The 72,089-nt window shown below is 36.4% G+C and overlaps 1 protein-coding gene and 1 long non-coding RNA gene across 4 annotated transcripts; both read right to left on the reverse strand.

Annotated features, from left to right (window-relative positions):
- Positions 1-1,061: 1,061 nt before the first annotated feature.
- On the reverse strand, positions 1,062-2,261 carry LOC147492628 (ribonucleases P/MRP protein subunit POP1-like). Its single transcript, XM_086567564.1, has 4 exons — positions 2,023-2,261; positions 1,738-1,846; positions 1,464-1,650; positions 1,062-1,393 (listed from the first exon to the last, which is right to left on the reverse strand). Exons 1-4 carry the CDS (start codon positions 2,259-2,261, stop codon positions 1,062-1,064), a joined length of 867 nt encoding a protein of 288 aa, XP_086423690.1.
- Positions 2,262-7,998: 5,737 nt separating this feature from the next.
- LOC147492629 (uncharacterized) lies at positions 7,999-22,874 on the reverse strand. Of its 3 annotated transcripts, XR_015199133.1 has the most exons (4): positions 22,711-22,851; positions 21,843-21,945; positions 9,774-10,128; positions 7,999-8,238 (listed from the first exon to the last, which is right to left on the reverse strand). It is a non-coding gene; the product is annotated as an uncharacterized LOC147492629 (long non-coding RNA). The 3 variants fall into 3 exon arrangements; XR_015199135.1 differs by lacking the exons at positions 7,999-8,238; positions 9,774-10,128 and adding an exon at positions 21,323-21,616 and having other exon boundaries at positions 22,711-22,874; XR_015199134.1 differs by lacking the exons at positions 7,999-8,238; positions 9,774-10,128 and adding an exon at positions 21,323-21,664.
- Positions 22,875-72,089: the final 49,215 nt, after the last annotated feature.

Here is a 72,089-nt window from a genome sequence, read left to right on the forward strand (position 1 = left end):
CTCTATTAGAAAAGGGACTAGATAGCTAAGTAAAATGATTACTTGTATGATTATTATATTGTTGAAACATCAATCTTAGAGGTGGATTACATATTCTGGGGCTATGTTCGTTGGTGTCCTGTTTCAGAATTTCATTTCACCTAAATAATTAACATTAGCTTGAGATAGCAGCAGGAGTGTACTTGGGGCTGTATCGTTCTATAGCGTGGATATCATTCTTTTTCTACTGATGAAGATTTAACAAAGTTATGTTTGCTCAGTCGAGGTCTAATAACTTCGAAACCTTGATATAGTTACTTTTATGAGAGGGCCTTCTTCATCCCTTAACCAGGCACTACCAAGATAATTGATTACAAGTTTGATGATTTTCTTACAATAAATTGCACTCCTAGCTGAAAACGGATACTAAGCAAAGTAACCGACAAACACAAATCACTCTTTCTACTAGTGTTCCCATTATCATAGTGTTCCTCGTTCCTAAATTACATAATCAATAGTAATGACAATCCACGGACTTACGTACATCTGATCTGCATATTTTACATAGATCTGTGGAATTTGAAGCTGCTCTTCATGTACATCTGATCTGCATATTTTACATAGAGTATTCATTAATCAAACACAGAAGGCACATTCTTAGATTAACAATGCCACACCATAAAACACTAAGGAATTCATCTACCCACCAAAGTCCATCTTCCTAGAAAAAAATAAATAAACAAGACTATGGCACCCATTGGATGCTAGTAGTACCATTCTATTATCTTACTTTAAGAGAATCAGAAATTTTCTTCAAGGAAATAGAGGAAAAAAAAACATATATAACTAATTCTATCTTTCTTTATTATTTACAACAATTCAGAGCAACAAGTGAAAAGATACCCAAAAGTATATGCAAGTCCATGGTTACATCCAAAAATCTCACATAAATGAGCTAATGAAAAATATCATCTTCCCGGTAGATGAAAGAATAATTAGGTTTTAGTGTTTATACTTAACATATGCTTCCTTACAACAGATTGAACTAAGATGAAGCCAAATACAACAACCAACCTTGACGTCTAGAGTAAAATATCGGTAAGATGAGGTGCACAAATAACAACTCCTTCCTCAAAAGCACCTTCCTTGTAGGCACAAAGTAGAACTCTAAGGAAACATAGTTTTCGGTCAAGAGGTATCTGGTCGGCCCTTTCAGGGTCAAGCTCAAGCTCAAGCTTGTCTCTGCTCTCTAACAGCTTGGTCTTTTTCCCCAGTTTCTTATTAGGGAATACAAGTAAATGGTTTCCACAAATGTTATTCAAGTGAGTACTTAAAATATCAGATGTCCTTGCAACAAATCCTTTAAATGGATAAGCATCCTGCTCTAGTGCTTCAGAGTCACAATTTTTTATGCCTGCATCACCCAATGAATTACAACCATTCCTTTCTCCTATAGAATTCTCTTCGTAGATGTCTTGAGTAACTTTCCCAAGAGGCTGTCTCAAAAGCAAGCTTGATGTTGTCCCAAAGAGGTGGGCTAGGAACTTTTGAAGGCCTCATAGCGATAGGATAGAGATCCATTTTTTCATCATTGGCAATAGCCTCAACAGCCATGAAGCATGAGTGTGCGTTGCAATCAGGGAAATTGAAAGGGAAAGAATGCAATCCAACCTACAGTGCAAAAGTTTCATTAACATTGGCAATATTAACAAAAATTAAATATACAAGTCGGAAGAAGGTTGAGTTGCATAAACGTACATCACATGCAATCCAGTGATTCTCTCTCAAGCCAACTGGATGAGCTCCATGGTTAACAAGAGGAACCCAGAAAGCCTTGACCCAAGTTAACGGGAGAATGAGAGACCACCTGAAAGAGGATTGAAACTTACACATTAATTTTTTTTTGTGAGGATCCATTGTCTTCAATTCAGATTTCATACACATAAAGTATTGAATACAGAAACAAGTTACAGTTATTTTTGACACATATTGTACTTTTTATCATGAAACATTGAGGAAGAAAGAAGGAAAATCGAAGCATACCCAACACATGATCCTTGTATGTTCCTATTCTTTAAGAGCAATATGGGGCTTGAGCTTGAAGACTGTCCTTTCATTTCAGTCGTCGACACACCAGAGTTCATATCAAGGATATCAATGTTAAAAAAATCCATGCGCTTTTGATGCTTTTCCATGCAAAGACAATTCTCCTCTACTGGAGGATTCACCGCATTACGAGTTTGCCACAAGTCCTTGCTGTCAGAGACTAAAACACTATTCATTTTAAAGTTTGACCATAAATAATTCCCTTTCTTATTTGAACATTTTGAGTATGAATCAAAATATTTTACACGCGAATATGCAACTTTTTTTTAATAAGAATTTTAGGATTAGAAATAGAGAGAAGAGGAACCCCATGAGAGAGAGAAAGAGAGTCAGGAGGGAGGGAAATAGTCACGGTAAGTTTGGACTTCGGAGAGAGAAGGAGCGAGTCATGAGAAAACCCTTCGTGAGAGTATATTTTGTATTTCAAAATTTCGGTTTTTAAGTAAAGTTCGTAAACGGACGTCCGTCTAAGAGCGGGGTTGTATATATATATATACAAGAAATAAGGCTCAACCCCTTGGTTATAACTCGGTTAAGTATAAACTCCATCCCATCGACCCATATCACATAACCTCCCTATTATTTAGGTCTTGTTAAAATTCCCTGTTTTCCAAAAAATAGATAAAATCTGGTCTATTTTTATTTCTCATTTTATCTTATTTCCTTTTTTACCCTTTTGGGATTGACAATTTCCCGACTATATGTAAATGTATTTTTACATAGTCATATATATATGTAAAACTATATTTGCATAGTCATTGGAGCTATAAAAACTTAAATTTACACAGTAACTTTTGGGATTGAAAATTTCCCGACACCTGAAAAAATATATGTAAATGTATTTTTACATAGTCATATATATGTAAAACTATATTTATATAGTCATTGGAGCTATGAAAACTTAAATTTAGATAGTAACTTTTGGGATTGAAAATTTTCCGACGACACCATACAGAATATAAATTTAAATTTTCCTATGAAAAAAAATTTTATATGAAAATTTAAATTTAAATAGGTTAAGAAAACTGTGTAATTTTATATTGTCATATGTAAATACAAATTTATATAGGATGACGTCAGCCCGGTTTGTCCTTAAGCCGAAATTATAAGTAAAGATTGATGACGTCAGCCTGGTTTTCACAGGGGTATTTTGGTCTGTTTTGGTTTTGATGTTATGTTTTAAATAATAGGGAGGTTTTATTCATTGTTCGCTTACAGGGGGTTTTTGTGCAACCATTTAAGTACCAGAGAGATTAAACCCATTGTCTATATATGTATATATATATATGGATCTTATTTGGATAAAAGAGATGGGTGCATATATGGGCTTAGTGCTGCTAATGGGCCAAAAGCAAATTTATTACGCATTTCTAGTTCCATTTACCCCACTTTTTATACCATACTTTATATTAAGCCCCACAACTCTATATACAATATGAATTATAACTTAATTTTTTGTGGATGTGTTCAACTAACTATTAAGATTACCTCTACAAAATTTCAACTCATTTGATAATGTTAAACTATGTCAAAAGATGATTGCAAAATCGAAAAATCTTAGCCGTTTGAAAAAAATAAAAATTGAAAACGATTTTTAACTAGGTAGGTTAAAGATTTCTAAATGAGACAAATTTTTGTAGAGATATCAATGGTTAGTATATCATATCCACAAATTATTAGGACTTAACTCATCTTGTAGGGAGGTATGGTATAAACTATGGTATAAAGAATATGATAAACGAACTTGCATCCTACGTATCTTATTTGTTTACCCTCGAAAGTACTTTTGAAAATATATATGCACAGCTCAGCGACTATAGTAGAAATAGAGAAAATAACCATTTAGTACCACGAACTTTCGTTTTTTTTACTAAATGGTACCCGAACTTTATTTCTCGCCTATTCGTACCACGAAGTTTCAATTTAGTACATCAATTAATTTTTCATCTAATTCTGTCCAATTTCACTAACGACGTTAGCACTATTCACACAACACAATTCACGTGAATAGTGCTTTTTTCAAAAATTCACATTTTGAAAAAACAAAATAACACTATTCATGTGAACAGTATTTTCACTATTCACGTGTCTTTTTTTAAAATAATTTTTAATCAATCTTAAAAATTAATTCTTTAATGAAAAATAATAATAAAAAATACTATTCATGTGAAAAGTATGTGTGTGTGTATTTTTTTTTTAAGAATAAGTTGTGTATATATATATATATATATATGCTATGTAAGTTTTTATGATAATCTTTTTTTTTTGTAATAATCTAATTTTTAAGATTGATTAAAGATTATTACACACAAAAAAAAAAAGAAAAGAAAAGAAAAAGACACTGTTCATGTGAATAGTAAAAACACCGTTCACATGAATAGTGTTTATTATTAGTATTTTTCATTAAAGAATTTATTTTTAAGATTGATTAAAAATTCTAAAAAAAAAAATCACGTGAATAGTGTTGTGTGAATAGTACTAACGTGAATAGTGCTAACGCCGTTAGTGAAATTGGACGGAATTAGATGGAAAATTAACTGATGTACTAAATTGAAATAAATTAAAACTTCGTAGTACGAATATGAGAGAAACAAAGTTCGGGTACCATTTAGTAAAAAAAACGAAAGTTCGTGGTACTAAATGGTTATAAACTCGTAGAAATACGATAATATGGGCCTATAATGGCTGGACCACTAAAAAGTATGAAAATATCAATTTGCCTGTCGCTGCCAAACTTAACACGGCTGGTGAGGAGGAAAAGTTTGAGGTCGTAGAATTTGTTAGGAATATTCAACTTAAATGCACTTACTCTTTACCAATCACCAAACAGTACAAACCTTTTGTCTCGTAAGTGTCTTGTACTTCTTTGTTAAATCCGAGCCTAGTGTAGAACCACTATGTCCTTAAGACAGATTTTCCCCCTTACGGTGCTTGAAGGTTGATGGGAAACTATCTCCCAAGATAGAACGGATTTCCTTCTATAGAAAGCTAGCACTTCAATTCTATAAAATCACCGAACATAATATAGTATTTGACTAAGAACAGAGAAAGAAGAGAAAGATCAGAAATGTGTGATCTGGTGTGCCTTTCTCTCCAAATTCATCCACTATTTATAAGTGAGAAGTGCCTTTTCGAAACAGAACAGTGACTCTTTGAAAAAGTTAGGCACCTCTTTGAAAGGTCACATTTTTCGAAAGGACGCACCATTTAAGCATAAAGCACTGTTTCAAACTAGTGCCTATTTCGAAAGGTCGCACCTTTTCGACATAAAACACTGTTTCGAACCAGTGCCTATTTCGAAAGGTCGCACCTTTTTGGAATAATGCACTGTTTCGAACTAGTACACCCTTTCGAAAAGGTTTTTCTCTCTTTACGTAATGTTTCAAGTGAAACCCATTTCATCTCAAGTGGGGTAACTTGAGAGACAAATTACTCATTCATATCTCAATGGATTTGTGCAAATCAAATTTTCTAACAATCCCCCACATGAATGAAGATTTGGCTTCTTCTATCATAAACATCGGATTTCTGTTCTTTTACAAATGAAAAAATACCGCATTAGGTCAAGTAGCATGGGAGGCCTTGAACTTGCCTTAGTGAAAGACGATAATATTTAATTGGACGATCACTATACTTCAATTAATGTCCTTGAACTGTCAGCCATTTGTATAAACCTAGACAATCATCTTCACGTAGTACCTTCTTGAATACTGTTGGTTCTCACGTTTGTATTCATTTTGGCCTTGAACACTTCTTGGTTTCAGATAGTGCTTCTGAGGCATTTGTCTTTAAAATTCTCATAGAAGCGGCCCCACTTCACACTAACATAGGTGATTTCTATAAATAGTATCCTGCAATACTCCACTTAGATAACATAACTTTCCAAGATATAGCATATCATTAAAAGCTTGACTTATCCTGGGTCTCGCAGTAGCTATGCACTGTCTTATATAAGAATGGGTTAGAGTATAGTAGTATTACTCTCTAGTGCTTACTGAGTCACAGACATAATTTAGTTGGCCCTTTGAACCTAGATTTTGGGATCTCCAGTCAACTAGGTTGGTTTTTCCATTATGAGGACTCTTGGTTGATTATCTCAAAGGCTTTAAGCCCATTCCCCTTGATAATCTTTCCACTTGCTCTCTTGTTAAACCTTTTGTAAACGGATCCATAATGTTATCTTTTGACCTTACATAGTCGATTGAGATAACTCCATTTGAGAGGAATTGTCTAACCGTGTTATGTCTACGACGGATGCGTTGAGACTTTCCGTTATACATGCTACTCTGTGCTCTACCAATAGCAAATTGCCTGTCACAGTGTATACACACTGCTGGCACAAGTTTAGCCCAGTTTGGAATATCCTCTAAGAAATTTTGAAATCACTCTGCTTCTTCTCCAGCCTTGTCCAATGCTATGAATTTTGATTCCATAGTGGACCTCGCTAGGTACGTTTGTTTTGAGGATTTCCAAGAAGCAGCTGCACCTCCCAGTGTAAAGACATATCCATTTGTGGACTTTGAGTTTTTAGTTTCAAATATCTAATTAGCATTGCAGTACTCTTCTGGAACGGCTGGATATCTTGTATAGTGCAGACCAAAATTCTGAGTATACTTTAAGTATCCCAAAACTCTCAGTATGGCAGTCCAATGATCTTTACCAGGATTACTCATATATCGACTTAGCTTGCTCACATAATATGCTATGTCAGGCCTTGTACACTTCATGACATATATTAAACTGCTAAATATACGAGAGTACTCTAGTTGAGATATGCTATCTCCAGTATTTTTGGCTAAATGAAGATTTATGTCAACTGGTGACCTTTTTGGTGTGATATTCTATTTTTGAACTTTTCAAGAATCATCTCAATGTAATAAGATTATGATAGAACAAGTGCATCCTTTGTCCTAGAGATCTTAATTCCTAGGATAACATCAGCGACACCTAAATTTTTCATGTCAAACTTACTAGACAACATTTGTTTGGTAGATTTTATGACATCCATATTACTACCCAAAATTAGCATATCGTCTACATAGAGACAAACAATGACATAGACACACTTGTCACACTCGTTTATTTTGAAACTGTTTGACAACATTGCATTGTCAAATTTATCATGCCATTGCTCATGTGCTTGCTTTAATCTATATAAGGATTTAACAAGCTTGCAAACTTTCTTTTCTTGTCTAGGAGCAATAAACCTTTCGGGTTGTTCCATATATATTTCTTCATCTAACTCACCATTCAAAAATGCTGTCTTTACATCCATTTGATGTATCTCAGCTCAAATCCATGTATTGATGTTATTGCTATTAACATCTTTATGAAAGTTATTCTTGTAACTTGAGAGTAACACTAAACCATAACAGTTTATTTGTAACGGATATACATCCGTTACAAAAAATATTAGTAACGGTTATCTTGCGTTGACACAAATGCGTGACAAATATTAGTAACGGATATTAGTAATGCTTGGTATCCGTTAGAAAATTTACTAATGATTAAAAAGTGTTACTTAAATTAATTTTAGCAACGCATAAAAACCATTACAATTTATTAGTAACGGTTATTAATTTTGTGCATAATTTGTTTGCAACTGATAAAGTGTTGGTAATATTCCCTTTCTAACATTTGAAAACCGTTACTAATTTTCAATTGCATACGGTTTTGTATCCGTTACTAATGAATTTTCATTGTATAAAAAAATTGGTTTTTCTAGCCCTTTTATGTGGGGCCACCTATACTGTTGTATGTACTTGCACTTGCACTTTTTTTACTCCACAATATATCAACTGAATTCTTCAATTCATTTATAACTCTAGCAATTAAATTATTCCATTCATCCACACAACGAAACAAAATGGAAAATAACAAAAATGTTCTAAACGCGCACCCGCGCCAACCAAATAAAATAGTGAACTTTAATAATCAAATCAATCCATTCATCAATAGTAAAACGTAATAAAAAATCACAACAAAATGCTCTAGACTCGTGCGAATCAAGTACAACTTGTATTTTCACAAAATCTTGACACCCATACACTTGGGTTCCAAAAATTATAGTCATTAAAGAAAACATTGTATATATATTCATATCGTACAGGGTGGTAACTAGTGAAGAAAAACAACTTCTAACATAGCTCATGCCTGCGAACAAAGTCACACAAATATGTATTAGCTCATTATTTATAAATCACTCATCCAACGAGGTTTACAAAAAATCAAATAAAGTAGCCAATCATCTCTCGTTGGAAAGATAGCAAAGTACAATGAAAAAAAATAAACGGTAGGTAAAAAGAATAAGACTTATCACAAAGAATAGCTAACTTGAAGATGCTAACCAAGCCAAAGATCAAAACTCATATTGTTAACACAAAATACACAGTTATTCACATTCAAGAAACAAACATTTATTCCTGTACTATCTAATTCTTACAAAGTAACTCCAAACTTCTAAGTAGCTATGCCTAGGACTGATAATGTTTTACTAGTACCAATGACAAAGCTATTGAATTCCTAATTACCTAAGTAGGGGGTATGCATACTTTTTGACAAACCAACTAAACTATAAGTTAAGAAAATTGATAGCACAAACCAACTGCAAGTACAATGATTCAAAATATTACTTACCACTCTAGTAAAGAGGGTAGGTAAAGCCCTTAGCGTGCAAGGGGATAAGCTAGTTACAAGGACTAACCCAAAAAGTCGCTGACACGGTACAAATAAAGATGTAAGAAATATCAGTAAACAAACAAACACAGCGTAGTCTTAAGGATGAGATATGAAAACATATTTTAAGCGAAGAATTGGACCTAGTATAGATGAGAGAACTACTGCGCTTGAACCATTTCAACTAATTGGCATGTTGCCTTAAAGAATAGAAGAACCCTCCAAACCAATCCCAAAGATTTATATCCACTAACATAGCAAGAGATGCTTCTCCTTCTTGAATAGAAAGATTATAACCTAATTTAAAATTTTGAGGTTATGCATCCATATTCCATAGTAAAATAAGTCTAAGCACAACCACATTACCAAGTCAATGATTTTTGAGTGCATAAATTAAAAGGTAAGATAGCTGCCAAAATACTTTGGCCAACATATTATATGGCCATATGACTAACGTTTAGTATCCTAAATTTAGGTTGAAGTTAAACAATACTTAGCCAATACAAGGGGCATGCAGAGAAAACACACAAAAATATATACAAGGGGCATCACCAATCACAAGCACATAAGCACTTATAAACATATATGTGACCTTCAATTCAACAAGAAAAATCTCTTAAAAGAGAACCAACAATGAAGCTCACAAAGTAATTACTAAAGTCCACCATTTTCGAACCACCGAGAGATCAAAACAAGATCCGCAAGGGTGAAAATTAGAAAAATTTAAAAAATTTTAGCGAGATTGTAATTTAGATAAAACTATTTATATTATTAGAATATATCAAGAGCTCCCAAAGTATGTACTATAATTTAATTCATTCTATCACCAACGGATAACTAAAGTTCTATATTTCTCCATAGAGCCAAAAGCTGTATTTGTTTTCAAAAAGTATAGCAAATTTTGTTGTATATATGTAAAAAGCATGTCAAGTGCCTAGCACAAACATATGAAAGATTACTTGGAATAAAAGCACCACAATTCATATTAGGATATCAAGCAGAATATATCTTACCATGGTGCAAAGTCATCATAGTTCATATAACTCTCAATACTCTTAATTCTCACACCAACAGCAGCAGCAACACCCAGCAGCAGCAAGAAGTAGGTAGGCACACAGCAACAGCGGCAGGCAACAACACCCAACAACACTATCAACACCTAGCAGCAGCAACAACAAGCAGTAGGCAGGCACCCAGCAGCAGTGGCACTAGCAACACCCAGCAGCTGCAACAAGCAGTATGTAGGCAAGCAGCAGCAGCGGCAGGCATATAGAGCAGCAGCGGTAGGCAACAACACCCAGCACCAACAAGTAGTAGGCGGGCACACAGCAGCAACATCACCACAGTCACACTCACACTAGCATCGGCCTGCACACACACTCACCACACTAGCACCTGCACACACTCACACACTACCACCTACGTACACACACTCACATGCTACCACCTACACACATTCACATACACCACACTACTCCCACCAGCTAGCACACAGTCACACAACATGCCAACACCACCACCACACTATGAATGGTATCAGCAACACACTGACCATAAGTAGTTGAGCACCAAGACTGGTGTAGGGGATTTTTAGAGTATCCCCTGATCTTCCTCTGTGCCTTGTGATTCGGAACCTTTTTCTTGACAGAGAAGGGATGAGATGATTTAGAGTTTAGGGTTGAACCGTATAGCGGCTGCCTACGTATCTCCTTGTTTATTTAGAAGAATCAAACCCAATTTTGCATAGTTCATAAGAGTGAATTCCTATGGTTTATATAAGAAGAGCTTTGAGAGTCCTAGGGTTAGGGTTAACCTCACCGCTTGTGAGTTCCCTTCCATCTTTGGACTCTGCTTTCTTATTAGAAATCATTTACTTATGGAAGCCTGAATCTAGACCATATCTTATTAGAGGAAGGTTTCCTTGTTGATTATAATATCCCATCATATATGGGAAGATTATATCTAAGAGGTGACTCTTAAAGATATGTCTCTACGATTCCTTCCTTATCATCAAAGATCGCCCTATTCAATTTCCTTCTATTAAGGAACTGTCCATATCAGTTCCTAATGACTTGGAGAACTGTTATGCTTAGAGGTTGTTAGTCACGTGTTTGACACATGCTTACTAAACACTCATGATAAACACGAGATTACTTATTCATAGAACTGATCTGATGGGTCTCGTCTCATTCTAGTTATCTATAGTCCTGGGTCATTTCCCTCCCACATGTCATTTAGTTAGTGACGGGAAATCCCCCTTACAGATGCCCCCTCTAGTGCCATCTAGCACAAGGGCACCTGTAGCGACACTGCTTTTGGCACGAGAATTTTTTTCTTAAACAGTTGTCGGAAATACTTATGGGCTCAACAAATTAAGGCTTTTGAAAAGACGATTCGAACAGACACGCCGTTTCCCAAAAAAGGTAATGATGACAGTTCTATCCCGGAAAGACACAATGCTTAGGCTAATCATAACCGTCCATCTTCTGTATATAAAGGATCTGGTGAGAGAGCCCTCATTATCTCTTCCGCTATCTTTTCCCTGTATATTGAACCCCTTGATCTCCTATTAGGGTTTAACCAAAACTCCAAACTTTCTCTCTTTTCTGATCATGAATCCTAACTAGTCACTTATAAACTTTGGGGATCTTTCTTCCCTGAAACTGATCAGAGAGAAATTTCATATCCCTACTGATATTAGTCTTGAGTAGGGGAAATTGTCTGATGAGTTGGCCTACAAGGAAGTAGCGCTCATAACAATTGGTCAACTTAGGGCCAGACTCACCTTTCCCCTCTACCCACTATTGAGAGAATGTCTGATCCACTTCAATCTTGCTCTTGGTCAAGCAACACCCCTATTCTGCAGAATTGTCATGTACTCTGCCATACTGGCAAAGAAACATGGATTCGTTCTGAATCGTTAGGTGTTTGGGTATTTTTATGAGGTTCGCCATATTCGGGACCAAACTTACTACTACCTCATGACCAGAGACAAGAATTCTCTGATCATCTTTTTCGAAGGGAAGCAGAGTGACGAGGGTTGGGCTGATTACCACCTTCGAGTGTTGAGTGATACGTGTGACGTTCGTCCTCCAGATGCTGATGGTGAGCTAGTGGGGATTTCTGTTCCTAAAAAACACACTCATGCTCCGACCAGTAAGTCTATTTTCTCATGAATTTTACAATCATCATAAGAGTCTTTCGATTAAGTTTTTTTCTATTATTCCTTAGATGACTTTTCCCCTTGAAACCAATTAACTGCAACTGATGCTGCTACGGTGGACTTCATCAAGAGGATCCCCGAGGATCAAATGATGCCCTGGGTGATAGTTCCTGATACCACCCGTCTCTTTGAATATTTCAATATGTCTGCTGAAGAATTGCTGGCATTTTCCCCCGACTTTTCCCCTTTTCGGATAAATATTGTGAATTCTAGGCACACAGTACTTCCTCCTCCTGTAGATCAAGATGCTGGTCTTCTTCCTCCTCCAATTCAGGATGAATCCAATTTGATTACTAGAAGAAGAGGAAGCCGCAAAAAGAAGAGTTCTGTGACAACTTCTAATGATGCTGCAACATCAGATTCAGTTAAGGAGCCTGATGTTAATGATGATTGTATAATCACTAGTGGGAGCAGCCCTAAACTGCCGCATGAACTTCTGGTAGCTAGCAATTTTAAGAGGGAAGTATGCGCGTCCAACCGCTCGAAGTTAAAGAGAACTGATTTTGCTCTTGCTCCTGGTGTTACACCCTCAAGTAAGAGAACCAAATTTCGACTTCTATATGTGGATGAAGAGATATCTTTTAAGGCTCCTGTGAATGTTCCAAGTAAGTTTTCTAAAAATGTTACTACACTACTACCAGTTCCAGACCCTCTCCTAGGTTCTGAATAGGCTGGTGACCATGTACCATTAACTGTTAATCCTTCCCTCCCCGATGACCGAAAAGGGAAATGCGTAATTAAGATAGCCGCTGCAACTGTTGCTCTATTTCCTCCTCGAGTCGATCGGAGGAGGAGGGCAGATGATATGCCCTTCTCGCCAAAATCCCCAGACTCTCCTGAAAGGGAGATGATCATGGAGATGAGGCTTTGGGGCCGACCTGATGAGCTTCATGTTACCAATAAGCACTCTGTTAATGATTTTGACATCGCGCTTGGAGTTCTGAAAGCTGTGTGACTTCCTGTTGATAGAGCTGAGGCTGCTTCTTGGAACAAAATTCTCTAGACAAGGCCCAAAAGGGAGCTACCGAGGCTGTTTCTTGAAAAGTGAAATTCTTGGAATTGCACTCCCAATTCACCACCCTGCAACCAAAGCATGACCAGGTCCAGGGGGGGCTTCACCGTAGGAATACCGAGATGAGAACCCTTGGCCAAGCCATTACTCATGCAAATAAAGTCATGACAGGCTATGAAAGGGCTCTCAAAGAGAAGCATCTATGTTCTGAAAAGAAGGTTGGTGATCTATTGGCAGAGACCTCTGAGTTTTATTCTGAGGTGGTGCAGGAGGTAAAGAAGAGGTCAGCTGAGAATGCTACTTGTTTTGCTCTGAGAGTACTTGATGTTTCTGAAGACTCCTACAATGCAGCCAGACAAGTTAAGTTTAAAGAGGCAATTGAGGATACTGGGTATGTTTCTCCGGTGGATGATCAGGGTGGGTGACCAACCCTTTCCTCTTATCTCCTGACCTGAATACTAGTATCTCAGCGATTCAAAATGAACTTATGCCCGATGCCTCCCCATCTTTTGAAGAAGACACTGATGATGACATGCTTCCTATTTAACTTCCTTTTTTACTTGTGTCCATTTCAGGTGAATGTTATGTTCAGCCTTCAACCATCCCAGCCAATCCAACCACACAGTCAGTTCCTGTGAGTGGTCCAGGAGTTCTTGATCTTGGTGCAGCAGCAAGTACTGATGCTGAACCGAAGTTCGATTCTACCCTTGCTCAACAGGCTAAGTAAATACTTAGCTATTCAGTTCATGATTTAGAAAACATTTATTTTGAAACAATTTTTCTATGGGTCTTTAATATGGAGCTATGTTGCTCATATACTATTTACTTACTGAGCTCTGTAGCTCTTCTAGTTTATGGATGCATTTAAAACATTCTATGTTATATAACATATAATGACATGAACTACTATGCATATTCTACCCCTGATGCCCCCAAAGTTCATTTGGAACAACAATAGGTGACCCTAATAGGCTAAACAGGTTAAAATGAGGCATAACCAGAATCTAATCAGGATATCATGGGAGCCGTCTAAGTTTAACCGTAACTGAAAGTTTGATCGTAATAGAGAAACAACGTCACAGAGGAGCCATGTGTATATGCAAAAGTAACTGGGTGCCTTGAGCACAACATTGTGTTTAATAACGATAGGTCCTGTCTATTTAAAAAATAAATAGGTTATCTCCAGAAAAACAGTGGGGGAGTCTTCCTCAGCGCAATCATACCGATATAATTCCAGGCCAATGATTATGTGCTTGGATCTAGATCCAACCCAGATCTTCCCAGCAACCCTCATTAGTGATGTTATGAGAGTGCAAGGAATTGGCATACAGTTCGGGCTCCCAAGAACACTATCTCTGGTTCCAAGTCAAGCTAGCATACAGTTTACTGAACAATTAGTGTGGTTAGATTCCCTAAAGGCTTAACCCATCGAGAATAATCTCAGTCATAAAGAACTAGCGTACAGTTCAAGCTGCATGAGGATGAGAAAGGAACTAGCGTACAATTCGGCTTCCCCAAACTCAGTATCTCTGTATCTAAAGCAAATTGACATACAATATTTTTGAACATATAGTGATAAGATAATTCTCTAAAGGCTTAGTCCATTGTGGATAATAAATAAAGAGTTGATGCAAAGAATAAATTTGATTACAACGTGAGGAACTTTATTGATAACTGGAGAGAATAAACAATGCATAAAGAAGCATGAAATAACAATTTACTGATAGTACTTGCGAAGGTGCTTTGTGTTCCATGGTTTGACAAAACATCCTCTTTAACAGTATGTTAGTAAAAACCAGTTTGGCCAACCTTGTCGATGATGTATTATCCTTCCCAGTTGGGCCCAAGCTTGCCATTATGCTCTGGGATCGCACGCGGAACTTGATCGCCAGATTTGAAAGCTCAAATTTAGACTCTCTTGTCGTATGATATTTTCAGAATCTACTGGTTGGTAGCCAAGTGCAATGCGCCACCTTCCTGCTTTTCACCCAGGAGATCCATTTCTCTGCATAACAATTCCTCATTGTCCAGGGTGTGCACAACGTCCGACTTTTGAGTGGGAGCTATCAGTTTGGGAGGTATGACAACTTCAGTTCTGTAGGTCAATGAAAATGGGGACTCACCAGTCGATCGTCTGGGTGTAGTTCGGTATGCCCATAGGACTTTAGGTAGTTCCTCAATCCATAAACCCTTTCCATCTTCTAGTTTGCGCTTCATGTTATCTAAAATAACCCTATTGGAGGCCTCAGCCTGGCCATTGCCTTGTTGATACCTTAGAGTTGAGAAAAGATGAGTGATGTGTAACTCTTCACAGAGTTCAGCAACCAACCCGTCAGTGAACTGTTGCCCATTATCTGAGATGATGACTTTGGGTATGCCAAACGTATAGAGAATGTTGTTCCAAATGAACTTTTTGATGTCCTGTTCTCGAATGAAGACAAGGGGAACTGCTTCTATCCACTTGGTGAAGTAATCCGTCATGACTAGTAAGAATCTGACATTACTGGCAGCGGGTGGCAAGGGTCCCACAATGTTAGTTCCCCACTATGCAAATGACCATGGGCTAGCCAATGGGTTCAGCTCTGTCGCTGCAGCATGGCTTAACGGAACATGTCGCTAACACTTTTCACATTTACTGGCAAAAACTTATGCATCTTTTTGCACGTAAGGCCAAAAATACCCTTGCCTTAGGATCTTGAGAGCGAGTGTTCTGCCCCCAGCGTGGTTGCCACAAATTCCTTTGCGAATCTCTAGCATGACCTGTTCAGCGAGATCTGGGGAGAGACATCGGAGATGAGGTCCCAAGAAGAACTTCTTGTAAAGATCATCTCCAATGAGGGTGAATCTTGGTACCTTTGCAAGCCGACACCTTACTGTGTTCTTATCCTCTGGGAGTGTCTCGTCCTTGAGGTAAAACTTGTATGTATCAATCCAATTTGGTGTGATGGATGGAATAACACAAACTATTGTAACAGTGGGTGCTTGGATGCTAGGTTTGTCTTGGAGCTCTATAGGGATGGAGAGAGACTCACTGTTGCCCAATATTGAGGCAACATATGCCAAAGCATCTGTGTGTCGATTTTCTGATCGAGGCAGGTGATAAAACTGAATATTCTTAAACTTGCTATGTACACCCCTTACCAGTTCCAGGTATTTATCCATTCGTTCATCCCTGGCCTCGTAACCTCCATCAACTTGAAACACAACCAGCTGTAAGTCACTAAAAACTGTGAGGTATGTTAAACCCATGTCGAGAGCCATTGTGAGGCCAACAAGTGTTGCCTTATACTCTGCTTCATTGTTAGAGGCATTCCAACTTAACCATATAGATTTCTCCAGTCGCATGTTGTCGGGAGTAACTAACACAGCTCCAACTCCTGTGCCTCTATTATTTGAAGATCCATCCACAAACATTCGCAATCTGGAGCGCGGCTCCCAATGATCTAGATGGGTATTTGGGGATTTAGGTAGGATGCTATCATTTGAACTGGGGATTGTTAAGTCATACCCAGTGTAGGTCATTGGGAAATCTCCCAAGAATTCTGCTAGTGCCTGACCTTTCTCTGAGATTCATGGGACGTAGATAGTATCATACTCTGACAGTTGCACGGACCATTTAACTAACCTTCCTGACCTGTTCGGCCTTTCCAGAACAGATCGTAACTGGTATTCTGTGATTACTCTGATAGTGTGGGACTAGAAGTATGGTCGTAATTTCTTTACCGCAAAAACAAGGGCTAAAGCGACTCTTTGGAGTTTAGGATACCTTGTTTCTGCTTGTAGGAGTGTTCGACTTAAGAAATAGACAGATTTTTCAACCTTCTTTTCATCCACACATATTAGTATAGAATTGATACCGTAGTCAAATGAAGAAAGATAAAGTCCCAAAACTTCTCCCTCAACTAGTTCGGAAAAGATTGGTGGTGCCCCCAGGTACGTTTTGAGTTGATCGAATGTTTTTTGGCATTCTTTCGTCCATGCAAATGAGGTATTTTTTCGCAATAATTGAAATAGAGGTTTACACTTATCTGAACTCTTGGAGATGAACCTGTTCAGAGCTGCTAACCTGCTTGTAAATTTTTGAACCTATTTCATGTTTTTAGGTGAAGGCATTTCTATGAGCGCCCAGATCTGATTAGGGTTTGCCTCGATTCCTTGCTTAGTAACCAGATACCCTAAAAACTTCCCTGATGAGACACCGAAAGCACATTTTATCGGGTTGAGTTTCATGTGATACTCTCGGAGAATGTCAAATGCACGTTTCAGGTAAGAGAGATGATCTTCACGTCTTAGGCTTTTGATCAAGAGATCATCTACATACACCTCCACAATGTCGCCTATCAATCCTTCAAACTTTCATTTACCAAACGTTGGTATGTGGCTCCCGTATTTTTTAGTCCGAATGACATGACCTGATAACAGTACAGGCCATCCTCGGTTGTGAAACTAACATGCTTGTAGTCTTCCTCATGCAATGGGATCTGGTTGTAGCCAGACGACCCATCTGTGAAAGATAACAATTCATGTCTAGCTGTCGCATCCACCAATTTATCAATCCATGGTAGAGGGTAACTATCTTTGGGACATGCGCAGTTCAGATCTGTGAAGTCGATACAGATTCTCCATGACCCATTCTTCTTATGTACTGGGACAATATTAGAAATCCAGGTGGGAAAATTGATTTCCCTGACAAAATTAGCTGCCTTTAGCTTTTCAACTTCGGCTTTTACTGCTTTAGATCTGTCAACACCTATTTTTCTCGGTTTCTATTTGACTACTACTGCATCATTGCACACATTGAGCCGGTGGCATGCCACATGGGGGTCAATTTCTAGCATTTCATCGAATGTCCAAGCAAACACGTCTTTGTGCTCTCGGAGGAACTGTATTAGAGCCTAGTGCTCTTCAAAACTCAATAAGGTGCTGTGAAAATGGTTTTAGGTGAGTTTCCTCCCAAAATTTCCACTTCCTCTAACGGCTCCAGTGAGGGGGGATCCTCCCTCTCTTTTGGGACTAGGTCCAGGAGAGGGAAATCCAATTGTAATTGCTATTTGGCGGGTTGCCCCACCTCTATTGGTTCAAAAGGGAGTGGGGACTGCTTTGTCGCTAGAGCGTAGCATGTTTTGGCAACCACCTGATCTCCTCTGATTGTCTCCATTTTTCTATTATGTGGGAATTTTAGACATTGGTGATAGGTGCTGGGAACAGTCGCAGAGTCTGTGCAGCCAGGTCCTGCCCAAGATCATATGATAGGTTGTGTTAGCTTTTACCACTACAAAATTTATAATGAGGGTTGCCAGACCAATAGCTATGGATAGTTGGACCTCCCCAACTGTTAGAGCTTTGTCTTTGCTGAATCTATACATGTTGGAGTTGGTGGCGACCATCTCAGAGTCAGGAATCTGCAGTTTTTTGAATGCGTCATAGTATAACACATTTGCTGAACTTCTTGGATAAACCAATATGCGATGCAAATCGTAATCTCTAAAAGAAAGTGTAAGAACCAGTGCATCCTCATGTGGACTCTGGATACTGAGACAATCGACCTCAGTGAAAAGGATGAGTGGATCTGTGGGGTAACGTGTCGACTTGAGCACAAGCCGTAGTCAATTCACTGTTCATGATTCTCATTTGCTTGGCAAAGCACATTTGGTATCGCGTACCCTTTCTGTGGCCTGCCCACTCCGCTTGTTTGTCTTTCCTGAAATCATGTTTATCTGGACCCGGCCATTGAAAGGTGGCCAAGACAGGGGATCTTGAACCGACGTCTTTGATCTCTTCAGGGTTGTATTGTGTTCTTTTTCGTGTCTTACAAACTGCTTCAAATACTCTCTTTCAATCAGGTTTTGTAGTTCATTCTTCAGGGTCCTACAGCCGCTAGTATTGTGACCTTTACTCTTGTGGAACTTGCAATAGGTCTTCTGGTCTCTGGTACCCAGGGAGCCTGGCTTGAGTGGAGTAGGCCATTTGTGGTAGCTTTGGTTCTTGATCTAGTCCAGGACCTCGTCTAGCATTTTGTTCAGAGGGGCAAAGTTTCTGTCTATCGAGGGAAGAGCTTCTTCAGCTCCTTCCATTTGTGGCTTCTTTTGTGGTTTTCCATCTCCATTGCTGGCTACATTTTGGTATTACCCTCTGGGCATTCGTCCCTTTGATGGGGACTCAGCCCTTTGGCGAGCACGATGACGGTCTCTCTTTGGCTTTTGAGGTGAAGAGTTACCGTTCCCCTCTTGAGGGACCACAGGGGTTGTCCGATTAGTCTTTTTTGCTTCCTGATGTCTGTTTAGGACATCCTCCTCCCACCCTGCATGATTTTCAACCTTGTCTAGGAGTTCCTCCAAATCACGGGGTGGTTTCTTAGAGAGGGACCCTAATAAGGCATTGTTTTCATCCAAACCTTGTTTGAAAGCTATTATAGCAGTCTGTTCATCACATGACTCTATCTGGATTGAAATTTCCATAAACCGTTGCATGTAGGACCTCAATGCTTCTCCATCCTTTTTCTTGATGTTGAATAGTGCATCGATCAGTTTTGGTTGGTGTTTGTTGCACGAGTACCTGTCTATGAAGGTCCTAAACAGTTCTTCTGAGGACATGACTTGCTGCTCAGGTAACCTGTGGTACCACTAGAGCGTGGATCCAGACAGGGAAGCTTTAAACTCTTAACACATGATGTGGCCATACCTTTCATATTATCCCATGGTGGCATGATATATGAATATGTAATCCACTAGATCTGACTTGCCACTGAAGATACTGAACTTCGGTTGTCTGTAACCGCGGGGATAGGGCTTTCTCATTACTCATGATGCAAAAGGAGATCTGCTTGCTCTCATTATAGCAGATTAAACAAGGGAGTCTTGCATTTTTCCTCCTTTACCGGTCATCCAATGCATCTGACGGATCAGGTCATTTTTCTCAGTCTCCCATCGCTTTCTTTGGTAGTAAGTCTCTTATTGTAGATTCTTTTTCGGTGTCGGGGTTGACATCACGATCTTGGTCAGTTGACTCTGATTCTGATGTCGTTTCCGAGTTCTTATCCGAATTACTGTACTATGATTCTAATGGTTTGCGCCGAACTTGATCCCCACTCCTTAGTTTCCTAGCTCGATTGCCCTCTGGAAGGCCGTCACCATTGAGATCAATGAGCGGCTCTTTCCCTGTGTCAGATTGATACAAATGCCTCAGCAGTTGTACCTCTCGCTCAAGGTTGCTTCTTTGCTGTTTTAGAGCTTGTACCGCCTGGCTTGCTCCTTCCCTGTTCTCACCATTTTGGCGTTCTCCTTGAGCGTCATTTCCAGGGCCTACAATGGGAGAAAATAGCCCGTCGGTGCTAGTTACCTGTCCTTGAAGGGGATTATTCACATCATGGTGATCGACATTCTCCCCCCTTTCAGGCATCTTGTGCTCTTCTTCTCAAATAGTTATGCTGCGGGTGGTAGCGTCACCCTTTGTTTTCTTTGCTCTTGCCATCACAATGGTAAGAGTTTTTAAACTAAATTAATCATTTAAAATGAATGTTTACCTGCTTTTGTCCCCACAAACGACGCCAAAAGATGTAGGGGATTTTCTGAGTATCCCCTGATCTTCCTCTGTGCCTTGCGATTTGGAACCTTTTTCTTGACAGAGAAGGGATGAGATGATTTAGAGTTCAGGGTTGAACCACCTGGCGGCTGTCTACATATCTCCTTGTTTATTTAGAAGAATCAAACCCTATTTTACATAGTTCCTAAAAGCGAATTCCTGTGGTTTATATAAGAAGAGCTTTGAGAGGCTAGAGTTAGGGTTAACCTCACCGCTTGTGAGTTCCTTTCCATCTTTGGACTCTGCCTTCCTATTAGGAATCCTCTCCTTATGGAAGCCTGAATCTAGACCATATCTTATTAGAGGTAGGTTTCCTTGTTGATCATAATATCCCATCGTATATGAGAAGATTATATCTAAGAGGTAACTCTTAAAGATATGTCATTACGATTCCTTCCTTATTATCAAAGATCGCTCTCTTCAGTTTTCTTATGTTCAGGAATTGTTCATATAATTTCCTAACGTCTTGGAGAACTGTTATGCTTAGAGGCAGTTAGTCACGTGTTTGGCACATGCTTACTAAACACTCGTGATAAACACAAGATTACTTATTCATAAAACTGATCCAATGGCTCTCGTCTCATTCTAGACATCTATAGTCCTGGGTCATTTCCCTCCCACGTGTCATTTAGTTACTGATAGGAAATTCCCCTACAACTGGTGTGGCTATAAACACACATGTAATCTTACAAAAGTGTTTTTATTAACTAGAAACCTTGCTTTCCATGCAGACAATGTGATTTAGATCATAAAAGCATCACAATCAATGTTTAAACACCACAGAAATGTCAGATGTTCTCAAGTAACTTGAAGCTAAAGTACAATTAAAATTTTAACAAACGAAAAGTCAACATCTAAGTCTAGCAGACCAAACGATAGACATAACTGAATGCAATATTTATGGGAAACGACAACAAATACGTAATCATGTACCAGTCAATAATGGTTCATATGCAGAATTCTAAAGAAAATGTCCCAAAGCGAATCATAGTTCTTCATCCAGTTTTCACGAAAGCCACATCTTATACTAGTACTAGCACCTGCATACGTTTTCACCTCCTTAAACCATGCCTCTTTCAGTTACCCAACTAGAACAATTAAACAAGCCTAGTGTAAATTCAGTGTGAGCGTGATTAAACCATCTCATTTTTCCTCATTGCTCAATAATGGATTCACAATTAAAGGATAAAAATCCATATTGTGCATATAATCAAAGGATCATTAAAAGAAACTAAACTATAAATAGTTCAAGGTTAAGCAAACTACCTTCGGCAGCATCCGTCTCCTTCTCAACCTTTGCCTACATTTCACAAAGAGCTCCCGCTTCTTCTTCAATCCCTTCCAATATTTTCTTCATCTCCTCCAAATTCTACACATACCCAACAATGTCAAGTAAAAAAGACATCTTTATATATATATACCCAGTCCATGAGGTAAAGAAAGATTAGTGACAAGAATTAGACGCACTTACAAAATGTGTCCTGAACCTGAAGGAAGGACATGGTGCAATTACTAAAGTCCCTTTTTATATTTTAGTTCTTACTAAAGCTTGAAACCTGAAATTCTAAGATCGAATAAAAACTGAACAAGTAAAAATTGTAGAAAAATAAATGGTTTACAATTAAAGGTTGTTATATCTATCCACTATGGAAGATTTAGATCATAATGAACAATGTGAAAGTAAACGTCCATCCAATTTTTAGAACTACTAGTGTAGTGGGCATCTTTCTTTCAAATCATCACCTAATTATTTTTTATGAAAAACAAGGGAGTACAAGAATACAACGAAGTATGAAAACTCATTCACATATTTATACTGAACTTCGACATGTTATACTACCTAAACCAAGTCCTAAACAACTATTCGGAGAGATCATACTAATGCAATATGTTTTTGATTCACAACACCACCACATTTAGGATCACTGAAATTATTTGTTATTAAAAAAACAAAAAATTTGGTTCTTCCAAGTTCATAAGCAGATCTATCCTACTAAATTTGCATTTCAGAAGTAGGATACCAAGTCTAGCGTGTTATCCTTTTGATTTTATCCAAGAAGTTTCTAAGAGTAAAGTTAGTGTCACAAAGATAGTGTTTCGATCCTCTACGTTGGAACCAGGAGGAAGTAGTGACCTCAATTCCTGAAAGCTTTCGTTAAGCTTCTCCCCTCGCTTGTGCTCTGAAAATTTATGGTGCAATTGAGAGCTTGACTAATGAGGGATTCCCTGTGCTAATTCTTGTCTCCCCTTTTCCAACACATGACTGAGTTTTTTTTTATCCCCCCTCTACGAAAGAATAACCCACCAATAGTTAAAGCCTTTCCATATTCTTCAACAATCCAAAACCGACCCATTGACCCATACATGTCAGAAACAAGGCCCAATACCCAAACTGAACACTCACCAAGTCTACACCTTTTACAAAATAACTTAAAAGAGTTGGAAAAAAAAGGTGAGGTGTTAACATTTCTCCATCCCTTTCATTGAGCTATTAGTATTAGAATGTTGTCACACAAGAAACAAGTCCTTTCTCATAGCGAACAAACTAGAAGTTCACCAATTTACAAGTAAAAGAGAGAAAGAGGATAAATATCAAAGATTGTCTCTCTTTCAAAGTCTCGTCAACATGCCCACTGTCTACATCTTCATCACTTGCTAAACATGAAAATGGTGATAAGGCACAAGAAGCAGCAACAAGGCAAGTTCAACAAACAAAAAAATTCTAAAATTCTTAAGGCTAAGGTTTACTATTTAGAAGTCTTTCGAGTGATAACATGCTTCCCTAAGCAAATTGGATAGTCAAATACATGAGGTTGCCAAATAAAATAATGCAATAAAGAAAAAGAAAAAAAACTAGAGAATGCACCTAACATGGTATCTTACATGATGATCCTAAGTTTATGTGAATGGTGAGATTCCATTTGACTCTTACCAACAACACGGGAATGACAAAGGTGTAAACCAAAAGACCACTTTATACCATTCATTTTTTTCCGTTATTCTATCACCGTTAAAAGTGAACACTTCTCAAATTGAAGTTGCTATAAAAGACATAAATGAAATAAACTTCATACAAAACTCATAATGCCATACAAAGCAAAGCAAATCAAGCAATTTTCTTGAACACAATTAAATCCGCAAAACTCATCACTGAACCCAACATGATGAATTATAGTAGAATATTTACAACAATTTATCTAGTCTAGAATATCCAACATGCAGCACACATTGATTAACACTAGAAAATTTTGAATAACTCATGACATTCATCTAATTCTAAAAAGTCATATCATGTCACAAAAATTAAATAGATCAAACACAAATTTAAATTTGTTTTCAAATCAAACAACTAATAACCATAAAAGATACTTCTTTGATCTGATAATTCGAAGTGTAACCAACCCCACAAGCTAAAAACCCATTTTCAATAAATTGGTATATAAAGCTGTTACCTTGAGCAAATTGAACTCTTTTGAGAATCAAAAATCTTATGGATCTATTCAAAGCCTTTGCGATTTCTATCGAACTAGATTTGAATAGACAATATTCTATCACCATTCAAGCCTAATTCAATCAAATCTCACAATCTCCAATAGGAAAACATGAAACCTGTACCAAACATATGAGAAGAGAAAGAACAAAAGGAGGGAGAGAGGACGACTAACCAAAATCAAAACCCTAGCAGCAGTAGCGGCGACAGCGCAACAACTTGTTTCTATTTTTCTTTTTGAGGGCAACATGTTATGTTTCTCCAGTTAGATTAGAATTAAGATGTGCACGAGAACTAAAAAAACTCCCGCTTAAGTTTTCACTTTTTATTCCAGTGTCATTTTTATTTTGATTTTTAACTTTGTCACACATTACTAAGCGTTACTAAATATCCAATAAATCTTACAAAATAATTCAAGTATTTGGATAGATACTTACTAATGGTTAGAAACATTTCTAACAGATAAAAAGTGTGACAAATTACCTAACGGATCAATATGTGTTACAAATAAGAAATCCCAAATGTTGCAAAATCACCCAAATGGTGTAGTGTAAGTATCAAAATAATTCAATCCTTCCTTTTGTCTAAAGCCTTTGACCACAAATCTAGTTTTATACTTGTCGATTGATCCATCAGTCTTAAATTTCTTTGTGAATATCCACTTATATCCCAAAGTCTTGAAACCTGGTGGTAAATCCACCAATTCCCATGTATGATTTTGCATTATGGATTCAATCTCGCTATTTATTGCTTATTTCCAATAAGTAGCTTCTGGAAATGGCATTGCCTCCTTGAATGTTTAAGGATTATTTTCCAACAATATGTTAGAAAATCAGGTCCAAAAGATGTTGACATCCTTGACCTTTTGCTACGTCTAGGTGCCTCCTCAATTTCGCTTTGTGTAGGATGGTTACTAGTTGTAGTATCTAAAGTTCTCTTTGTTGAACTTGGCTCTATATACATGTTATATAGAAACGTATTTTCAAAGAATGAATCATTTTTTGACTTAATAATTGTATTAACATGTATATCTCAAATCTTTGATTTATGAACCAAAAAACGATATGCACTACTATTATTTGCATATCCAATGAATACACAATCAATAGTCTTGGGTCCTATCTTTACCTTCTTAGGTTTTGGGACTTCCACTTTTGCAAGACACCCCCACACTTTCAAGAATTCGTAGGAAGTCTGATGACCTTTTCACAATTCGTATGGTGTTTTAAGTGTCTTCTTATTAAGAATCTTGTTGAGAATGTAATTGGCGGAAAGCAAAGCTTCCCCCACAAATTATGGGGTAAACTAGAACTTAACAGCATAACATTCTTCATTTCTTTTAGAGTTTGGTTTTTGCGCTCAGCAATACCATTTGATTAAGGTGAATAAGGAGCCATAGTTTGATGAATGATTCCATGTTCTGAACATAAACCTTCAAAAGGTGATTCATATTCACCATCTCTTTCGCTTTTTATAGCCTTAATTTTTTTGCTTAGTTGATTTTCAACTTCATTTTTATAGTGTTTGAACACTTCAATTGCTTCATATTTACTTCTCAACAAGTAAACATAACAATATCTTGTGTTATCGTCAATAAAAGTAATGAAATACTTTTTACCACCTCTAGCTTGCACGTACTTAAGATCATATATATCTGTGTATATTAAGTCTAGAGGTTCAGTACTCCTTTTAATGAAATGAATGGATGATCTAGTCAAGTTAGATTCTACACAAGTTTTATATTTATGGTGTGGGTCTATTTTTATCTTTGGTATATAGTCCAAATTAATTAATCTACACAAAGTATCATAATTAGCATGTCCTAATCTACCATGCCATACATGAGAAGACTCAATTAAGTAAACAGAAGATTCAACTTTATAGGCGCTCTTTGGCGCAATAGTAAAACAAAACATCTTAAAGAGCGCATCACTTAGATAGCTATAACACCCCGTGTTTTATTTTTTTATTTTCCTAATAATAATAATAATAATAATAGATAAAACAGATATAGGATATCCAGCAGTTACGGATAAAAGCCCGTAGGTAAATAGATAACTGTTGTCCTTGTTTTTCGGTGAGTTTTCTCACGTAGAGTTTTTAGGGAAAAACATAGCGAGAGTTTTATACAGAAAAATGGGAGTTTTACTGAAGGAAGGACAGAAAGTTTTTCCTGGTAGCTGGTTGATAGTCGGAGCGCGCTAAAGGTGAGTAGATAGTTTTCTATTTCACGAAATATGTTAATTATTCTGGTATTAATATTAGGCCCTGTCATCATGGTAAAAAATTGTCGTTATTAAAACTGATTAAAATCTGTTGAAAACTCCGAAAAATTGAGATTGAACTGTTGGGACTGAGGTCATTAATGGCGGCGAGCCAAAACAAACCGTTGGTCTGTTTACGGGTTGGAACTGTTGTAGATTATTCAACACTGTTTATATATTAAATTTCGTTGGTTGATGTCGGGTATTGAAGATGGGTCGGATGCTGTTGAAGCTTCGACAAGCGTTAATGGCAGCACACCCCAGTATCGTTTTTGGTATTTTTGTTGATTGTTTGTTAAATTTTGATTTGGGTCATGTGTGGTGCTGTTGGGAGTTTGGAGAAGGCAGTTAAGGGAGGCGCGAGCCCCTAATCCTCCTCCTCTGTAGATTTGTATTACTGTGATACTGAGGGTGGATGTTTATGTGATTTTGTTATGGTGAACTGTTTTGTTGGTGTTATGGGTTGGTTAATTTAGGTGTGGGGGTAGTTTGGAGGCTTGAGTGTTGATGGAGAGCTTAAAGTAGCCATTAATGGCGGTCGCGTTTTTTTCCAGATCCAGTTTTGGGTTGACGATTTTAAATTCAAGAATGGAGTTTTAGCTTTTATTAAAGAGGTTGGGTTTTTCTCTAGGAGTCCAACCGCATGGTTGAAATGGGTGGGCGATTAGAGCTTGGTGGTGGCCGGTTTTGGTACTGGCTGCTGGAGGAAGGAGATGACCGAACTGGGCTTGGGCCTGGGTCGGTTTCTCTTGAGGCTTGGGCTTGAGGCTTGGGCCTTAGCTTGTTTAGTTGTTGGGCCCGTTTTGTTTTAAATTTGTGGACCAGTTCAATTTAAAGTTTTTGGGCCAAATCCAATTATGTTTTGGGCCAGTTCAGTATAAGTTTTTGGGCCAATTTCTGATATTGCTTGGGGCCAGTCCATAGGACTTAAAATATATCTAATTGGGTCTTTAAATGTTTAGACTTCCGGGTTCTAAGGTTTGGGCTTGGCCAGTTGGGTCCGAACCATTACCTTGGTCATGAGCCCATGAGCCATGCACCATTGACCTTAGCCATGAACCATGGTTATGACCCTGAACCTGTCGAACATGGAAACGACAAGTTGACTTTGACAATGATGTGTTGACTTTGACCGTTGACTATGAAATGTTGACTTTTCCAGTTTTTCACACATTTGATTATATGGACAAATATAGTAAGAAAATATTGTCTAAATTGTATAACTTGGTTGGTCATTATCTAATAAAGATTTGACGTTGATATGGCGTATTTTAGACACGTGACAAGATTTATATTTTTTTTAGAGATATAGTCATAAAGACTTTTGACTTGGCTATGATTAGGTCTACGGCTATTAGCATGCTTGGCTTTAGGCTAAGACATTTCTATATATACGTGTGTATGTGTATTAACTGCTATGTGATATTTCAGTTTTTGTGATATGCAACGTTATGACACTTATACATCCATGAAATTAATAACGCGTAAATTAAAATATACATGAAACAAGATACTCCTACGTTCTCTGAAATAATATATACAATAAGGTTCAATAATGCGTAAACAATTTACCGCAACCTTTTAGAACTCTCCACGCCTAAAGTTTTGGATTTGAGTTTTATGACTGATGATGTCATATGTTAGGTGGGCATTTATTGAATGTGCCATAAATGGCCCGTTAGCGTTATATAGGGGTATTCATTGAATGTGTCATGAATGACCAGATTGTTTGGACTGCCCTAGAGAGGAACTAAGGTATTCGCCTTGCGGGTTAGTGGTATTAATTTGATTATGTGAGTGTTTGGGTTTTCTTTTGAATGCCTAATATAATATTTACAAAGGTTATATAGAAGTTCTAACTTTCTTTTGCAGGAGGGTAGGACTTAATAATATTTTGTCTTGAGGGACTTGATCCTACCCTTATATAGCAGTGGATATCGATAAGTTTTAATTAAATGATTTAGATATTAAAACGAGTTATTTGTATGAGTTAATATAATGGAAGTCTTGCTTGGGAAGAAATTATGCCGGTTAAAATGACGGAACTACCTGTCTTCCAAGCTGTGAATGATTAAGTTATGGGATAATTTAAAGTGATTGTTTGAATAATTAAAGTATGATAATGGTTTTATGTGGTTAGTCTACTCATACCAGCAAATTCCATTTTGCTGACCCATGTTTGCTTTGTTTTGGCAACGTGGGTGTGTTCTTGGGAACATAGGTGGAAGGCAGTAGAACCGCGGCGTTTGATTTGAGATTCTTACCTAGAGCAGTCCGTTAGTTTTCTTTTAGGTCTGATCTTTTGAAAGTATGTAATAACATAGTTTTCTTTTCATATGACATGAAAATACGATGTTAAAGACCTGTTATTCTTAGAGTGGTCTGATGTTTTATTGGGATGGAAGATAGACTTTTTATAAAGTAATAAAGAGAATTTTTGGAAATTATTTTGTTGTTAAGTTGATTCTTTATTATGTGGGTTTTCAGGTTTTGACATGTGTTGTATCCACCCCGTCATAGCCTGGGTTCTTAGAAAATTGAATCGAGTGATGTTTGATATATTTATATTTCAAATATTCATTTATTTTAATTGTTTAGAAATTTGGCTGTGACATTTTGGTATCAGATCCAGGTTAGCCTAGATAGTGAAGGTCTAGGTGATCCTCGGATTGTGGTGAATTGGTAGTAGGAGTGTTTCTTTGTGATATTTGGTTTGGCTTGTTGTTTTGTGTGTACTTTTATAGTGGAATGTTGGGATATGATTAGGAAAAATAAAATGCTGGTTGTTTTAACGGTTAGTTTCTTATGAAATTTATAATCGAAATTGTTCAGCATGTTATAGTGTTGTTTTCCTAACAGAGTTTTCGATTTTAAGTAAGTATTGGCTAAAGAAGAAATTGTTATTTTAAAATTTCATATTGGAGTAAATTGGAATTATCCAAGGAATAAAGAAACCCTTTTGATAAAGGTTGGATTTGAAATATTTGATATTGTCCAAGTTATGTATATCGTTGGTGTGTGATCCAATATACATAACATCTCTCTGTATGCATCGTTGGAGTTTGATCCAGTGTGTACATGTACATCGTTGGTGTTTGATCCTATGTGATGGTAGAGAGTTAGTATGCATCGTTGGTGTGTGAACCAGTGTATACTTGCATATCGTTGGTGTGTGAGCCAGTATGCATGCCTCACATTGTAGGTGTTTGATCTTATGTGATGGTGGACATAGTGTAGGCCGTTGATAATATGAATCAGTCTATACGTTTTATATTTTTATTTTCGAACATGTGGTGTTTGTGAGACACTGAGAGAAATGTTGATATATATGTAAACACTAAGGTGGTGGATGAAACATATGAGTTTTTAAACGAATAGTTTTGACAGGGAAGATCGTTAAAAAGGAAATTATAATATGTATATTTTTTTTAAATGCTTTGGATTAGTTGGGAAATACTAAGAGTGGAACTAACTGCCTTGGTGTGAGAGAAACTACATTGCCTTCTTAGTATGATTTAACTTGAAGAATATGGGTTTTGCTAAATTGTGAAATAATGAGTTTACTTAAGTGTTGGCAATTGAAGAAAACTAATTACGTTTATTCCTTTTAAGGTGTGTATACTTGCGTATACACGTATGACTTTTTTTTTTATTGGTTGACGTACTGTTTGTTTGGTTAATCTACACTCTACCTTGAATCTCGGGACGAGATCCTTTTAAGGTGTGTATTTTATAACACCTCGTGTTTTATTCTTTTATTTTCCTAATAATAATAATAATAATAGATAAAACAGATATAGGATATCCAACAGTTACGGATAAAAGCCCGTAGGTAAATAGATAAGTGTTGTCCTTGTTTTTCGGTGAGTTTTCTCACGTAGAGTTTTTGGGGAAAAACATAGCGAGAGTTTTATACAGAAAAATGGGAGTTTTACTGAAGGAAGGACAGAAAGTTTTTCCTGGTAGCTGGTTGATAGTCGGAGCGCGCTAAAGGTGAGTAGATAGTTTTCTATTTCACGAAATATGTTAATTATTCTGGTATTAATATTCGTCCTGTCATTGGTAAAATTGTCGTTATTAAAACTGATTGAAATCTGTTGAAAACTCCGAAAAATTGAGATTGAACTGTTGGGACTGAGGTCGTTAATGGCGGCGAGCCAAAACAAACCGTTGGTCTGTTTACGGGTTGGAACTGTTGTAGATTATTCAACACTGTTTATATATTAAATTTCGTTGGTTGATGTCAGGTATTGAAGATGGGTCGGATGCTGTCGAAGCTTCGACAAGCGTTAATGGCAGCACACCCCAGTATCGTTTTTGGTATTTTTGTTGATTGTTTGTTAAATTGTGATTTGGGTCGTGTGTGGTGCTGTTGGGAGTTTGGAGAAGGCAGTTAAGGGAGGCGCGAGCCCCCAATCCTCCTCCTTTGTAGATTTGCATTACTGTGATACTGAGGGTGGATGTTTATGTGATTTTGTTATGGCGAACTGCTTTGTTGGTGTTATGGGTTGGTTAATTTAGGTGTGGGGGTAGTGTGGAGGCTTGAGTGTTGATGGAGAGCTTAGAGTAGCCATTAATGGCGGTCGCGCTTTTTTCCAGATCCAGTTTTGGGTTGACGATTTTAAATTCAAGAATGGAGTTTTAGCTTTTATTAAAGAGGTTGGGTTTTTCTCTAGGAGTCCAACCGCATGGTTGAAATGGGTGGGCGATTAGAGCTTGGTGGTGGCCGGTTTTGGTGGTGGCTGCAGGAGGAAGGAGATGACCGAACTGGGCTTGGGCCTGGGTTGGTTTCTCTTGAGGCTTGGGCTTGAGGCTTGGGCTTGAGGCTTGGGCCTTAGCTTGTTTAGTTGTTGGGCCCGTTTTGTTTTAAATTTGTGGACCAGTTCAATTTAAAGTTTTTGGGCCGAATCCAATTATGTTTTGGGCCAGTTCAGTATAAGTTTTTGGGCCAATTTCTGATATTGCTTGGGGCCAGTCCATAGGACTTAAAATAGATCTAATTGGGTCTTTAAATGTTTAGACTTCCGGGTTCTAAGGTTTGGGCTTGGCCAGTTGGGTCCGAACCATTACCTTGGTCATGAGCCCATGAGCCATGCACCATTGACCTTAGCCATGAACCATGGCTATGACCCTGAACCTGTCGAACATGGAAACGACAAGTTGACTTTGACAATGATGTGTTGACTTTGACCGTTGACTATGAAATGTTGACTTTTCCAGTTTTTCACACATTTGATTATATGGACAAATATAGTAATAAAATATTGTCGAAATTGTATAACTTGGTTGATCATTATCTAATAAAGATTTGACGTTGATATGGCGTATTTTAGACACGTGACAAGATTTATATTTTTTTTAGAGACATAGTCATAAAGACTTTTGACTTGGCTATGATTAGGTCTACGGCTATTAGCATGCTTGGCTTTAGGCTAAGACCTTTCTATATATACGTGTGTATGTGTATTAACTGCTATGTGATATTTCAGTTTTTGTGATATGCAACGTTATGACACTTATACATCCATGAAATTAATAACGCGTAAACTAAAATATACATGAAACAAGATACTCCTACGTTCTCTGAAATGATATATACAATAAGGTTCAATAATGCGTAAACAATTTACCATGAACCTTTTAGAACTCTCCGCCTAAAGTTTTGGATTTGAGTTTTATGATGATGTCATATGTTAGGTGGGGCATTTATTGAATGTGCCATAAATGGCCGTTAAGCGTTATATAGGGGTATTCATTGAATGTGCCATGAATGACCCGGATTCATTGAATGTGCCATGAATGACCAGATTGTTTGGACTAGAGAGGAACTAAGGTATTCGCCTTGCGGGTTAGTGGTATTAATTTGATTATGTGAGTGTTTGGGTTTTCTTTTGAATGCCTAATATAATATTTACAAAGGTTATATAGAAGTTCTAACTTTCTTTTGCAGAAGGGTAGGACTTAATAACATTTTGTGCAGGGACGCGGTCCTACCTTTATATAGCAGTGGATATCGGTAAGTTTTTATTAAATGATTTAGATATTAAAACGAGTTATTTGTATGAGTTAATATAATGGAAGTCTTGCTTGGGAAGAAATTATGTCGGTTAAAATGACGGAACTACCTGTCTTCCAAGCTGTGAATGATTAAGTTATGGGATAATATAAAGTGATTGTTTGAATAATTAAAGTATGATAATGGTTTTATGTGGTTAGTCTACTCATACTAGCAAATTCCATTTTGCTGACCCATGTTTGCTTTGTTTTGGCAACGTGGGTGTGTTCTTGGGAACATAGGTGGAAAGCGATAGAAGAACATGGCGTTTGATTTGGGATTCTGGCCTAGAGCAGTCCGTTAGTTTTCTTTTAGGTCTGATCTTTTGAAAGTATGTAATAACGTAGTTTTCTTATCATATGACATGAAAATACGATGTTAAAGACCTGTTATTCTTAGAGTGGTTTGATGTTTTATTGGGATAGAAGATAGACTTTTTATAAAGTAATAAAGAGAATTTTTGGAAATTATTTTGTTGTTAAGTTGATTTTTTATGATGTGGGTTTTCGGGTTTTGACATGTGTTGTATCCACCCCGTCATAGCATGGGTTTTTAGACAATTGAATCGAGTGATGTTTGATATATTTATATTTCAAATATTCATTTATTTTAATTGTTTAGAAATTCGGGCTGTGACAATAGCCCTTGCCCACAAATACATCATTCTTTGTCAGTACAAATTTATCAGAAACAAAGACTAACTTAAAGCTATTCTTGGTCAACAGCGACCCAAAAACTAAGTTCTTGTGAATATCAGGCACATAGAGCACATCATTCAGAGTTAGTTCCTTCCCAAAAGTCAACCTTACCACCACTTTTTCTTTGCCTTGAACCTTGGATGTAGAAGAATTTCCCATAAAGAGTTGTTCTTCCTTTTCCACATCATGATAAGTGGTGAATATCGACTTGTTGGAGGATATGTGGCAAGTAGGACCAGTATCCTCCCACCATTCCTTTTTGTTTCCAATCAAGAGACATTCAGAAACCACATCAGATAGGTTCATGTCATTAACATTGTCAGAAAGCTTCTCCATTGTCACATTTGCTTCAGTCTTTTGCTTCTTGAACTTCTTTGGCTTGCGACATTCACTAACTTTATATCCAGCCTTGCCACAGTTGTAGCACTTGCCTTTGAACTTGTTAGGCAAACTCCTTTCACCTTGATTAGAGTCATCTTGGTGCTTTCTCTTTCCCTTAGAACTTGAGCCTTCCACAATATTGGCCTTTGCCACCATGCGATCCTTATCCTTCTTCTCAGATAGACGGTTATCTTCCTCTATCCTTAGACGGACGATTAGTTCTTCAAGATTCATCTCCTTGCATTTATGCTTAAGATAGTTCTTAAAATCCTTCCAAGATGGTGGTAACTTCTCCACCATAGCAGCTACTTGGAATGATTCACTCATACTCATTCTTTCAGCAATAACATCATGTAGGATTACTTGAAGTTCTTGAACTTGGCTTGTGACAGTCTTAGAATATGTCATTTTGAAATCAAGAAATCTACCAACTATGAATTTCTTCATGCCAGCATCTTCACTCTTGTATTTCTTGTCCAAAGAATCCCAAAGTTCCTTAGCTGTTTCGAACACACAATACACATTGTATAATGAGTCAGCCAACTCGCTAAGGACATAATTTCTACACAAGAAATCGACATGAAACCAAGCATCTTTGGCCAAAACCTTCTTCTTGTCGGTTTCATCAGGGCTTACATTAGGAGCCTTATCCCACAAGAACCTAGCCAAGTTAAGGGTGGTCAGATATAAGAGTATCTTCTATTGCCAGTGCTTGAAATTAGTTCCATTAAACTTTTCAGGCTTCTCCCCATGAGGAACAGAATGGGGAACATCAGTAGTAACTGGTGGTGTTGTCATTTTTGAAATAAAAATACACCTTGTTAATCCTTAAAACCAAAAAAGAAAACATAAACAAATTATGTTCAGTAAAGAAGAAGAAAAAGAAATCTGTCTTAAGTTGTTAGGAATATACAACTTAAATGTATGAAACAGTATAAACCTTTTGTCTTGTAAGTGTCTTGTACTTTTTTGTTAAATCCGAGCCTAGTGTAGAATCACTATGTCCTTAAGAAAGATTTTTCCCCTCACGGTGCTTGAGGGTTGATGGGAAACTGTCTCCCAACATAGAATGGATTTTCTTCTATAAAAAGCTAACAATTCAATTTATAGAATCAGCGAAGACAACATAGTATTTGACTAAGAACATAGGGAGAAGAAAAAGATCAGAAATATGTGATCTGGTGTGTCTTTCTCTTCAAATTCATCCACTATTTATAGGTGAGAAGCGCCTTTTCGAAACAGCACAATGACTTTTTGAAAAAGTTAGGCACTTCTTTGAAAAGTCACATGTTTTGAAAGGACGCACCATTTCGGCATAAAACACTATTTCGAACCAGTGCCTATTTCGAAAGGTTGCACCTTTTTGGCATAAAACACTATTTTGAATTAGTGCCTATTTCGAAAGGTCGCACCTTTTCGGCATAATGCACTGTTTCGAACCAATGCACCATTTCAAAAAGGTTTTTCTCTCTTTACATACTATTTCAAGTGAAACCTATTTCATCTCAAGTGGGATAACTTGGGAGACAAATTACTCATTCATATCTCAATGGATTTGTGCAAATCTATTTTTCTAACAGAATTTGGCATGGAACGTCAAGTGCTAGATGCCACCATACTTGCTCAAGTAAAAAGACCCAAGGCCTCATGGACCATGGAGGAGAAATTTAAAGCATCAGAAGTTATTCTAATTGATGGGTTTGATCTCCAAGACACTGCAGATCAGGTGAGGTTTGATGTCTACACTGCAAAACCTGATCAAGATAACTTAGTTACTGATCTCGGGGAGCTGGCTAGATCTTATGTGTATATCCCTCACTCCTCTAGTCAGCTAAGCCACAAAGCTAACCTGGAAATAGGTATCACAAAATTGGTGGAGAATATTGAAGCTGGTGCATCTGAAGAATTGGTTGTTAGTATCGTTCCTCAAAGTGGATCAAAGTATTCATTATTCCTGGAGTCAGCATTAAGCTTATCGAAAATGACATTTTTAGTGACGAGGAGCTTCAAGAGCTAAAAAAATCCTTAGATTAGGAATTCAACAATGAAGTCGTTAATGACTTAATTCTATGCTTCTAGGTGTTGTTATCTTGAGTAAGAGTTCAATTATGTTTTGTGGTTCCAGCAGTAATGTAGTTAAAAAGCAACCCAGTTGGGACGAGTTTAAGAGCAAGTCTAATGGAGAGCTGCTAAATATGCCTTTTAGCTTGCCGAGCCAAATTTGGCATTCCAAAATAAAAAAACCAATCCAATCGCGTTTTCTGTTTTAAAGTGCTAAATGATACGGATGGCATAGTTTCTGCCGTTCGTCTATTATTTTGTAACTTAAGTTGAATTTTTTTTGGACGGCGACACAGTTTCTGCTGTTCATCGAAATTTAACACATGGACGATAGAAACTATGCCATTCATCTCCCAAACTTATTATAGCAGTTGCTAGCGAAGGTATTAACTTTGGCTGGGTTTTTGACTCCTTCCAAATTTAACACCATTTTAGCAACCCCATTGGAATGACATTTTTGTGGTTGGGGTGCTATATTTGACTTTAGCAGTCCATATAGCCCCCCCATTGGACTTGCTCTAATAAGGAGGGGTTTCGGACTACTAGTATAATATATTTTTCACTTACCATGTGTGTGTGTTCCATTAACTAGGTCCGTGTATTTGCAGTTCTGGAACATGTTTGTCTATTTTCACCAAATTCATAAAGTTGTTAAAATACTTAAAATTAAGTTTTGAGGGTCAATGCTAGTCGAACTACTGATGATCGAAGATAAGGTATGGCTGTGAGCTTGTGACTCCATTTACAGAACATCTGTCCTTGTTCAAGTGTCCTACCAATATGGCAATATAAACATGTCCTGTATGTTCTCTATAACTAAGTTTTTCGATAAGAACTAAGAAATATCTTACAACATTTGTCCTTGTTCTCCTAAGCCATTATCATACACCAGCATCCTTCAAATAGCCAAAAGTTCTAACCTCGCCACAAGAGGTTGAAGATTTTCTTGTCAAAAAATAAAACTGATAGCTCAAAACGAGATGAAATTAGTGAAAATTGTTAGTAAGAATTAGACATTTGGAAGGATTAGAAGTTTCAAAATGATATGATCTTTTTGTAGGATGGTCTCCATGGTGTCAGGGTCATCTTTGCAAAAATCAGAGCCTAATAAGTCTATGCCTTCTGTTTGATAAAACTGCTTTCTGTCCAACGAAATTATCATTAAACACTCTCAGAAAACAATGTAGAACACTGATGAGGAATAGGATGTTGGGTGTGAGTCCCTCACCATGTGGCATGAAGGAGTACTATTCATGTGAAGAAGTCAAAGCGCGCGCGCGCTCAGATTGGCCTTACCCAAGGCATGCTAGCGCCCTTGCTTGGAAAAATAAGATAATTTTTTTTCTGCCCCTCAAGAAACATGTCTACTAGAAGTTTGGGAGAACTGGAAATAGAAAAGGGCGCGCACGCACTCGAGTTGGCCTTGCCCAGAGTGCACCCGCGCTCATACCTATTCATACCAGGTTTCGATATTCCGCCAGAATATCGAGAACGTGTTTTTACACTGATATTTCACATCCCCAATATAAATAGAAGAGTTTCGGGTTTTGGAAAACCAAGTCTTGAATAGAAACCCAATTTTGAGAGCAACCAAAATTGTGAGGAAACCCTTGCAAAGAGAAAAAGCTTGTAAGGAGAGAAGAGAAACCTAGTAAGTTTGGAGAGACTTCAGAGGAGTGATTGTAATCTTACTTCCCACACTTATAAAAGGATTTGCTCTTGTGGAAGTAGGCATCATTGGCTAAACCACATTACATCTTGTGTTCTGGTATGCTTTACTTTCTTTGCTTTATTATTACTTGTTTGTGATAGTTGTTGATTGCTTATAAAGTTGGGTTGGTTGTTGGTTATGGTGAAAGTTTAAATTTTTATTGGAGTAGTAGATTGTCCAAGTGCAAGCTATCTTAGTGAGGATCAATTGGTATCGTTTTCCCCAACAAGTGGTATCGGAGCCAGGTTGGATTAATCCCAACAAGGTTGTTATCCAAATCTTACTCAGAAGGTGTTCGATAAAATTCATGAGAAGAGGTTTGAGTTGAAATAGCTTGTTAAGATGGATCATTCTATAAACACTTACATGACTAGTCTGAACAGAGGTAACTACACCATTTGGAAAGTCAAGATGGAAGACTTGCTTTATTGCAAGAACTTGGCACAACCCATTAACTTTGTACTTTTTGACTTTCAGTGATGATGCGTAAAAAAAGATATGGGCATACAGTCTGAAGACCATAGATGAAGTTCTCAGTGTGTTCAAGACTTTCCATAACATGTTGGAAAGAGAGACATGAAATCCTTTGAAATGTATTCATTCAGATAATGGGGGTGAGTACATTGGGCCGTTTGAAGAGTATTGCAAGAGTCATGTGATTCGTCATGAGGACACAGTTCCCAAGACACCACAGCACAATGGTATTGCTGAGAGGATGAACTGTACCATTGTAGAGAGGATGAGATGCATGTTGTCTCACTCTAAGTCATCAAGAAGTTACTCGGTACAAGCAATGCGCACAACTGTATATGTGATAAACCTATCGCCTTTGAAGCCTCTAAATAGTGATTATCCAGAGAGAGTATGGTCAGGAAGAGATGTTGATTGTGAATACTTGAGGGTATTTAGGTGTAGAGCATTTGTTCATATTCCTACGGATGACAAAGCCAAGCAGTGCATTTTTCTGGGTATTAGGGATGATAAGTTTGGCTACAAACTTTATGATCCGATTAACGAGAAGGTAATCCGAAGTCGAGATGCTGTGTTCTTGGAAGACCAAACAATAACAGACTTTGAGAATGGTGAGAAGTTAGAAGCTTTCACTAATGATCTTGTTAATTCAGAACCAGAAGTTCCTACTGTGGAATGTGCAGAAGGTATTGAGAATGCAGAGAACAATGAGTTTGAAGCTCATGAAAATGATCCTATTGCTCATGATGGGATAGAACCTATTGAGATAGAAGATGCAGATGAAGTGCATTGACCACCACCTGAGCAAGCAGAAGTGCATCCTCTTGAGCCACAAGAAGATTTGGTAAGGAGATCCAAGAGAGAGAGACAAGCTTCAACTAGGTACCCACCACATATGTATGTTTTACTATATGATGGTGGAGAACCTATGTATTATTAAGAGGCTCTTAAAGGTGTAGACAATGAGAAGTAGTTGAAGGCCATGCAAGATGAGATGGGTTTTTTGCATAAGAATCACACTTATGACTTAGTTAAGAAACCGAAAGGAAGAAAAGTTGATCTTCAAAGTCAAGCATTAGAAGAATAATCTATGTCTAAGCACGAAGGTCGCCATGTTGTGAAGGGATTCGCTCAAAGGAAATGTATTGACTTTGATGCAATTTTCTCTCCTGTAGTTAAGATGACTTCTATCAAGGTGGTATTGGGTTTGGTCGCAAGTATGAACCTGGAAGTGGAGCAACTAGATGTCAAGACAACTTTTCTTCATGGAAATCTTGAGGAAGAAGGTTTTGAGGTCAAAAGCAAGAAGCATCGGGTATGCAAGCTGAAAAAGAGTTTGTATAGGTTGAAGCAGGCACTGAGACAGTGGTACATGAAGTTTGAGTCCTTTATGGTGAAGCATGGCTACATGAAGTCCACTTCCAATCATTGTGTGTTTGTTCAGAAATTTCAAGATGGGGATTTTATAGCGCTCTTGTTGTATGTGGATGATATGTTGATAGTTGGCCAAAACATCAACAAGATATCCAAGCTAAAGAAAGACTTGAGTAAGTCCTTTGAGATAAAGGATTTGGGTCAAGCACAGTAGATACTTGGGATGCAGATCACTCATGACAGAAACAATGGGAAGTTATGGCTTTTACAAGAAAGTTATATTGAGAAGGTAATGAAGAGATTCAACATGGATCAAACGAAGCTAGTCAGTTGTCCGCTTAGTGGCCAATTCCGTATGACCAAATATATGTGTCCAAAAGGTGAGCATGAGCAGAAAGAAATGGAAAAGATTCCTTATACATCTGTAGTGGGTAGCTTGATGTATGCAATGGTGTGTACAAAACTAGATATTGCTTTCGCCGTTGGTGTTGTAAGCCAATTTCTGTCAAATATGGGTAAAGAGCATTTGGAAGGTGTTAAGTAGATATTGAGATATCTCAAGGGTACTTCCAAAGCGTGTTTGTGTTATGATGGTAGTAAGACCTTATTTGAAGGCTACACATATACAGACATTGTAGGTGATGTTGACTCGATGATGTCTACTTCCAATTATCTGTCTACTTTTATAGGGGGAGCAATTTCTAGGCAATATAAGTTGCAAAAAGTTTATTTCTCTCTGTACTAGCGAAGCCGAGTATATTACAACCATAGAGTGTTGCAAAGAGATGTTATGGATGAAGAGGTTCTTCAATGAACTAGGGCTAAAGCAGAACCAGTTTGTAGTTTTGTGTGACAGTTAGAGAGCCATCTATTTGAGCAAGAATCCAAGTTTTCACCTTAGATCCAAGCACAGTTATCAATTGGATTAGAGAAGTTCTTGAAGAGAAGCAATTGTGCATTGAGAAGATCCATACCAACAAGAACGGGTTGGATATGATGACCAAAGTTTTACCGAAAGGTAAGTTTAATGTTTGTTATGCTATGACTTGAATGGTAGCACACTCCTCTTGTTGATTCGGGAATGTTTGGAGTACCCCCCTCATGGCTCAGGAGGGGGAGATTGTTGGGTGTGAGCCCATCACTATGTGGCATGAAGGAGTACTGTTCATGTGAAGAAGTTAGAGCGCGCGCGCGCTCTTGCCTGGAAAAAGAAGATAGTTTTTTTTTCAAACTCTCGCGAAACATGTCTACTAGAAGTTTGGGAAAACTGGAAATAGAAGAGGGCGTGCACGCGCTCGAGTGGCCTTGCCAAGAGCGCGTTCGCTTTCATGCCAATTCATACCAGGTTTTGATATTTTGCCAAAATATCAAGAACATGTTTTTACACTAATATTTCACCCCAATATAAATAGAAGAGTTTCAGGTTTTGGAAAACCAAGTTTTGAATAGAAACCTAATTTTGAGAGCAACCAAAATTGTGAGAAAACCCTTGTAAAGAGAAAAAGCTTGTAAGGAGAGAAGAGTGACCTAGTAAGTTTGGAGAGACTTGAGAGGAGGAGTGATTATAATCTTCCTTCCCACACTTATAAAAGGATTTGCTCTTGTGGAAGTAGGTATCATTGGCTGAACCATGTTACATCTTGTGTTGTGGTATGCTTTACTTTCTTTGCTTTATTAATACTTGTTTGTGATAGTTGTTGATTGCTTAGAAGTTGGGTTGGTTGTTGGTTTTAGTGAAAGTTTAGAGTTTTATTAGAGTTGTAAATTGTCCAAATGTAAGCTATCTTAGTGAGGATCGATTGATATCGTTTTCCCTAACAAGTGGTATCGGAGCTAGGTTGGATTAATCCCAACAAGGTTGTTATCCAAATCTTGCTTGGAAGGTGTTCGATAAAATTCTTGAGAAGGGGTTTGAGTTGAAATAGCTTGTTAAGATGTATTATTTTATAAACACTCGCATGACTAGTCTGAACAGAGATAGCTACACCATTTGGAAAGTCAAGATAATAAACTTGCTTTATTGCAAGGACTTGGAACAACCCATTGAGAATGGAGGAGTAAAACTGGATACCGTATCCGATGCCGATTGGAAGACGCTTGATGAAAAAACTATTGGGTGTATTTGACAATGGATTGGCGACAACGTAATCCATACTGTATCCCAAGAGACCACCACTTTTAGTTTGTGGAAGACATTAGAAGACCTCTACGAGAAGACAAGAAAAGACGCACAGAGTAGCTCTTGTCACTCAGAGATCCTTGTTATAGAAAAGCAAGAGAGAGGCAAAAGTAGAGAGGCATCTCATTTTAAAGGTGATGACAAAAGAAAATCTAGGAGAGCGAGTAGACCTCCTAAGAAAGACTTATCGTTCTATCATTATGGTATCCGTGGCCACTTCAAGTATGAATGCATAGAATTGAAGAGGGATGAGAAGACTAGTACCGTACACAGAGACAAGTTAGAGATGAAAGAAAGCACCACCGGTCGAGACTCTACTATCATAGCTTCAGAAGGTGAAGTAGGAATTGTGTCAGATTATGATGAGTTATGCTTGAGCACTTCATGCCAAGGTACAAAGTGGGTGGTAGATATAGGTGCTTCCTACCACGTCATACCCCACAAGAGTTTCTTCACTACCTACAAATCGGGTGATTTTAGTAAGGTGGAGATAGGTAACAATGAAGTCTCGAAGATTATAGGCATTGGTGATGTTCATGTAGAAACCAATGTCAGCTACACCTTGACACTTAAGGATGTAAGGCATGTCCCTGATATTCGGCTAAGCCTAATTTATGTAGGGAAGTTAGATGATGAAGGCTTTCAAAATTCGTTTGGTAAAGGGGTATGGAAACTGAGCAGAGGTTCCATTGTAGTAGCCAAATGGAAGAAAACTTGCTCGTTTTACAAGACACAAGCTAGTTTGTATAAAGCAGAGTTAAATGCGGCACAAGAAGAAGCTTCCACCGAACTATGATATAAGAGACTGTGTCATATGGGAAATAAAGATATGGAAGTTCTTACCAAGCAAAAGGCCTTGCCAAACATAAAATGTATGCATTTAAATAGATGTACTCATTGTTTAGTTGGAAAACAACACAGGGTATCTTTCCAAAGATTCCCCACTCACTAAAAGAAGAATGTCTTTGAGCTAGTACACACAGATTTATGTGGTCCTATGAAAGTGAAGTCCTACAGGGGAGCTTTGTACTTCTTGACTTTTAGTGATGATGCATCAAGAAAGATATGGGAATATAGTCTGAAGACTAAAGATGAAGTTCTCAGTGTGTTCAAGACTTTCCATAACATGTTGGAAAGAGAGACGGGAAAGCCTTTGAAGTGTATTCGTTCAGATAATGGTGGTGAGTACATTGGGCAGTTTGAAGAGTATTGCAAGGGTTATGGGATTTGTCATGAGCAGACAGTTCCCAAGACTAAGCAGCACAATGGTATTGCTGAGAGGATGAACCGTACCGTTGTAGAGAGGATAAGATGCATGTTGTCTCACTCTAAGTTACCAAGAAGTTACTGGGTAGGAGCAATGAGCACAGCCGTACATGTGATCAACCTATCGCCTTCGAAGCCTCTGAATAGTGATTATCCAGAGAGAGTATGGTCAGGAAGAGATGTTGATTATGGATACTTGAGGGTATTTGGGTGTAGAGCATTTGTTCATATTCCCAAGGATGACAAAGCCAAGCTATGCATTTTTCTGGGTTTTGGGGATGAGAAGTTTGGCTACAAACTTTATGATCCGATCAACAAGAAGGTAATCTGAAGTCAAGATGTTGTGTTCTTGGAAGACCAAATAATAGTAGACTTTGAGAATGGTGAGAAGTTAGAAGCTTTCACTAATGATCTTGTTGATTCAGAACCAGAAGTTCCTACTATGGAACATGCAGAAGGTATTGAGAATGCAGAGAACAATGAGTTTGAAGCTCATGAAGATGATCCTATTGCTCATGATGGGATAGAACCTATTGAGATAGAAGATGCAGATGAAGTGCATGAACCACCACCTGAGCAAGCAGAAGTGTATCCTCTTGAGCCACAGGAAGATGTGGTAAGGAGATCCGAGAGAGAGAGACAAGCTTCAACAAGGTATATTTTAATATATGACGGTGGAGAACCTATGTATTATCAAGAGGCTCTTGAAGGTGCAGACAATGAGAAGTGGTTGAAGGCTATGCAAGATAAGATGGGTTATTTGCATAAGAATCACACTTATGACTTAGTTGAGAAATCGAAAGGAAGAAAAATTCTCAAGAATAAGTGGATCTTCAATGTCAAGCATGAGAAGAATAATCCACATCCAAGGCACGAAACTCACCATGTTGTGAAGGGATTCGGTCAAAGGAAAGGTATTGACTTTGATGCAATTTTCTCTTCTGTAGTTAAGATAACTTCTATCATAGGTGGTATTGGGTTTAGTCGTGAGTATGAACCTGGAAGTTGAGTGACTAGATGTCAAGACAACTTTTTTCATGGAGATCTTGAGGAAGATGTCTACATGGACCAGCAAGAGGGGTTTGAGGTCAAAGGCAAGGAGCACCGGTTATGCAAGCTGAAAAAGAGTTTGTATGGGTTGAAGCAGGCACCAAGATAGTGGTACATGAAGTTTGAGTCTTTTATGGTCAAGCATGAGTACATGAAGTCCGCTTCCGATCATTGTGTGTTTATTTAAAAATTTCTAGATGGGGATTTCATAGTGCTCTTGTTGTATGTGGATGATATGTTGATAGTTGGCCAAAACATCAACAAGATATCCAAGCTAAAGAAAGAATTGAGTAAGTCCTTTGAGATAAAGGATTTGGGTAAAGCAAAGCACATACTTGGGATGTGGATCACTCGTGACAGAAAGAGTGGGAATTTATTGCTTTAACAAGAAAGCTACATTGAGAAGGTGTTGAAGAGATTCAACATAGATCAAGCGAAGCCAGTCAGTTGTCCGCTTAGTGGGTAATTATGCATGACTAAAGATATGCGTCTAAAGGATGATCTTGAGCATAAAGAAATGGAAAATATTCCTTATGCATCTGTAGTAGGTGGCTTGATGTATGCAATGGTATGTACAAAACTAGATATTACTTTCACTGTTGGTGTTGTAAGCCGATTTCTATCAAATCTTGGTAAAAAGCATTTGGAAGGTGTTAAGTAGATATTGAGATATCTCAAGGTCACTTCCAAAGCATGTTTGTGTTATGGTGGGAGTAAGTCCTTATTTGAAGGCTACACATATGCAGACATAGAAGGTAATGTTGACTCGATGAAGCATACTTCTGGTTATCTATTTACTTTTGTAGGGGGATCAATTTCTTGGCAATCTAAGTTGCAAAAAATGTGTTTCTCTCTCCACTATAGAAGCCGAGTATAATGTAAACACAGTGTTGCAAAGAGATGCTATGGATGAAGAGGTTCGTTAATAAACTAGGACTATAGCAGAACTAGTTTGTAGTTTTGTGTGAAAGTTAGAGCGCCATCCATTTGAGCAAGAATTTGAGTTTTCACTCTAGATCCAAGCACATACATGTACATTATCCATTGGATTAGAGAAGTTCTCACAGAGAAAAAATTATGCATTGAGAAGATCCATACTAACAAGAACTGGTCAGATATGATGGCTAAAGTCTTACCGAAAGGTAAGTTTGATGTTTGTTGTTCTACCGCTGGAATGGTAGCACACACCTCCTGTTGATTCTGGAATGTTTGGAGTACCCCCCTCATGGCTCGGGAGGGGGAGATTGTTGTGTTCTTGTCCATCACCATGTGGCATGGAGGAGTACTGTTCGTGTGAAGAAGTCAGAGCATGCGCACGCTTAGATTGGCCTTGCCCAAGGCAAACCCGCGCCTTTGCCTAGATAAAGAAGGTCTACTAGAAGTTTGGGAAAACTAGAAATAGAAGAGGGTGCGCACGCGCTCAAGTTGGCCTTGTCCAGAGCGCGCCCGCACTCATTCCTATTCATACTAGGTTTTGATATTTCACCAGAATATCGAGAACATGTTTTTACACTAATATTTCACCCTAATATAAATAGACGAGTTTCGGGTTTTGGAAAACCAAGTCTTGAATAGAAATCCAATTTTGAGAGCAACCAAAATTGAGAGGAAACCCTTGCAAAGAGAAAAGCTTGTAAGGAGAGAAGAGTGATCTAGTAAGTTTGGAGAGACTTGAGAGGAGTGATTGTAATCTTCCTTCCCACACTTATAAAAAGATTTGCTCTTGTTGAAGTAGGCATCATTGGTTGAACCATGTTACATCTTATGTTGTGGTATGCTTTACTTTCTTTGCTTTATTATTACTTGTTTGTGATAGTTGTTGATTGCTTAGAAACTTGGGTTGGTTGTTGGTTGTAGTGAAAGTTTAGATTTTTGTTAGAGTAGTAGATTGTCCAAGTGCAAACTATCTTAGTGGGGATCGATTGGTATCGTTTTCCCCGACATAGGATGGGCGGGCGCCTATGATCGATTTCTTCACAATTGATAGGCTGCTACTACAGAACACACTCGTGCCTTTTCTCACATCGAAGCCTATCTGCTTGCAGCGGAATTTGTAGTGGACCTGGTTAGAAAAAAACAAATGGATAATGTGGTTTTAGGAAGGAGCAGATAAACAAGCCACCAAGATGATTTTGGATCTAAGAGGGAGCTTAGATTGGGATTGCAAAGCTGCTCTAGAAAGGATATAGAGAAAGTTAAATATGATAACTGTTTATTCTTTTTCTTTTAGAACCACTTTTGTAATAAGGAATTCATGGGCTATAAATCTGGCAAAGCATGCTAGATCTTATGGTCCTCAAAACGTTTATATGTACTGGCCTGAGGTTATTTACATGCTTTAATAAAATATTTGAAGGTTTTATCAAAAAAAAAGATAGGCTTTTCTTGTGCGACTATAGGCTTTTCTTGTTTCGTGCCATTTTAATTGGTTTAGTAAGTTGTGGACTGTATGATCTTCACAAAGGGTGGTTTTGTCCTTATTTGAGTCGTGTTTAGGGATTAGGTCACCTATATAAGGCCGAATTATTAGGGTTTCTAATGGGTAGTTTTTGGTTTATCAATTTATTATCTTTGTTTCTTGGTTAAAGAACAATAGTTTATCATCAATTCTCGATTAGAGATCGATTATTTAGATTGTTTGAGAGCTAGTGCTATGTTCCTCCTACATCAAACACGAATGCGAAAGAATATATAATAAACACTTAACATATATAATATTGAAAAACATATCCTCATCACTAAGTCACTTGGGATGGATAGAAAAAATTTATCAAGATCTATGTTAGATTATAAACTAATGAAAAAATGAAACTGTGCGGTCTCAAGGAGTTGAATGCCTGAGTTTCAAGGTCTTCTCATGTTGTGAAATAGAAGAACAACACATGCTTTTGTAAACTGGTCGGCACTACTACATAAATTAAGATAAAGCACAGTTGCAAGAATAATTGGGATCACACTTTATTTGGAATAGTGATCTATTATCTGATAAATATATTTTGCTAACCTTGAACTTATTTTGAAATTTAGCATTTAAACCACACCACTTTTATAAGTGTGTTCCATTCAACATATAAACCGCACCCTCCTTTTAAATTGCAGTTCATTACATTAAGCAAATCCAAGCCTAAAATTGTTAGAAAAGAGAATAGACCACCAATTTCCAGCCTTTTTATTAAAAATGTGGTCCATTAATATAAAAATTTGTTTTATAGACGATACAACCCGATTTTTTTAGATCCAGCCCGGTTTTTTAAAACCATTAGAACACATTTTCTATTAGAAATTGTGAACTAAATCTAATATGCCTAACTAAAATGTCTCAAGTCCGAACCTCATGGACGTCCCCAAAATGTTTATTTTTATTTTTTCTAACTCCATTTTCTGAAAACATAAAAAAAACCTTTGCCTCAAACATTTTCGTTTTTTCCACCACGAAAAATTAGATGGGTTAGAGCCTTCAATATCAGGCATTTTGCTTGCTCCCTCATCTATTTATATTTATTCTCCGGAGTACTCAGAATATATAGCATACACAACTCCTTTGTTTTTTCGTGACGATTGGCTCAACCGTTATCACATATATGCACATGGATAGTGATAGTTTTTTTTTTTTTTTAATTATTATTATTAATCAGTTTTTAGTTTAATTATTGTGACCCGAGTTTTTTGGTGGTTTAGGGCATGTATATAAGAACTTGTGTATTCTATTGAGATATCTAGTTCCTGCTATCTAATTTGTATTAAGTAGCTTTCTTTAATAAAGCTTTTTTTGTGCATATTTGTTTCTTTGATAAACATGAATTACTTTAGTTTCTTGATTAAGTTGTTATGCTAGCTAGTAAGATGGATGATGATATGAGTAATGGTTATGAAATCTTGATAAGTGAAACCTTATTTTCTAGTTAATTGGTTTTGTATTATTGGCTTCCCTCGTTAGATCTTCTACAATTGTTGAATGTTTACTATAAGATATGATTGGATGCGTCTTGTAGGAAGTTGCTGGAGCTTTGAATTCTGCGCTCATGGAGGATGGTCTAACTCTTAACTGAATTTGGAATTTTGTGTGGAGGAAGTTGTTGGAGCTTACTTTGAATTCAAGCATATATGGCATTGTTTTAGGTGTGGTACACAAATAGATGATCCCATTTCGTCCAGTACTCATGTTTCTTTTCTCTCACTACACCTAAATAGGATATCCTTAACGGTGCAGAAACGTTACGTAAAATATTTGTAATGGTTTTTATGCATAACAAATTGGGCATTATTAATGTGTTAATTTATTTACTTACAGTTTTTTACCATTACATACAAATTATTTATAGTAACGGTTTTTTAGCGTAACTAAAATTAATTACTAATGGTTTTTCAGCATCGAATGCACTAATTATTTCCAACAATAGTAATGGTTTCCTTTGGTTTCTAACGGTTTTAAAGTGTAAGTTCCTTAGAATATTAGTAACTGTTTTAAGAAGTTGGTAACATTATTTTTGTATAAAATATGTGTTATTGATTGACGCATTTACTAACGGTTTTTGCACCCATTGCTAACGTTTTTGCTTCCACACAAGTGTTACTAAATGAAGTGATTAGTAACAGTTTCTTGTCGTTACTAAACAATTTCATATTTAAAAATAATAATTTTCGCCTTGCCACCCAGTTACCACCTTTACATGCAAAACATGCCTCCCTTGTTTTTTAAAGAATTCCACAAAAGTTATCAATAAACAAAAAACCTCACAAGTACATCTGATCAAATACTAATTTTTATTACTAAAAATTACAACAAAAAAGTCATACATAATGAGTATGAGAATTTTGAAATTTGATGCACCAAAACGAAATAAACATTTCTTCAAAATCAATCAGATTTGATAGTAAAGCTTATCCTCATCTCCTTCGACTATCTAGGCCTTGACGCTTCATGAATCTTGTATTCTAAGAATAACATAAAAGTAAAATATGTAAGATATAGGAAAAATAAAAGAAACATTCAATCCTGAATTGAGTCAATATAATGCTAATTTCAAGTCTAATTTCAAGCATTACCAAAGTACCTCAAAAACTTTCCAACCAAGTGCCTAAACTAGTAGCCACCACGATTGCACGCATTCTCCTCATATTGCCTACACGTGACTTCACCCAAGAGAAAAGTAAAAGATAATGGGACGCCCTGTGATTTAATCACGGCTCTAGGTCGATCAACTTAACTAAGTAAACAATTATAAGATTCAGATATTGTATACATCATTATTCGATTCTAAAACATTATCAAGAAACTCCTGGAAAACTGTTGTAAACTATTAAAATCGTTACCTAACTGTACATGTATTTAAGCTTCCCTCTTCGCCAAGCTCATGTATGCATATTAATGTTGTTGCCGTCTCTGAAACTGACGAGAAGTCCATGAATTTAAATTTGGATTTATGATTTATTTTCTTTTCTTTTAAATGTTTCCAACGGCAAGTGAGTGTTATTATACCGTGAGAAAATAATTAAATTAATTTTTTGGTATTCACAAACGGAAAGGTATGCTTCCTTACGATTACTTTCTGTTAGCAAGCTACTAACAGTTAGAAAACGTTACACAGCAAAAATTGGGTACGTTAGAAAATCAACCAAATGGTGTAGTGTCTAGTCTGTAAACTCGGTTACGGCTCATGGCTATGTACTTTCAATTGTTAGTGAACAATTGGCAATTTTTTTGTTCCTCAATTATCAAAAGAATTTTTTCCTGTGTTCCAATTTGGATGATGTTTAAAATTTTCTTAGCATGTTTCATTCAATATTTTAACAGGGAAACCTAATTTGTTTTTATATTTATTTTTTCCAAAAATAAAAAATGAAAATGAGCACGATTTTAAGAATGGGGATATAAAGTGAAGAAGACCGCAGTTCTTAATATAAATTGTGTACTTTTTGTCCAGGAGTAAGACCATAGTTTTTATTTCCAGTTAAATTAATAGAGCATAGTTTCCTACAAAATCGTTCTCTATACGCTTAATAGAGCACGGTTTTTCAGTTATAAAATTGTGGTCTTTTGCCTATGTAATAGATCACACCATACTAGAACACACTCTCAAATTGGATTGAAAAACGTGCTCTATCCCAATAGGTCATAATTAAAAAACGTGGCCGGTGTACTAGCTTTTATGTAGTAGTGGGGCAATCGATGTATAGTGCCAGATCATAGTATCATACTCAATCTCAATCAGTATATCATGGTCTGGGCATTGCTAGAAACTATTTAAAATATCAAACGGGAAATCAAGCACTAATATCAAACATGATATCGAAATGAATCATAGATCATGGATTAATTTATTGACAACATCAAATTGAGTACAAGATATGTTTACTTTGAACCAAGAATATTACATGCATGTGTATTGTATAGCTTATGAGTTACCTACCATGCCAATCCTGCCATTATGGATCGGAGTAATATTATGAGCACCAACAAATTACATCCATTATGCTCTCATTTCTATCCGACTCCTTAATTGGATGTAGTTAAGGAAAAAATGAATTTCTGGGCATCCAATTATGGCCAATTTCACATAATAGACAACAAACTATTTTTTAACAGTACACTTTGGGAATCGTGGTTTCTAATTTAACGATGTGGGGATTCTGTCTAAGCTCTGTCTCAAATAGTTAACATAAGCTTATGTTGACACTTAATTACACACGTGGACCACTATAAAAAAAATGCAAAAATAAATAAATAAATAGAAAATAAAACGAAAAATTACATTTTACTACAATGATATTGTATGTACCACTATATTTGTGCCCCCACAAGCAACCATCGTTGGGTACCAAAGGTTACATACTGACATTGCTTATTAGTGCGGCCTACTTTTATTGCCCACTAAGCTGGCCTACTTTTATTGCCCACTACGCTGCCCTACTTTTATTGTCCACTACGATGGCCTACTTTTATTGCTCAATAAGCTAGCTGACATATGTTGCCCTATTGTGTTGCCATCATAATCTGCCCACTCAGCTTAATATATATAGCAGTTTTCGGTCTAAACACAAACATGACAATATATCTTTCTCTATAAAGATCTGAATAAGATTGTAAACAATATAGGAAATATTCTGATTGTTATGGAAACTATAAATACCCCATTTCATTTCAACAAAGAACTATGCACATGGAGACTTGATTATGGAAAACACTTTGAATACGTAGGCAACCACATGGTTCAGTCTCTCCTCTACCACAATCAACTCCCCTTACGATTTCATTAGTGTGTTTAGGTGAATTATTACCCAAACATAATTGGCACTGTCTATGGTTCTTATCAATGAGCCCTCTTCTACATTTTTTTTCCTTCAAGTTTCATTAATGGCAACAACTGTAAAATCTCAAGTAAGCAAGCCGACAAGAATACAACAACAAGATGAAGACAACTTAGCAAATCTTGAAGTTCCAATTAACAAGCTTGAAGCACCACTAGATTAACAAGCTCTACTTGATTTGCAAGTGTCATGACAACCCAGATCAAGACGTACACAATCTTAGGCTCCAACATCTTATCCTCATATCTAAGACACTACAAATCCAAACAAGGCAAATTCAGAAAATGTGGCCAGAGATCTAGAAGAGATTCCACAACCACATAAAGCTTTTTCTCTCTTTTTCTTGCCAAAGGTTTTTTCTTTTATTTTTTATTTTTTTATCTCAAATTTTTAAGCAAAGTAAAACGAAACTGACAACTATCAACAATGGCGAAAGCGCAAGAGAATTTCAACAAGTGCTCCAAGATGTTATTATATCTCACACCCTTACAGAGAAGAACATTGAAGTCAACTACGGCGAAAAGCAGAATGAAGAAGTTAAACAAGCATCCAAGTTTCAACTATTAGTCGAAATAGATTTACTAATTTCAAGTTCCATCAATGGTTGTTACTCGATCTCAAACAAGTAGGTAAACAAAAGTTGATCAGTCTAACACAACAACTCGCTAGATCAAGAGACTCTATAAGTCAAAAGGCTCAATATTTGCATCCTCTACCGCCTTCATTAATGGCCACCACAATGCAGATCCAAACTTTTACAGTCTAAAGTTCTAAATTTTTTCTTTTTACTTTTCTTCGTTTACTTTTTGTTTCTATTTATTTTTGTTCCTTAGGCTTCAGTGATGGAAAACATATAACTGCACACATATGATACCATCGTTACATAGGAGAGGATACAATATTGAAAGCTTGAAGCCAAAGGAAACAAATACAAGATAAACAACGACAACAATGCAGCCACTTCTATAACATAATCAGATTTAATGTAAACCATAGTGTATGGTCTGAATACAAGACAATGAATAACAACAGCGAAGGAAGATGGTGCCATCTCGTAGGCACCAAAAGTGAGCAACACTTCTGGGTAGCCCTAGTGAGTAACACTTTTGGGCACCAAAAGTGGGAAGCACTAGTGAGCAACACTTTTGGGCACCAAAAGTGGGCAACACTAGTGAGCAACTTTTCTGGGTAGCACTAGTGACAATAGAAGTTACGAAACACTAATGGATAACATCAGGTACCAAACAAGGTGAGACATATTAACACATCAAAGTCATATGGTGTATGTAAGGCCCCATCACGTTCTTAAACCTCTTTCACTAGCATCGTCAAGTTAACACATCCTCAATGACAACACGTATGTTCTTGTAGTCTATAACCTTAAAGGACTCTATATCCAATACACAATTGGGGGCGACTGCAATACACTTAACGTCAAAAAGTTTCTCCATTTAAAGTTGAGTGTTTTCATACCACTGGCGTTGCCTGAACCAAGCGGCAGACTAAAAACATAACGTAAAGGAGCAATGACCAATAACACCGAATCAAAGACTTGCTTGAAGGAAACAGCTATAACAACCCCAATTTTTAAACAGCGTAAATTATATTATTTAGATTGAAACTAATTATTTTAAAATCTAGCATGTTACAAATTTGTTCTTCTTTAGTGAAACATTAGTATTCTTGTTGTTGTTGATTTTATGAAGTAGATTTAACTATGAAGTCTTCTTAACTATGGAGCTAATATTGCATGAGTAGATTTAATTCTCCGCCCTTCTTTCTCTCTATCTCTCTCTTGTATTAAGTAAATCGGAATATTTAAGCTTTAGTAACTTGAAGTTCAAGCAACGTAGTAGGGTAGTAAAAATAAATCACAAATAAAATCCTTCTCACAAGTTCCTTAGAGAGTAGGTTCCAGTGACATAAAATCAAGTGTTCTAGTTTTTAGGTGTGGGAGGAAACCTTTGCTCGAAGTATATATCAACGAGTATGTGATAAGAGCCCAAAACTGTAGTTGTAACCCCTTAATAACATTATATATAGACCAATTATGTTTATAATAAATAAGAGTTAGTACTGTTTACGTACTTTTGTGTATTTCAGGTCTTAGAATCAATTATGTAAAAAAATATGACACTTTTGCAAGAGAAATGAGCAAAGGTTGGTTGCTAAGAAGTTCTATGGTTAAAGCCCAAGTTTCAAGGAGAAAAAACACTTTGAAAGCCCAATCAAAGCTGAAAAGTCAAAGTCAACACGGGCAGAAATAGAGCATAAAAGTCAACAGATATTCTGCAGGTCATATCTTTGGACTCAGACCTCAGAATGTGGTCAATTATATGTCAAAATGACCGACTCGAAAGAAACTTTCTAATTGTTCAGGCCTTGATCCAATCAGAGGAGTAAAAGTGGATGAAAAGGCTATTGCAGTAATTTCTAGTAGAGAAACCCTTTTTGGACTTAAGTAATTAGGTTTTGGGCTTGATTTAGTGGCCCAAAACATAGTGATAAAATGAAAATAAATGTTTCTATCCTATGAATAATGATTTATGTTAGGAATAAGAAAGCTAGTTATTCTACGATTAATCAAAGTTTCTACTCTAAATTATCATGTAATAAACTTAGAGTAAAGATTTTGTTCCACTCCTAGTTGCTTAGAATGTAACAGTTTTACTAACTTAAACAATTCTACAATACCAATGAAAGTAATATTTTTAATAAGACTAATATGTAAGAATAACTAATTAAGATATTCTAAATTATACTATGCCAATTAAATACGAAGATGTGAATGAGAAGGAATTAGGGAGAGTTGAAATCCACCTTGATTAATCCCTAATATGCTAGTATGGAGTTGTTGCAATCCTAATATTTAGGTTTTTACAAAAAGATTAGGTATTTTTATCTCTAATTATTCATGACATCTCTACCAACTAATAATTAGGATGTGAGGCAATTGAAACCTATTCTCATAGCGAATTAACTACCTTCTATAGTAGAATATCTTACTACAACTATTCTATACTAACACATCAAGTATTCATTAAAGCTTTAATCAAACCCCTCTAATGGAGGTTTAACTATGATTCATTAGACTATCATAGACATAATAATAAGGAGGAAAATACATAATTAAAGAACACTTGTATTGGAAATAGCTTGGATTGAATTAATGGTGGCTAGGCTAATAAAATAACAACTAGGTTTTAAAACTAAAGAAGAAAACTAATTTATTATCTAATAGGAGAGAGAGTTAGAGTTGTGCCTTAGTCCTCTTTATATATGAGAGGGCTAGGTTTACCATTTCTTGCATGGGCTTTGGAGCTATGTTTTGGGCCATTAAATCAAGCCCAAAACCTAATTACTTAAGTCCAAAGAGGGTTTCTCTACTGGAAATTACTGCAATAGCCTTTTCATCCACTTTTACTCCTCTTATTGGATCAAAGCTTAGACCATTAGAAAGTTTCTTTCGAGTCGGTTGTTTTGACATATAGTAGGCCTAATTTCGAGGTCTAAGTCTAAAGATACGACTTGCGGAAGTTCTGTTGACTTTTCTGCTCTATTTCTGCCCGCGTTGACTTTGACTTTTCAGCTTTGACTGGGCTTACAAAATGTTTTTTCTCCTTGAAACTTAGGCTTTAACCATAGAACTTCTTAGCAACCAATCTTTGCTCCTTTCTCTTGCAAAAGTGACATATTTCTTTATATATTTAACTCCAATACCTGAAATACACAAACGTACTTAAACAGTACTAAGTCTTATTTATTATAAGCATAATTGGTCTAAATGTAATATTATTAAAGGGTTAAAACTACAGTTTTGTGCTATCATCACATAGCACCAAAGCCCATGCACGAAATTATAAACCTAGCCCTCTCCTACATAAAGAGGAATAAGGCAAAACTCTAACTCTCTACCTTTCCATTAGTTAGAATAATTTAGCTCTCTCTTTCTCTTAGTTTAGTTTAATTAGGGTTTAATATTAGCTCTCCTACCCCTTGTCTCTTAGCTTTTCTCTTTAGCTAAAACCTAGTTTATGTTTTATTAGCCTAGCCACCATTAATAGTTATTTTTAATAAAGTAGTTATTTCATTATGTTTTCTTCTTTTTATTATTTATTCTATGATTGTCTAATAATCCATAGCTAAACCTCCATTAGAGGGCTTTGATTAAAGCTTTGATGAAGACTTGATGTGTTAGTATAAAATAGTTGTATTTAAGAGTTTCAATTCTAGATGGTAGTTCATTCACCATGAGAATGTGTTTCAACTTCCTCTCATGCTAATTATTAGTTGGTTAGAGATGCCATGAATAATTAAGGACAATAATACCTAACCTTTCTATTGAACTTTGTGTGAAAATATAAAGATTAGGATTGTAAAAAATCTATACTAGCATGTTAGGGATTAATCAAGGAGGATTTCAAATCTCCCTAATTACTTCTTCATATTCACATCTTTATTTAATTATCATAGTTCAATTTAGAATACATCAAATCATAGTTTTCATAATATTAGTTATATTTAGAATAATTACTCTCTTATTGTTTAATTGTTCATCATTAAGTGAATTAGTTATTTTCTAAGTAACTAAGAGTGGAATGAATTCTTACTCTAGTTTTATTGCATAATAATTGAGAGTAGAAAGTTGATATAAAAGAGTGAAATTATCGTTTACTTCTTCCTGGCAAAATCAGTTAAGATAGGGAAATGACTATTAATTCACTTTTATCAAATGGCGCCGCTGATGACGGAGACAGTGTTAGAAGGGCGTTACCATTCTGGATCACATTGTGTTCGATAGACGTCTCTGAGAAGAAACCAACTAGCAGTGGCTCAGGTTGGCAGGAATGTTATTGCCACCACGAAATCCAGTGACATCAATTTGAGTTGTTTACACATTCTCTAGACCCTTCATAACAGAAGGTATGGGTTTTGCATCCTCAAATTTTTATTGAATGAGATTATTGCAATTGGCCAACTTACCGCAGCTTTCCCTGCATTGATTACAAAGATTATGTTGTTTTGGGGATGTGTTCCGGAGTCTGTTAGGGTTAAGTTGAAGTTACATGAGAATGCACGTATTTATCGGGAATGTATTCAGAAAGAGTGGAATTTGCCTGAAGTTTTGGCTGCTGAGATGGAATCAGATGAAGAGGAGGAAGATGCAGCCTGTTTCGATGCATGAGCTATGGAAAGGGCTACTACGGAGATAGCCCGTTGCTCATTGCTTCATCGTGGCCTACGAACTCTCCATAACTAGTATGAGATGATTTGTACAGGCCAACATCCTCTTAGTGACCTCTGTGAGGCTATCCAAACTAGGCAAGGTACCATTTTCCATAACCAAGACAAGCTTCAGTCTAATATTCATTTGCTCAGTGATAGTCACCAGGACCTCCAAGCTAACATGGAGACTCTCGCTCATACGAATATTGAGCGTTAGGAAGCCATGGATGTTTTAATGGAACAGTAGAACACATTTCAAGAAGAAATTCTATGACGCCTGCCATCTCATGATGGTTCATCATCTGCTGACTCCGGAAGGCGTGAGCATCTGGCTCTGGCCCTTCCTCATCTCGTGGCAAGTTCTTTTGTATTATTTTTAAGAATATTTCCCTGTTTTAGTAGAATTTTTATTCCGAGTTGTTTAGAATACATCAAATCATAGTTTTCATAATATTAGTTATATTTATAATAATTACTCTCGTATTGTTTAATTATTCATCATTAAGTGAATTAGTTATTTTCTAAACAACTAAGAGTGGAACAAATTCTTTCTATAGTTTTATTGCATGATAATTGAGAGTAGAAACTTTGATCAATTGAGTACAATTTATAGCTTTACTTCTTCCTAGCATAAATCAGTTAAGATAGGGTAAACGACTGTTAATTCACTTTTTTTACTTAAGTAATTAGGTTTTGGGCTTGATTTAGTGTCCCAAAACATAGCTCCGAAACCCATGCACGAAATTGTAAACCTAGCCTTCTCTTATATAAATAGGACTAAGGAAAAACTCTAAGTCTCTCCTACCTCTTGTCTCTTAGCTTTTCTCTTTAGTTAAAACCTAGTTTATGTTTTATTAGCCTAGCCACCATTAATTCAATTCAAGTTATTTTTAATAAAATAGTTATTTCATTATATCTTCTTATTATTATTATTTATTCCATGATAGTCTAATGATCCATAGCTAAACCTCCATTAGAGGGCATTGATTGAAGCTTTGATGAAGACTTGATGTGTTAGTATAAAAGAGTTGTATTTAAGAGTTTCAATTCTAGAGGGTAGTTCATTCACCATGAGAATGAGTTTCAACTTTTTCTCATGCTAATTATTAGTTGGTTAGAGATGCCATTAATAATTAGGGATAAAAATACCTAACCTTTATGTTGAACCTTGTGTAAAAACATAAAGATTAGGGTTGCAACAAATTTATACTAGCATGTTAGGGATTAATCAAGGCAGATTTCAAATCTTCCTAATTCCTTCTTTATATTCACATCTTTATTTAATTGTCATAGTTCAATTTAGAATACATCAAATCATAGTTTTCATAATATTAGTTATATTTAGAATAATTACTCTCATATTGTTTAATTGTTCATCATTAAGTGAATTAGTTATTTTCTAAGCAACTAGGAGTGGAACGAATACATGATAATTGAGAGTAGAAAGTTGATATAAAAGAGTGAAATTATCGTTGACTTCTTCCTAGCAAAATCGGTTAAGATAGGGTAAACGATTGTTAATTCACTTTTAACAAATGGCGCTGCTGCCATCTTAGTTGTGTTTAGAATTAAATTCTCTTAGTTTTCAATTCTACAGTAGTCCAGATTCACACACCCACCCTTTGGTTCGAATCTAATTGTGTGTTCTATTTCTTGAAAAAACAAAATTTTGCTCTTGGAAGTCTATTAGAAATTTTCAAAGTTGTAACTTAGAGTGCGCCCGCGCCCTTATTTACACTAAACCTAAGCGCGCACATGCCCTTCCTTCCAGTAAGCTAATTTAATGTTTCTTTCTAATTTTCAGGCCTAGCCCATTAAGAAACCGCACACAAGCCTGTTTCTAAAAAAATTTGACAGAGCGCGTATAACACCACGTCTTTTTCTTTTATTTTTTTCCTAGTATATTAATAATAATAATAATAATAGATAATAGACAAAATAAAATAGGACAGATATTAGTAAGGATAGGAAACCCAGTATGGTCAAGAGATAAACCTTCCTTCCTTGTTTTTAGGAGAGTTTGAAAACCAAAAAAGCAGTTCACACGGAGTTTTTAAAAACACAGAGAGTTTTATACAGAAAAAAAAAGAGTTATACTGAGAGAGGAAAAGGAAGATTTTTCTGATAGCTGATATCAGCGGGTAGAAGGAGCGTATCACGGGTGAGTAGATTAGTTTTCTATTTCACGTCTAACTTTACTATTCAAGGTTTCTGCTCATGTTTTCGGTTCATTCTTCTGTCATTATTATTCGTCCTGTCATTGTTAAACTGGTTAAACTATCGTTGTTAAAACTGGTTAAACTGTTTGTTGAAACTCTCTTGAAACTCAAAAATCGACATTGAACTGTCGAAGCTTGATTGGGGCCATTAATGGTGGTGGGAGCCCAAACAAACATTTGTCCTGTATATTGTTTGAAACTGTTATACTGTGTTGTTATGTGGGTTGATTTCGGATTGGTGGTTGAACTATCGGGGTGTATGGGAAGTCGGGTTTAGAATCGGTGGTTGGGTGCTGTCGGGATTGAAATTAGGTGGGCTGTTGAAGCTTGGAAAAAGCTTGAACAGCTATTAATGGCGACACTAAGAAATCGCCAGTAAAATTTATGTGAACTGTTATTATTGTTTTTGTTGTTGATTGAAGATGGGCGGTAGTAAGGGGTTGATGTTGGTTGTTGATGTTTGGTTGGGGTGTCGTTTGAAGCTTTGGATCCGGGGTTAATGGAGGTTGCGATGGAGATCTAGTTTTTGATGTTAATGAAGTGAGTTTTTGTGTTTGATAAAGTTGTAGGGGTTTTTGCAAGGAGTGAAACCGATGTGTTGATGAAGCGAGGGGTGATGGCCGGAAAATTTAGGCTGGTGGTGGAGAAGAAACCTGCTGGAGAAGAAAACCTGTTGATGTGGTTGGGCCTTGGGCCAAAACCTACTAGGAGGGCTTGGGCCTTAGTTGGTTTTCATTGGTCCCGATTTTTAGCTTGTTTCTATGGGCCAGTTTCATATCTTAAGATATTTGGGCCGAACTTCATTTGTGTTGTTTGGGCCGGACCACATTAGTTGTTGGGGCCAATTTCTATTTCTTTTGTTTGTGGCCAGTTTCTATTTTATTTTGGGCCGACCCACTTGACTTAAAATAGATCTAAGTGAGTCTTTTGGGTTTTGGTTTTGGGCTTTGATTGTGAACTTTTGATTATTTAATTGTGTTACGTTTTATGTTGTAAATTGTATGGACAAATCTAATGCTAAAATTTTGTGAAAGTATATATAATTGGTTCGTCATTTTCTAAGAGAGAATTGATGTTGATATTATCAAATTTTAGACACATGACGAGATTTATATTTTTTAGAGACATAGACATAAAGACCTTTGACTTGGCTATGATTAGGTCAATTGGGATAGGTGCTTGGCTTTAGGCTAAGACCTGTCTACATATACGTGTGTAAGTGTATTAACTACTATGTGATATTTTAGTCATTTATGATATACGACGCTATGACACTTAGACATTGATATATTAATAACACGTAAACAATAATACAAGAAACAAGATACTCCTCCGTTCTCAGAAATAATATATGCATTAAAGTTCAATAATGCGTAAACAAATTTACCACCCCTTTCTGAATCTCTCCACACCTCAACTTTTGGAAATGAGATTTTATGACTGATGATGTTATATGTTATGTGGGCATTTATTGAATGTGCCATAAATGGTCCGTTAGTGTTATAAAGGGGTATTCATTGATTGTGCATGAATGACCAGATTGTTTGGACTGCCCTAGAGAGGAACTAAGATATTCGCCTTGCGGGTTAGTTGTATTCCTTGAGTGTACGAGATTGTAGGGTTTGGTATTCCTTGAATGTGGCTGGAATGACCTAAGGTACATAGGTACTAAATGGTGGGTGTATAAGAAAAATAATCGATTAATTAATAAGTTAAATTGATTTGATTGTACGGGTGTGCTTGGACTTACATTTGAATACTGATAGGATATTTACATATGTTTATTTAGAATTTCTAATTTCAATTTGCAGGAGGGTAGGACTTAATAATATTTTGTGCAGGGACGTTGTCTTACCCTTATATAGAAGTAGATATCGGTAAGATTTAATTCAATTGCTAAGTTATTAAGATGGGTTATTATAATGAGTTAATAGAATGGAAGTCTTGCTTAGGAAGAAACTATGCCGGTTGAAATGATGGAACTACCTTTCTTCCAAGTAGAGAATGATTAAGTTATGGGAAAATATAAAGTGATTGTTTAGATAATTAAAGTATGACATTGTTTTTATGTGGTTAGTCTACTCATACCAAAAAATTCTTTTTTGCTGACCCATGTTTGCTTTGTTTTGGCAACGTGGGTGTGTTCTTGGGAATATAGGTGGAAGGCAATGGAACCACGACATTTGATTTGGGTTCTTTCCTGGAGCAGTCCGTTAGTTCTGTTATTAAGTTTGATCTTTTTGAAAGTATGTAATAACGTAGTTCATATTCATATGACATGAGAATACGATGTTGAAGACCTTTTATTCTTAGAGTTTTATATTGAAGATTTTTAGACGGAAGATAGTCTTTTAATAAAGTGATAAGAGAGAAATTATGGAGATATTTTGTCGTTAAGTTGATTCTTTTATGATGTGGGTTTTCGATTTTGGCATGAGTTGTGTCCACCCTGTCATAGCCTGGGTTTTTAGACAATTGAACATAGTGATGTTTGAGATATTTATATTTCAAATATTCACTTTGTAATTGTTTAGAAATTCGGGCTGTGACATTTTGGTATCGAAGCATAAGTTAGCCTAGATAATGAAGGTCTAGGTGATCCTTAGATTGTGGTTAATGGGTAGTAGGAGTTTTTCTTTGTGGTATTTGGTTTGGCTTGTTGTTTTGTGTGTACTTTTATAGTGGAATGTTAGGATATGATTAGGAAAATAAAATGCTTGTTGTTTTAACTGTTAGTTTCTTATGAAATTTATAATCGAAAATTTTCAGCATGTTATAGTGTTGTTTTTCTAATGGAGTTTTCTATTTTTGGTTAGTATTGACTAAAGAAGAAATTGTTATTTTAAAATTTCATATTTGAGTAAATTGGAATTATCCAAGGAATAAAGAAACCCTTTTAGTAAATGTTTGATTTGAAATTGTTGATATTGTCCAAGTTATGTATATTGTTGGTTTGTGATCCAATATACATAACATCTCTCTCTATATGCATCATTGGAGTTTGATCCAGTGTATACATATACATCATTGGAGTGTGATCCAGTGTGCATACCACACATCGTTGGTGTTTGATCCTATCTGATGGTAGAGAGCTAGTATGCATCGTTGGTATGTGAACCAATGTATACTTGCACATCATTGGTGTTTGAGCCAATGTGCAAGCATCACATTGTACGTGTTTGATCCTATGTGATAGTGGACATAATATAGGTCGTTGACAATATGAATCAGCCTATATAAGGTAAAATTTTTATTTTCAAACATGTGGTGTTTGTGAGACTCTGAGAGAAAGGTTAATTTTTCTTTACACCAAGAAGGTGGATGGAATTTGTGAGTTTTTAAGCGAAAAGATTTGATTGGGAAGATTGTTGGGAAATGAAATTATTAGATGTATATTAAATGTGGAATGCTTGGACTAGTTTGAAAATACCAAGAGAGGAACTGATTGCCTCGGTGTGAGAGGAACTACATTGCTTTCTTAGTATGATTTAACTCGAAAAATATGAATCTGTTGAACTGTGAAAGAATGATTTTAATTAAGTGTTGGCAATTGAAGAAACTAATTACGTTTATTCTTTTGAGTTGTGTATGCTAGCGTATACACGTATATCTTGGGTTCTATACGTATATGGACATACTTTCAAAGTATGTGATTTGCATATTAGTATGCCTATCTATATGGTATTGTGTATGTGAATTCCTTTTAAGGTGTGAATACTTGCGTATACACGTATGTCTCATTTCTGATATTGGTTTACTATGATCATTGGGTGCAAGCTGTAAATGATGTGGTTAATTTAATCTCCCTGCTGACATGTTCTACATTATTACTTAAAGTTTAGTTGTCGGGATATAATCTGTTAACTTTATATTCTATAAAGATTTATTGTTTGACATACTGTTTGTTTGGTTAATCTACACTCTACCTTGAATCTCGGGACGAGTCCTTTTAAGGTGTGTATATTATAACACCCTGTCTTTTTCTTTTATTTTTTTCCTAGTATAATAATAATAATACATCATAGACAAAATAAAATAGGATAGATATTAGTAAGGATAGGAAACCCAGTAGGGTTAAGAGATAAACCTTCCTTCCTTGTTTTTAGGAGAGTTTGAAAACAAAAAAAGGAGTTCACACGGAGTTTTTAAAAACACAAAGAGTTTTCTAAAAAAAAAAAAAAAAAAAAAATTATACTGAGAGAGGAAAAAGAAGATTTTTCTGATAGCTGATATCAGCAGGTAGCAGGAGCGTATCACGGGTGAGTAGATTAGTTTTCTATTTCACGTCGAACTTTACTATTCAAGGGTTCTGCTCATGTTTTCCGCTCATTCTTCTGTCATTAGTATTCGTCCTGTCGTTGTTAAACTGTCGTGGTTAAAATTGGTTAAATTATCTGTTGAAACTCGGAAATTGACATTGAACTGTCGAAGCTTGATTGTTGTCTTGCATATTGTTTGAAATCGTTATACTTTGTTGGTGGGAGCCCAAACAAACATTTGTCTTGCATATTGTTTGAAATCGTTATACTTTGTTGTTGTGTGGGTTGATTTCGGATTGGTGGTTGAACTGTCGGAGTGTATGGGATGTCAAGTTTAGAATAGGAGGTTGGGTGCTGTCGGGATTGAAATTGGGTGGGCTATTGAAGCTTGGAAAAAGCTTGAACAGCTATTAATGGCGACACTAAGAAATCGCCAGTAAAATTTATGTGAACCGTTATTATTATTTTTGTTGTTGATTGAAGATGGGTGGTAGTAAGGGGTTGATGTTGGTTGTTGATGTTTGGTTGGGGTGCCATTTGAAGCTTTGGATCCGGCGTTAATGGAGGTCACGATTGAGATCTAGTTTTTTATGTTAATGAAGTGAGTTTTTGTGTTTGATAAAGTTGTAGGGGTTTTTTCAAGGAGTGAAGCCGATGTGTTGATGAAGTGAGAGGTGGTGGCCGGAAAATTTGGGTTGGTTGTGGAGAAGAAGCTTGCTGGAGAAGAAGACCTGTTGATGTGGTTGGGCCTTGGGCCAAAACCTATTAGGGGGGCTTGGGCCTTAGTTCGTTTTCTTTTGGCCCGATTTTTAGTTTGTTTCTATGGGCCAACTCTATTTTGTTTGGTTGGGCCAGTTTCATATCTTAAGATATTTGGCCAGAAACTTATTTGTGTTGTTTGGGCCGGACCACATTAGTTGTTGGGGCTAGTTTCTATTTCTTTTGTTTAGGGCCAGTTTCTATTTTATTTTGGGCCGACCCACTTGACTTAAAATAGATCCAAGTGAGTCTTCTTGGTTTCGGTTTTGGGCTTTGATTGTGGACTTTTGACTGTTTAATTGTACTACGTTTTATGTTGTAAATTGTATGGACAAATCTAATGCTAAAATGTTGCGGGAGCATGTATAATTGGTTCGTAATTTTCTAAGAGAGAAATGACGTTGATATTATAAAATTTTAGACACGTGACAAGATTTATATTTTTTAGAGACATAGACATAAAGAACTTTGACTTGGCTATGATTAGGTCTATTGGGATAGGTGCTTGGCTTTAGGCTAAGACCTGTATATATATACGTGTGTACGTGTAATAACTACTATGTGATATTTTAGTCTTTTATGATATACGACGCTATGACACTTAGACATCGATATATTAATAACACGTAAACAATAATACAAGAAACAAGATACTCCTCCGTTCTCAGAAATAATATATGCAATAAAGTTCAGTAATGCCTAAACAAATTTACCACCCCTTTTTGAATCTCTCCACACCTCAAGTTTTGGAAATGAGATTTTATGACTGATGATGTTATATGTTATGTGGGCATTTATTGAATGTGCCATAAATGGTCCGTTAGTGTTATAAACGGGTATTCATTGATTGTGCATGAATGACCAGATTGTTTGGACTGCCTAGAGAGGAGCTAAGGTATTCGCCTTGCGGGTTAGTTGTATTCCTTGAGTGTACGGGAATATTGGGTTTGGTATTCCTTGAATGTGGCTGGAATGACCTAAGGTACATAGGTACTAAATGGTGGGTGTATAAGAAAAATAATCGATTAATTAATATGATAAATTGATTTGATTGTACGGGTGTGCCTGGACTTACATTTGAATACTGATAGGATATTTACATATGTTTATTTAAAATTTCTAACTTCCGTTTGCAGGAGGGTAGGACTTAATAATATTTTTTGCATGGAAATTGTCCTACCCTTATACAAAAGTGGATATCGGTAAGATTTAATTCAATTACTAAGTTATTAAGATGGGTTATTATAATGAGTTAATAGAATGGAAGTCTTGCTTGGGAAGAAACTATGCCGGCTAGCAATGTCGATAAAACCTTTGGGTGATGATACCATAGGTCTGGGGGTCGAATCCCACGCCAGCATCAAAGAGTTACTGATCTCATTTAAAACAGGCTTGCCAATCAAAAAAAAAAAAAAAAAAAAAACTATGCCGGTTGAAATGACGGAACTACCTGTCTTCCAAGCTGAGAATGATTAAGTTATGGGAAAATATAAATTGATTGTTTGGATAATGAAAGTATGACATTGCTTTTATGTGGTTAGTTGGGAAGAAACTATGCCGGCTAGCAATGTCGATAAAACCTTTGGGTGATGATACCATAGGTCTGGGGGTCAAATCCCGCCAGCATCAAAGAATTACTGATCTCATTTAAAACAGGCTTGCCAATAAAAAAAAAAAAAAAAAAACTATGCCGGTTGAAATGACGGAACTACCTGTCTTCCAAGCTGAGAATGATTAAGTTATGGGAAAATATAAATTGATTGTTTGGATAATTAAAGTATGACATTGTTTTTATGTGGTTAGTCTACTCAGACCATCAAATTCTATTTTGCTGACCCATATTTGTTTTGTTTTGGTAACGTGGGTGTGTTCTTGAGAACATAGGTGGAAGGCAATGGAACCACGACATTTGATTTGAATTCTTTCCTGGAGCAGTCCGTTAGTTCTTTGATTAGGTTTTATCTTTTTGGAAGTATGTAATAATGTAGTTCATTTTCATATGACATGAGAATACGATGTTGAAGACCTTTTATTCTTAGAGTTTTATATTAATGAATTTTGGACGGAAGATAGTATTTTAATAAAGTGATAAGAGAGAAATTTTGGAGAAATTTTGTTGTTAAGTTGATTCTTTTATAATGTGGGTTTTCGGTTTTGGCATGAGTTGTATCCACCCCGTCATAGTCTGGGTTTGTAGGCAATTGAACATAGTGATGTTTGAGATATTTATATTTCAAATATTCACTTTGTAATTGTTTAGAAATTTGGGCTGTGACATTTTGGTATCAGAGCTTAGGTTAGCCTAGATAGTGAATGTCTAGGTGATCCTCAAATTGTGGTAAATGAGTAGTATGAGTGTTTCTTTGTGGTATTTGGTTTGGGTTGTTTTGTGTGTACTTTTATAGTGGAATGTTGGGATATGATTTGGAAAATAAAATGCTTGTTGTTTTAACGGTTAGTTTCTTATGAAATTTATAATCGAAATTTTTCAGCATGTTATAGTGTTGTTTTCCTAATGGAGTTTTCTATTTTAGGTAAGTATTGACTAAAGGAGAAATTGTTATTTTAAAATTTCATATATGAGTAAATTTGAATTATCCAAGGAATAAAGAAACCCTTTTAGTAAAGGTTGGATTTGAAATTGTTGTTATTGTCCAAGTTATGTATATCATTGGTGCGTGATCCAATATACATAACATCTCTCTGTATGATCGTTGGAGTTTGATCCAGTGTGTACATGTACATTGTTGGAGTATGATCCAGTGTGCATACCACACATCGTTGGTGTTTGATCCTATGTGATAGTAGAGAGCTAGTATGCATCGTTGGTGTGTGAACCAGTGTATACTTGCACATCGTTGGTGTGTGAGCCAATGTGCATGCATCTCATTGTAGGTGTTTGATCCTATATAATAGTGGACATAATATAGGTCGTTGATAATATGAATCAGCCTATATAATGTAAAAATTTTATTTTCGAACATGTGGTGTTTGTGAGACCCTGAGAGAAAGGTTAATTTTTCTTTACACCAAGATGGTGGATGGAATTTGTGAGTTTTTAAGCGAAAAGATTTGACTGGGAAGATTGTTGGGAAATGAAATTATTAGATGTATATTAAATATGGAACGCTTGGACTAGTTGGGAAATACTAAGAGAGGAACGGATTGCCTCGGTGTGAGAGGAACTACCTTGCTTTCTTAGTATGATTTAACTCGAAAATTATGAATCTGTTGAACTGTGAAAAAATGATTTTAATTAAGTGTTGGCAATTGAAGAAACTAATTACGTTTATTCTTTTGAGTTGTGTATGCTAGCATATACACGTATTTCTTGGGTTTTATACGTATATGGACATACTTTCAAAGTATGTGATTTGCATATTAGTATGCCTATCTATATGATATTGTATATGTGTATTCCTTTTAAGGTGTGTATACTTGCGTATACACATATGTCTCATTTCTGATATTGGTTTACTATGATCATTGGGTGCAAGCTGTAAATGATGTGTTTCATTTAATCTCCCTGCTGACATGTTCTACATTATTACTTAAAGTTGAGTTGTTGGGATATAATCTGTTAACTTTATACTCTATAAAGATTTATTGTTTGACATACTGTTTGTTTGGTTAATCTACACTCTACCTTGAATCTCAAGACGAGATCCTTTTAAGGTGTGTATATTATAACACCCCTTCTTTTTCTTTTATTTTTTTCCTAGCATAATAATAATAATAATAATAATAGATATTAGACAAAATAAAATAGGATAGATATTAGTAAGGATAGGAAACCCAGTAGGGTTAAGAGATAAACTTTTCTTCCTTGTTTTTAGGAGAGTTTGAAAACAAAAAAAGGAGTTCACACGGATTTTTAAAAACACATAGAGTTTTATACAGAAAAAAAAAAAAAAAAAAAAAAAAAAAAAAAAAAAAAGTTATTTGAGAGGAAAAAGAAGATTTTTCCGATAGCCGAGCATCGGTGGTAAAGAGCATATATCACGGGTGAGTAGATTAGTTTTCTATTTCATGTCTAACTTTACTGTTCAAGGTTTCCGCTCATGTTTTCAGCTCATTCTTCTGTTATTATTATTCATCCTTTCGTTGTTAAAACTAGTTAAACTGTCTGTTGAAACTCGGAAATCGATATTGAACTGTCGAAGCTTGATTGGGGCCGTTAATGGCAGTGCGAGCCCAAACAAACATTTGTCCTGTATATTGTTTGAAACCGTTATACTGTGTTGTTGTGTGGGTTGATTTCGGATTGGTTGTTGAACTGTCGGGGTGTATGGGAAGTCGGGTTTATAATCGGTGGTTGGGTGCTGTCAGGATTGAAATTGGGTGGGCTGTTAAAGCTTGGAAAAAGCTTGAACACTATTAATGGCGGCACTAAGAAATCACCTGTAAAATTTATGTGAACTGTTAATATTGTTTTTGTTGTTGATTGAAGATGGGTGGTAGTAAGGGGTTGATGTTGGTTTTTGATGTTTGGTTAGGGTGTCGTTTGAAGCTTTGGATCCGACGTTAATGGAGGTCGCGATTGAGATCTAGTTTTTTATGTTAATAAAGTGAGTTTTTGTGTTTGATAAAGTATTAGGGGTTTTTGCAAGGAGCGAAACCGATGTGTTGATGAAGTGAGGGGTGGTGGCCGAAAACTTTGGGCTAGTGGTGGAAAAGAAGCCTGCTGGAGAAGAAGACCTGTTGATGTGGTTGGGCCTTGGGCCAAAACCTATTAGGGGGGCTTGGGCCTTAGTTGGTTTTCTTTGGGCCCGATTTTTAGTTTGTTTCTATGGGCCAGTTCTATTTTCTTTGGTTGGGCCAATTTCATATCTTAAGATATTTGGGCCGAAACTTATTTGTGTTGTTTGGGCTGGACCACATTAGTTGTTGGGGCCAGTTTCTATTTCTTTTGTTTGGGGCCAATTTCTATTTTATTTTGGGCCGACCCACTTGACTTTAAATAGATCCAAGTGAGTCTTTTGGGTTTTGGTTTTGGGCTTTGATTGTGGACTTTTGAATGTTTAATTGTGCTACATTTTATGTTGTAAATTTTATGGACAAATCTGATGTTATAATGTTGCGGAAGCATGTATAATTGGTTCGTCATTTTCTAAGTGAGAATTGACGTTGATATTATCAAATTTTAGACACGTGACGACATTTATATTTTTTAGAGACATAGACATAAAGACCTTTGACTTGGCTATGACTAGGTCTATTATGATAGGTGTTTGGCTTTAGGCTAAGACCTGTATATATATATACGTGTGTATGTATATTAACTACTATATGATATTTTAGTCTTTTATGATATACGACGCTTTGACACTTAGACATCGATATATTAATAACACGTAAACAATAATACAAGAAACAAGATACTCCTCCATTCTCTGAAATAATATATGCAATAAAGTTCAATAATGCGTAAACAAATTTACCACCCCTTTTTGAATCTCTCCACGCCTCAAGTTTTGGAAATGAGATTTTATGACCGATGATGTTATATGCTATGTGGGCATTTATTGAATATGCCATAAATGGTCCGTTAGTGTTATAAAGGGGTATTCATTGATTGTGCATGAATGACCAGATTGTTGGACTGCCCTAGAGAGGAACTAAGGTATTCGCCTTGCGGGTTAGTTGTATTCCTTGAGTGTATGTGAATGTAGGGTTGGTATTCCTTGAATGTGGCAGGAATGACCTAAGGTACATAGGTACTAAATGGTGGGTGTATAAGAAAAATAATCGATTAATTAATAAGAGAAATTGATTTGATTGTACGGGTGTGCTTGGACTTACATTTGAATACTGATAAGATATTTACATATGTTTATTTAGAATTTCTAACTTCCGTTTGCAGGAGGGTAGGACTTAATAATATTTTGTGCAGGGACGTTGTCCTACCCTTATACAGAAGTGGATATTGGTAAGATTTAATTCAATTACTAAGTTATTAAGATGGGTTATTATAATGAGTTAATAGAATGGAAGTCTTTCTTGGGAAGAAACTATGCTGATTGAAATGACGGAACTGCCTGTCTTCCAAGCTAAGAATGATTAAGTTATGGGAAAATATAAATTGATTGTTTGGATAATTAAAGTATGACATTGTTTTTATATGGCTAGTCTACTTATAACACCCGTTAATTTTCTTTATTTTTCCTTATTATTAGGATTTAAAAAGTAATAATAATATTAAAAAGAAAAGAAAATGATAAAGATAAAATAAGATAAGATAAAAAGGTGGGAGAGTTAGAAGGGTTTGGTTACAACCGAACTCTCCCCTTTTGTTGGGTTTTTCTGGTTTTTGAAAAAAGGAAAATAAAATAAAAGAAAAAAAAAAAAAAAAAAAAAAAGACGCACAAGAAAAAAGGAGAAGGAGGTTTTTCTGGGAGAGAGTTGGCAACAAGAGTGTATCACGGTGAGTAGATCTTATATATATACGGATTGAAACGTGATTTAAACTTTATGGATTATTCGTTGGGATTTCAAAATATATGATCCATCGTTCTCACGTTTTTTTTTATGAATCGATGTGCATGATAATACATAAGGCATTTGTAGTGTTAAGCTGTAGGAGGGTTTTATCGCGGATCTATATATGAATATGGGAGCTAGCCCCTTCTTAATTTAAAGGCTGATTCTCTCGAGGCACGTTTGGAATAACTAACTCTATTATAAAGTGTCACATTAGATACTTAAAATATAGGTACTTGCATGGCGATTTGCAGTCCTTGTAACATCTTGATTTATGTGTTTTGTCTTTCTTTGCAATTTGATTGTTATATTGGACAGTGGATATTATTGTACCTTTTTTTTTGGTTGTTGTGTGTTGAGTCCCGTCGAGGGGAATTATTTTTCAGTATTAATTCATTATCTTTCCTGAAAAAAAAAAAAAAAAAGAAAGAAAAGAAACATAATTCATTTGGTTTCCAATTATCTCTTTGGTGTGGACTTGGTGGTGATAGGCCACAACCGGTTCATGCTCTAGACTAAAGCCATTCTTCCTATTGTAGACCGCTTCATATACTATGTTGATAGACAAAAGAAGGAGGATATTATGTAACCTGCTGCGATGAACAGTTTGTCTTATATTGTTTCCATAACATTGAATTATATTATCTTTAAACAGAAGATGTAGATTAATGAGAGTCTATTGGCTTGTGGCCATTCTTTGTGATTCAAATATTGTAGCGAAAGATTCAATGTGTCCGTGTCATTCTTTTTTTTCTTACAAAGTTATCGACCCTCCCGTCCTCAAGCATCGGGTCATCCAAGAGACAGCTTATTTCCAACTTATATATCGTCCAAGAACATGAAATGCTTGGCCATAAATAGTGGGAGACAAGCGTTTCCAAGATCAAACATCTTCCTTTAATGGAAAAGTCAGCTTTTAGTCGAAAAGTGAAAAGTCAATCGATGGTCTTGAATATCAACCTTCTTTTCGAGAGATAGGCCCTCCGGTGATTCTTGATATCGTTTTTCTGTTATCCCCGGCACTGTACCTGTGTACAAAAAAAAAAGAAAAGAAACGAATTCATTAAGGTAAACCGTGAGAGTTTTGTCCAAGTTAAAATTCAGTCAGATGTAAACTTGCATTGGGTAACAAGTCAACTATATAGTTAGAATTCAAATAAAAGAGTTTGGGCCGGTTTGAGTGTTATAAAGTTTGAACTAGTTTTATTTTAAAACACAAAAAAGTAAGGTCTAGAAGTCTGCTTTCCAACCCAATTGACCTCGATGCATTCCGAGGTTTGTGGATATAGTTACGGTGTTCGGAAGTTAGCACGTCAGAATTTTCTGACTGTAGAAATCCGGATCTGTGCCTGTTTTCAAACCACGTTTTCATATAGTTAGGTTCGGATTCAAAACCTCGCCAAAACATGAAAGAGTTATTTTTCTGAGTCTTCTTTCCAACCCAATTGACCTCGACGCATTCCGAGGTCTGTGAAGATAGATATAAGGTATGGAAGTTTGGTTGACAGAAAACAGTGCGTCAGAAATCAGTTTTTACGCACTGTGATCAAGTTCAGTTTTAAAATAGTTAGGGTGAGAGTTAGAATTTTTATAAAACATAAAAGAATAAGATTTGGAAGTCTGCTTTCTATTCCAATTGGCCTCATCGCATTCGAAGGCCTGTGGAATTAATTATGGCGTTTGGAAGTTTAACTGGTAGAAAATAGTGCGTCAGAAATTAGTTTCTTCGCACTGTGTTCGAGCCTAGTTTTGGCACATTTATAATGAGATTGGGTATTTTTGTAAAACATGAGGAAGTAAGTTATGTGCGTCAGCTTTGCCACACAAAAGCCTCTCGCGTTTGGATACCTGTGGAAAGAGTTGTGTCATTCGGAAGATAGTCCGTCAGAAATCTAGTTTGCTGAATATTAGGATTTTTACCGTTTTCGACCTAAGTTTTCTTCTAGATGGGCTGAGGTTAGGAGTTCGAGTTCTACTTTAAAAAGTATGTGTACATACCTTAGTTCTAAATAATTAAGTTACATGTCATTTGAATGAATGTAGGAAAAACTATAGCATTGACTATGTGGCTAATAAGAACTACGAAGGCTTAATTCCAATTTTGAAAGATTTGGATACGTAGGCAGCTTTGAGCAAAAGTGCAGCCACTATACTATATTAAATATTATATATTAGTTATTGTGGTAACTATATGTGAACGTGATTGTGTACGTGATTGTGGTTATTTAAAATGTATTCACGAAACATTTAACTAATGTGCTA

The sequence above is a fragment of the Coptis chinensis genome, chromosome 6, assembly GCF_015680905.1.
Source record: "Coptis chinensis isolate HL-2020 chromosome 6, ASM1568090v1, whole genome shotgun sequence".
NCBI classification, from domain to species: Eukaryota; Viridiplantae; Streptophyta; class Magnoliopsida; order Ranunculales; family Ranunculaceae; genus Coptis; species Coptis chinensis.

What these genes read in the sequence shown, in the direction of transcription:
- LOC147492628 (XM_086567564.1), bottom strand. Translation starts at nt 2,261, where the DNA reads ATGAATAGTGTTTTAGTCTCTGACAGCAAGGACTTGTGGCAAACTCGT. An exon ending in ATACAAGGATCATGTGTTGG is followed by an intron (nt 1,847 to 2,022) that starts GTATGCTTCGAT and finishes ATCCTCTTTCAG; the next exon opens with GTGGTCTCTCATTCTCCCGT. An exon ending in TGAGACAGCCTCTTGGGAAA is followed by an intron (nt 1,394 to 1,463) that starts GTTACTCAAGAC and finishes TGGGTGATGCAG; the next exon opens with GCATAAAAAATTGTGACTCT.